This window comes from Manihot esculenta, chromosome 10 (genome assembly GCF_001659605.2).
Source record: "Manihot esculenta cultivar AM560-2 chromosome 10, M.esculenta_v8, whole genome shotgun sequence".
Classification (NCBI taxonomy): Eukaryota; Viridiplantae; Streptophyta; class Magnoliopsida; order Malpighiales; family Euphorbiaceae; genus Manihot; species Manihot esculenta.
Window position 1 is genome coordinate 23,694,760 of NC_035170.2, and position 72,089 is coordinate 23,766,848.

Here is a 72,089-nt window from a genome sequence, read left to right on the forward strand (position 1 = left end):
TTCTGCCTGTCACGCACACAAAACTACGCTACGCCGCGTGGCTCTGCACGGACCTGCCTTGTGCAGGTCCGTGAAGCATTTGAAATAAACACCCTTTTGTGCAGGTCCGTGAAGCATTTGAAATAAACACCCTTTGGCTCTTCCTCTCATTTTTCCGCATCACCTTCATCCTTCTTCTCATTTTCTCTTCTTCCTCTGCAGCAGTAAAAACTCTCCACCGTTTTCTTCTCTTTTCTTCTTCCTCTCTGTAAATTCTCTCCATCTTAAGATGCTCTGCACCCGTCTCCATTTTGCGACTGATATGCGAAGAATATCAGGTTTTTCGTTAACCTTTTCTTTAAATTTAAATGTATTTATATTTTTTAGATTAAATAAAATTGTTAATATAATTTTATATGTAATTTTTTTAATTTTAAAAATTTTATTAAAAAATTTGTATAATATTTAAAAATTAACTAATTAATATTATCTGTAAAATATTAATTAAAATTAAAATAAAGTAAAATAAAAATTAATAATACGATTTTATTTTTGTAAAGGAATGTGTGGAGAAACTTGTAAAATTTTATTTAAAAAATTTTTATTTTTAAAAAAATATAATAATTTAAATTTAAATATTATAATAATTTTTAAATTTATTATTAATAATTTTATTATTATATTTATTATGATAATATATAAATTGATTTGCGTTAATTATATATTTTGTTTAATTTTTTTGAAAAGATTTTTTTTATATTTAATCAAATTTAATATGTGTAAATGTAATTATAATTAAAATGATAATAAAATATAATAATTTTGTAAAAATAAAATAATTTAATTTTGTAAAATATTTAGTCCGTTGAAATTTTTATTAATTTTTTAAAATTTTATTTTGTATTATAATAATATATAAATTGTGTAGAATTAATTTTATTTTAAATTTAAGTATTTATAAATATTTTGTAATATTTAAAAAAATTTAATATATAAAATAAATAAAAATAAAAAGTGAATAAAATTTAATAATTTATAAAAAAATATAATAATTTAATTATCTTAAACATGTCATCCGATTTTTTTTTTTTAATTAGTTGAAAATTATAATTTTTTTTTGCATTATAATAATATGTAAATTTATTAGAATTAAATATATTATATATTCAATTATTTATAAATATTTTGAAATATCTAATTAAATTTAATGTATAAAATAATTATGAATAAAAAGTGAATAAAATTTAATAATTTTTAAAAATTATTTTTTTTAATTTTATCAAACATGTCATCCTCTTTTTTTTAATTAATTGAAAATTATAAGTTATTTTTTTATTATAATAATATATAAATTAATTAGAATTAATTTTATTTTAAATGTAAGTATTTATAAATATTTTGTAATATTTAAAAAAGTTAATATATAAAATGAATAAAAATAAAAATTGAATAAAATATAATAAATTATAAAAAATATAATAATAAAATTTTCTTGAACATGTCATCCGTTTTTTATTTTGTTTTTAATTAATTGAAGTATTTATAAATATTTTATAAATATGTAATAAAATTTAATATTTTTAAAATTAATATAAATAAAAAGTTAATATAATTTATTAATTTATAAAAAATATAATAATTAAACATTTCAAAACATGTCATCCGTATTTAAATTTTTTAAATTATTTAAAAATTATTTATTTATTTTTGAAATATTAATATTAAATTTTATTAATTTATTAAATTTAAATATTTAATAAAATTTCATTAAATTAATTAATAAAATTTAATTTTTTAGAAAATATTAAATTAAAATATTAAAAAAAATATTAAATAATTTCTTAAATAATAACTCCAATATATTATTAAATTTTTTTTTATGTAGTGTTAGATTTGTTGTTGTTTTTAGATAAAATATTTGTTGTGATTTTTAGATTGAATATTTATAGTGATTTGTGGATAGAATATGTGCTGTGATTTTGGATAGATTAGTCGTTGTGATTTTTAATATAATATTTGTTGTGATTATTGGATATAGTATTTGTTGCAATATTTGAATAGAATACCTTTGAATTATTAGTAATTATTTTTTGATTTTTTGATATAATATTTTTTAAATATGTATATAATTGTATTGTTAAATTAAGTAGTGTTATTTAGTGAATAATTGGTGTTTGAATATTGTATATAATTTTACATAATTAGGTATGGAGAAAAGACGCAATCGCCATGACCGCCGTAATTATATTTTATCGGGTCCCAACGATCCATCCTTGCTATATGCACAAGCCGATCATTAGTCTGAGGCTATATGGCAACAAAGTATGGAAGTTGGGGCAATTGCTTGCAGAAAGACGGGAACAATTTTATATCAGGACGACATTCCGGATCAAATAATACCTTACCTGCGACGAACTGGATTTTATGGGGTAATACGGTTTGGATTTTTTGCATTGGATTGGCATCTAATTAGTGCCCTGGTGGAGCGGTGGCGACTAGAGACCCATACGTTTATGTTTCCCGAAGGAGAAATGACCATTACCCTTCAGGATGTAGGGTTAATAACCGGGTTGCCGGTCGATGGTGCAGCTATTACAGGGCGTTCACGCCACCATTGGCCATCGGTGTGTGAGGCACTATCAGGTGTCGTTCCACCTAATAGTGCCATAAGAGGTTGTTACTTGAAGATGGTATGGCTAGCTAAGGAGTTTAGTCAGCTTCCAGATGACCCCGATGAGGAAGTTATGCAGAGGTTCGCACGCGCATACATCATGAGGGTTATTGGATCTATTTTTAGTGATACATCAGCTTCGCGTGTGAACCTTATGTTTTTACCTCTGCTAGCCGACTTGGAGGAAGCCAGCAATTATAGCTGGGGTGGTGCATGTCTGGCATGGCTGTACAGACAGTTATGTAAGGCGACAAATCCTGAAGTTATGCAAATGGCAGGTCCATTGTTCATTCTCCAGATATGGGCATGGGACCGTATCACAGCAGTTTCGCCTACACTGCCTGTACGAGTACCACATCATGATGCTCCATTAGGCAGCAGGTATGTATTATTACATTAATGTTTTTTTATTTCTTTTTTACTGTAATATGTAAAGAAATACTTGCTAATATAATATATTGTGCAGGTGGAGTAATGCCAGGCAGATAACGGAGGTCGTCACCCACATACGCGTTGAGCTGCGTTATCAGCTAGATCGTTTATTACCCGAGCAGGTAATACAGAAAAAGAAATTTTAAATAATTTAAAGCTACATTAATTTGTGTATAACAATTGAATGTTAATTTCAGGTAATTTGGGAGCCATACAATGATGCCCTTATTGAGTCGTTATCCGAATATTGTCGGCAAGGACGACAAATTTGGAGAGCTATAGTGCCATTAGTATGCTTTCATATTATAGAGTGGCATCAGCCTGATCGGGTCATGCGCCAGTTTGGTATGCAGCAGCATATTTTCGCTGAACCTCAACAATCTGCTGCACTCCATGATGTTGACCTGCGTAAGAGCGACACAAACTGGGCTGATGTGCACTCTCATTGGATCGTGCACTGGAACACCCGAGATAGACGAATAATTACTGTCTTGCCAGCAACAGGGCCACTCCATTTTCATTCAGAGTATATGGAGTGGTACCGTAGGGTGTCCAGATGCTGAATTTCAGTTAAAGGAGCGGCCTTGGGATCAAGGGTAAAAAATTAATGATGTTTGAAGTAATTTTCAATAATAACTGCATATTAGAAATAATATAATTGAATGCTTTTATTGCAAGAGGATGGTCTGGAGCATATGCACGCTATGGCGACAAATCCGACCACGGGGAGCATGACATCTATTTGCAACCTCCTACAGTCTGTTTCATTCTGTATGATGGAAGAGAGGCGGCAAACACAGTTCCCAGCTCCAAATCCAGCACCTGCTCCACCACACATCACTGCTGACCCAGATGACCCACCCATTCCAGATTCTGTTTCATGTGGACGTCGGGATAGAAACCGTGGTCATGGCAGGGGCCGTAGAAGGGATCATGCAGAAGCAGTAGAACGTGATAGCGATGTGCATCCAGTGCCTTCCCCCATACAGTATCACCAGTCTCAAGCTGAATACGAACATGCACCAAGTTCCTCTAATGTGCCACCCAGGTCTTCTCAGGTACCTTCAATGTATTATCCTTCCCAGAGTCAGTTCATGGGATGGACGCCTGGTTCGAATACGATGCCTTCATTCACGCCCGGTGCGTATGGTGTACCATTTACGCCAATTGGATCTATGTTCCCTGCATTTTCACCAGAGCCTGCGCATGATGCTTCTACCTCTAGGCCGTTTCACATGTCAGGCGGCACTACAGAGAATGTGTTTGCAGGATATAATCCTGGATTAGGATATGGCCAGGCTGGTGTTAGTCATTTTGGTCAGTCTGATCCTGCTGGTTCAGTGGTGCAACATCCAAATGTCAATGCGCCGACACAGGATGATCTGGAGCATCAGCAGTTCCTCGCACCGGGTCCATGGCAAGGTCGATTAAGGGCTCCACATGAGAGGAGACATCGAGGGTGTGGGACTGGTGATCATGACTGACTGCAAGTTGAACATGTATGTATGAAGTGTTTCAATTAAAATATTTTGATCATGTTTATGATTCACTTTCATTTTTGTCATTGCAGGTGTAAATTAAACATCACCTCTATGGCTGGCACTAGAGGATGCTGCTACTTAGTTTATTCCACATGTTAAGTGGGTGAGTTTAATTTCTTAGATTCACTATCATTATCTTGTTTGCAGTTGTTGTACAAATCCTTTATTTTTTTGGTTGGATAGTTAGTTGATTATATTCTATGATATTGATTGAGTATTATGATTCACTTTCATGTTGATCAGTGCATGTGTTAATTATACATGATAGATTCTTGTCGGAGAAAAGATAAAGCTGCTTCTGAGTTAATTACACATGTCAATTTGGTACGTTAAATTAATTATCTTGATTTAATTATGCTTTATCAAGATTTTGCTATGAGTTGAAATTGGGTAGATGTAAAAAGAAGTGTAGGGGTTAAGGTTGAAGTTTATAAAAGTGTGATGTTTCTATTAACAGGTGGCATTAAACCCATATTTCAGGGGAAACTCTGCCGGATTTTTGGTATAAGTGGCAATGATTTACATTTCAACAGGTAAGCATTATTGAGACACTTTTGATTTTAATATGCGTTGACTCGTTGATTTGTTTTAACATGGGCTGGCTACCTTCAAAAGGCTTTTCGTAACCCATTCTATCATCTGTAGTCATTTATAACTTCAAAAGGCTATTATCTGATGAGTCATCACCAAGAACCTATCGAGGAAAAACAAATCAATGAGTCAACGCATGTTAAAATCAAAAGTGCCTCAATAATGCTTACCTGTTGAAATGTAAATCATTGCCACTTATACCAAAAATCCGGCAGAGTTTCCCCTGAAATATGGGTTTAATGCCACCTGTTAATAGAAACATCACACTTCTATAAACTTCAACCTTAACCCCTACGCTTCTTTTTACATCTACCCAATTTCAACTCATAGCAAAATCTTGATAAAGCATAATTAAATCAAGATAATTAACTTAACGTACCAAATTGACATGTGTAATTAACTCAGAAGCAGCTTTATCTTTTCTCCGACAAGAATATATCATGTATAATTAACACATGCACTGATCAACATGAAAGTGAACCATAATACTCAATCAATATCATAGAATATAATCAACTAACTATCCAACCAAAAAAAATAAAGGAGTTGTACAACAACTGCAAACAAGGTAATGATAGTGAATCTAAGAAATTAAACTCACCCAATTAACATGTGGAATAAACTAAGTAGCAGCATCCTCCAGTGCCAGCCATAGAGATGATGTTTAACTTACACTTGCAATGAAAAAAATGAAAGTGAATCATAAACATGATCAAAATATTTTAATTGAAACACTTCATACATACATGTTCAACTCGCAATCAGTCATGATCACCAGTCCCACACCCTCGATGTCTCCTCTCATGTGGAGCCCGTAATCGACTTTGCCATGGACCCGGTGTGAAAAACTGCTGATGCTCCAGATCATCCTGTGTCGGCGCACTGACATCTGGATGTTGCACCACTGAACCAGCAGGATCAGACTGACCAAAATGACTAACACCAGCCTAGCCATATCCTAATCCAGGATTATATCCTGCAAACACATTCTCTATAGTGCCGCCTGACATGTGAAACGGCCTAGAGGTAGAAGCATCATACGCAGGCTCTGGTGGAAATGCAGGGAACATAGATCCTATTGGCGTAAATGGTACACCATACACACCGGGCGTAAATGAAGGCATCGTATTCGAACCAGGCGTCCATCCCATGAACTGACTCTGGGAAGGATAATACATTGAAGGTACCTGAGAAGACCTGGGTGGCACATTAGAGGAACTTGGTGCATGTTCGTATTCAACTTGAGACTGGTGATACTGTATGGGGGGAGCCACTGGATGCATATCGCTATCACATTCTACTGCTTCTGCATGATCCCTTCTACGGCCCCTGCCATGACCACGGTTTCTACCCTGACTTCCACGTGAAACAGAATCTGGAATGGGTGGGTCATCTGGGTCAGCAGTGATGTGTGGTGGAGCAGGTGCTGGATTTGGAGCTGGGAACTGTGTTTGCCGCCTCTCTTCCATCATACAGAATGAAACAGACTGTAGGAGGTCGCAAATAGATGTCATGCTCCCCGTGGTCGGATTTGTCGCCATAGCGTGCATATGCTCCAGACCATCCTCCTGCAATAAAAGCATTCAATTATATTATTTCTAATATGCAGTTATTATTGAAAATTACTTCAAACATCATTAATTTTTTACCCCTGATCCCAAGGCCGCTCCTTTAACTGAAATCCAGCATCTGGACACCCTACGGTACCACTCTATATACTCTGAATAAAAATGGAGTGGCCCTGTTGCTGGTGGGGCAGTAGTTATTCGTCTATCTCGGGTGTTCCAGCACGCGATCCAATGAGAGTGCATCTCAGCCCAGTTTGTGTCGCTCTTATGCAGGTCAACATCATGGAGTGCAGCAGATTGTTGAAGTTCAGCGGGAATATGCTGCTGCATACCAAACTGGCGCATGACCCGATCAGGCTGATGCCACTCTATAATATGAAAGCATACTAATGGCACTACAGCTCTCCAAATTTGTCGTCCTTGCCGACAATATTCGGGTAACGACTCAATAAGGGCATCATTGTATGGCTCCCAAATTACCTGAAATTAACATTCAATTGTTATACACAAATTAATGTAGCTTTAAATTATTTAAAATTTCTTTTTCCGTATTATCTGCTCGGGTAATAAACGATCTAGCTGATAATGCAGCTCAACGAGTACGTGGGTGACGACCTTCGTTATCTGCCTGGCATTACTCCACATGCACAATATATTATATTAGCAAGTATTTCTTTACATATTACAGTAAAAAAGAAATAAAAAAACATTAATGTAATAACACATACCTGTTGCCTAGTGGAGTATCATGATGTGGTACTCGTACAGACAGTGTAGGCGAAACTGCTGTGATATGGTCCCATGCCCATATCTGGAGAATGAACAATGGACCTGCCATTTGCATAACTTCAGGATTTGTTGCCTTACATAACTGTCTGTACAGCCATGCCAGACATGCATCACCCCAGCTATAATTGCCGGCTTCCTCCAAGTCGGCTAGCAGAGGTAAAAACATAAGGTTCACACGCGAAGCTGATGTATCACTAAAAATAGATCCAATAACCCTCATGATGTATGCGCGTGCGAACCTCTGCACAACTTCCTCATCGGGGTCATCTGGAAGCTGACTAAACTCCTCAGCTAGCCATACCATCTTCAAGTAACAACCTCTTATGGCACTATTAGGTGGAACGACACCTAATAGTGCCTCACACACCGATGGCCAATGGTGGCGTGAACGCCCTGTAACAGCTGCACCATCGACCGGCAACCCGGTTATTAACCCTACATCCTGAAGGGTAATGGTCATTTCTCCTTCGGAAAACATAAACGTATGGGTCTCTGGTCGCCACCGCTCCACCAGGGCACTAATTAGATGCCAATCCAATGCAAAAAATCATAACCGTATTACCCCATAAAATCCAGTTCGTCGCAGGTAAGATATTATTTGATCCGGAATGTCGTCCAGATATAAAATTGTTCCCGTCCTTCTGCAAGCAATTGCCCAAACTTCCATACTTTGTTGCCATATAGCCTCAGACCGATGATCGGCTTGTGCATATAGCAAGGATGGATCGTTGGGACCCAATAAAATATAATTACGGCGGTCACGACGATTGCGTCTTTCCTCCATACCTAATTATGTAAAATTATATACAATATTCAAACACCAATTATTCACTAAATAACACTACTTAATTTAACAATACAATTATATACATATTTAAAAAATATTATATCAAAAAATAATTACTACTAATTCAAAGGTATTCTATCCAAATATCACAACAAATACTATATCCAATAATCACAACAAATATTATATTAAAAATCACAACTAATCTATCCAAAATCACAGCACATATTCTATCCACAAATCACTATAAATATTCAATCTAAAAATTACAACAAATGTTTTATCTAAAAACAACAACAAATCTAACACCACATTAAAAAAAAAATTTAATAATATATTGGTGTTATTATTTAAGAAATTATTTAATATTTTTTTAAATATTTTAATTTAATATTTTCTAAAAAATTAAATTTTATTAATTAATTTAATGAAATTTTATTAAATATTTAAATTTAATAAATTAATAAAATTTAATATTAATATTTTAAAAATAAATAAATAAATAATTTTTAAATAATTTAAAAAATTTAAATACGGATGACATGTTTTGAAATGTTTAATTATTATATTTTTTATAAATTAATAAATTATATTAACTTTTATTTATATTAATTTTGAAAATATTAAATTTTATTACATATTTACAAAATATTTATAAATACTTCAATTAATTAAAAACAAAATAAAAAACGGATGACATGTTCAAGAAAATTTTATTATTATATTTTTTATAATTTATTATATTTTATTCAATTTTGATTTTTATTCATTTTATATATTAATTTTTTTTAAATATTACAAAATATTTATAAATACTTACATTTAAAATAAAATTAATTCTAATTAATTTATATATTATTATAATAAAAAAATAACTTATAATTTTCAATTAATTAAAAAAAAGCGGATGACATGTTTAATAAAATTAAAAAAAATATAATTTTTAAAAATTATTAAATTTTATTCACTTTTTATTCATAATTATTTTATACATTAAATTTAATTAGATATTTCAAAATATTTATAAATAATTGAATATATAATATATTTAATTCTAATAAATTTAGATATTATTATAATGCAAAAAAAAATTATAATTTTTAACTAATTAAAAAAAATAAAAATCGGATGACTTGTTTAAGATAATTAAATTATTATATTTTTTTATAAATTATTAAATTTTATTCACTTTTTATTTTTATTTATTTTATATATTAAATTTTTTTAAATATTACAAAATATTTATAAATACTTAAATTTAAAATAAAATTAATTCTACACAATTTATATATTATTGTAATACAAAATAAAATTTTAAAAAATTAATAAAAATTTCAACGGATTAAATATTTTACAAAATTAAATTATTTTATTTTTACAAAATTATTATATTTTATTATCATTTTAATTATAATTACATTTACACATATTAAATTTTATTAAATATTAAAAAATATTTTCAAAAAAATTAAACAAAATATATAATTAACACAAATAAATTTATATATTATCATAATAAATATAATAATAAAATTATTAATAATAAATTTAAAAATTATTATAATATTTAAATTTAAATTATTATACTTTTTTTAAAAAATAAAAATTTTTTAAATAAAGTTTTACAAGTTTCTCCACACATTCCTTTACAAAAATAAAATCCTATTACTAATTTTTATTTTACTTTATTTCAATTTTAATTAATATTTTACAGATAATATTAATTAATTAATTTTTAAATATTATATAAATTTTTTAATAAAATTTTTAAAATTAAAAAAATTACATACAAAATTATATTAATAATTTTAATCTAAAAAATATAAATACATTTAAATTTAAAAAAAAGTTTAACGAAAAATCTGATATTATTCGCAAAATGGAGACGGGTGCAGAGTAAAGATGGAGAGAATTTGCAGAGAGGTAGAAGAAAAGAGAAGAAAATGGTGGAGAGTTTTTACTACTGCAGAGGAAGAAGAGAAAATGAGAAGAAGGATGAAGGTGATGCGGAAAAAGGAGAGGAAGAGCCGAAGGGTGTTTATTTCAAATGCTTCACAGACCATCTTGGGTGGCGAACACGCCAGACAGGCAGAAATGTTCGCTACTTTAAGTGGCGAACATTTCTTTCCACCAAGCTAGCAGCCACAGGAGTAGATTACACTGCTCCCGTGGCACGAATCAGCTTCTTCGGCATTATGAGTGTCGAACAAGTTCGATAAGGCAGAGTTCGACACCCATGATATCGAAACTGCCGAACACGCTCCGTTAATATACAGAATCCGAAAATATTTTCAATATTTTTTCATTTTTGTATGATTTAAAAAATTACTCGCATAACTATGTTAAAAATGCATTACGAGAATTAAAAATGCATTACGAGAATTATCACATTGTTGTGCTTAGTAGTAGGGCAAGGTTCTTTAGGTCTCAAAAAGGAAACCGGAAAAAATCATCCAGCAAAATCAAATTTATTTGATTCTGTTTTTAATTTTTTATTAAAATTCGATTTATATATATATATATATATTTAAATAATTTATAGGGAGATCGAAAATTGAAAAAGTAAAATCTGAAATTTCTCAAATTTATTTAGATTTACTTTACTATCAGGCTTAGTCTACGAATGCAATTTATAATAATTTTATGATTTTAATATACAGTTTTAATAATATATTTTATATATTATATAATTTCAATAAATCTACACACATATAATTATATTATTATATTTTATTTAACTAATTTAATTAATAAATTTTATTTTATTTTATCTAAATAAATTATATATATATATATAGCATATATACTACTCCATACTAATAAGATTATACAATTAAAATATAACTTACTAAAATAATTTTATATATGTACATAATAAAATATAATTTAATAAAATTAAAAATAAAATAAATTAAAATAATAGTAACTATTTTCAAAAATATATTTTTTTCGTTAAATTGCACAGTCGTTTAAAACTACATAATTTTCTATGCACAGTTGTCTAAAACTACGTAATTATACTATAGAAAATAAAGAAACTTAATAAATTTACAAAATATTATATGAAAATGAAAATTCGTCTAGTTTGTTTCTCATGGAATAACTGCAATAAAACTTTTGAAATCTCTATTGAAAGTTATTTATTTATTTATTTATTTCTTTTTTAAGAATTTAAATATTATAATAATAAAAATTATATTTTATTTAATTATTTAGTGTCTCGATATATTTTTAATAAAATATTATATAATATTATGAATGTTTATTATTATTTTAAAATTAAAATACGATACTTTCTAATTTGATATAAGTAATATTAGTATTGTATTGAAAGTATTTAACTGTCAATTAAATTTAAATTTTATTATAAAAATTAAAAATTATATTAAAATTGAAATCAAAATAAAAATTAATATTAAAATAAGCGACGGATGCAGAAATTTAAATTAATAGATTTAATTTTATTTTTTCAGTCTGAACTCTAATTTCACTTAATTTATTGAACATATCTATATGCATAAATTTTCAAGTTAAAATTTAATTTCAAGTAGAGGAATAAAAAAAATTTTAAATACATAAAATTTTATAAATTAAATTAATATACTCACATTAAATATTGAATATGAGCTTTTTAAATTTTTTAATATAAATTGTCCAAACTATTATCAATTAAAAATACTATTTAATTTTAATGTTTTGATCTATATTTAATATTTTTTAAATTATAAATATAATAGTGAACTATTAAATTTATTTTTTATTTAAATTTTACTTTTTTAAAATATAATAGTTCATAAAACCCATTAAACAACTTAATTATTACTCTTAAAACTATTTTTCTATAAATTTAATATTTATTTTCTAAATTTAAATAGCTTAATATAATTCCAATTAGATAAATAAAAATAATTTCACTTTCTTAATAATAAAAAAAATGATATATATAAATAAATTAGGTTAAATATATATTTATATGATATTAATTGTATTTTAAATTTTAACGAAATAATAAAATATAAAAATATTTTAATCAAATAATTTTTAAATAGGATAAACTAATAAACGTTTTTAAAAATTTATGAACCGAATAATAATGTTTTTTCATTTACCTAGAATTAATGAAAATTACATAAATATTTCTATAAAATTTTTAAAAATTTAAGGGACACATAGATATATCCGTCAATTTCTATAAAATTTTTAAAAATTTAAGGGACCCATAATGTATCCATCAATCACTAAAACTTAACTGAAATAAAAAGATATAAAACCGTACTAAAAATTTAACTACATATTTAAAAGATTATAAAAAAAATATGTACAAAATCGATTTAACTCCAATACAGTATGAGTTTATAAGGCCTAGGCCTAGGCCTATTAATTTTAATAAAATAATAAAAAAATTTAAAAGCTTTGGTTTCGGGAAGGAGTTTGTCATTCCTTCCTCGTCATCCACTCAGAGTCTAAAGGAGGTCGGATTTATCATTGTCTTTTCTTTTTATAATTTTGATAAATCATGTATAGATTGTACAGTGCAGTTAAAAATATATTTTGCTTATTATAAATATATTATGGATTGAGTAGTCCAATTATCAATCTTCTCCTATATGTTTTATAATTTAAAATTACAACAGGTTAAATGTGTTTATATGTATAAATATTAAGGAAAATTCTGTCAGTTTTTTTTGTAATATCCGTCTCTACAGATTAAAGAATAGGTATGACAGAGTTGAATATAATTTCAAAATAATTTTAATTTAATTCTTAATCATAAAATAAATTTAATTTAAAATGATCTTTTATTCGATATGGGACCCTTAAAAATCGTTCAAAGCTCTAATACCAAGCGGCTCTGTATTCTTTTTCAATCTAAAAGGAAAAAATATGATTGCTGATAAAAGGAAAAAATATATCATAGAGACATGAACTTTAAGGAAATATTAATACAAATCATTGAGAAATTATTGTTAGCTACACTCACCAGATCATTCTAGCTCCGATCCACATGCGTGGAACTGAAGGAAATGGAATTATTAAGCGGCCGACGCCGTAGATAGCCACAGCAAAAAAATGGAGAATTAAATTCTATGGATGAGGATTTAGACAAGAGAGTAAAGCAATAGGTCCATTCGCAAATACACTTTCGAGACTCGAATAGTCAAAACATGCTTGACGCATTTCTTTCCTTGCAGATCAGTTGATGCACTAAATACATTGTACAAAGCTTTAGCCAATGTATTTATAGTAGATGTAATAAAAGAACTGGTTAGACTCCGTCAAGAGTTTTAACTAATATCGTTTGGTTAAGACGATAGAAAAGAAAAAATAGGCTGAAAGACGAATAATTTTATTGAAATTCTTCAAAATTGAAAAATAAGTTTGTAATAGTTAAGAGAGGCTATTTATAACAGAAACAAAAACTTAATATAGAAAATTATGAAAATATCCAAAAAAAAATAATTAAAATACAAAATTGATCTCCTAAACGATGGATTTGTCACACTTTTAAAATTCGTGCACTATTCAAAATGCTATCGTGGGTCTTTATCTGACATCGGCGATAAAATTAGGGACGGTTTAAGTCTGCCGTAAAGTATAAGGTTAATTACTCTATGGCAAGATGCCGTAGCCTAAACAGAGGTGGGCATATAGAGTTAGTTAAAAATATTATTTTATTGTAAAATCAGTGCTCATAGGCAATTAAGTTAAAGATAATTTTCTTGCCTTGCGAAGTGTGTAGAAAGATTCAAGATACTTGCAAAGCCAATTTGCATCGTTTAGGTCACACAAAGGCCTTAAAAGATTTCTTAGTACAACTATATCAGATAGTGCAACAGTCATTCCTCCTCCTGTTAAAGGATGTCTCATGTTAAATGCATCCCCTAACAGAAGAGCATCCGGAGTGGGATATGGATGAGCAGGCATGCTGTTAGGCATTGTTCTTATGTTTCCTTTGTTAATTGCAAAAATAAATGCATCACGTAGCTCTTGAGGAATCTGAAACATACATACAAGTTCTTGATTAGTCTAAAGATCAACATAGATGGATGATTTATGAAATATATTTGTAATTTCATGTTAAAAATCCAAAGCATCAATTTCCTCTACACAATCTGCAACCAAGCATGCATCTCATGAATTAGAGTAAAGGTTTAGTCACAAATAGACAAATAGAAAGATTGATTGCATTCATACTGGCTTCAGCAGTCTATAGAAGATTACAATAATTTCCTACCTTCAAGACCCAACTCAATTAATTTTAGATAACCCCCAGGTTGTAAAAGTTCTCCGACAATTCTGTCAGGGAGAGCCAGATCCCTTTCAATCACATGCACTCTCCTTCCATCCTGCAATTGAAGGAAAAGAGGTAAAGACCTGTGAAGTTTGTTTCAATGTTAATGACTGGCAGATGGGTAGTTAGTTTTGTGAACTTTTATCCTCTTATATGTTACCATTTAAAGTAAAGAGAGAAGAATAAATTCACCTTGCCAAGTGTGTAAGCAAGAGCAGACCCAGCAATACCTGCTCCAACAATAATAACATCAGTGCTAATGGAATTCTCTGACCGGCATACCACTTGTTCTGAGCTCTTTACAACTTCATCTCTCATATTTTCCCTTGATTCTTTAGTTTTCTTCATTCCTCTTGATCTGTACAGCAGTAAAAACCCCAAAACAGAAGCTATAATTCCTCCAACTACATATTGATATTCCATTGCCAAGGATTGAGCAACTCTGTTTTAGTGGGGATGAGTGCTTTAGGTTTGAATTTGCTGGCTATGGTGTGCATGAAGCTGATATTAGTGCCTTTTATAGGTTCAGCTGGTTAAAAGATTTTCTAACTCTCCAAAAGTATTGACTAATTAGATTGGTAAATTAGTTAAATATAGCTTGTAAAACTTGGGGAGTCTAACAGATGAATATGAATTTTCAAACAAGGTTAAAAGTGTTGTCTGTGTTGAATTAACTTCTATATTGGACTTTAGTAGAAGAAGTATATTACAATGTTATTTGTCTTTCCCAATCTATATATACAATATGTCCACATCTCCTTGGATTTAATAAACTATTGACTTGAGTTATTGGATAATGTTAATGGAAGGCTAGTCAATTTCACAAGTTTTTCTTTGTCAATATCTTCTTAGCTGACAATAGGTTGGTTGAATAATCCATGGATAAAAATGAAAATTGCAATTCTTAAAAAAGGATTTATTTTCTTGTTGGATTAACGAGGAATCTTAGTTTAATAATATTTTCTAGGTTGAATGCTTACAGAGGAAATAAGGTTTACAAGTGTGTAAGTTTAGTCCGAAAGGTCACATATTTTCCTTGTTTTTTTTTTTTCATTTGTGCTCTAGTGATGCATAACCGTTATCTTGCTACAATATCACCTGTTTCTATCACCTGTTTCTGTCACGTAGATATGTTCTTGTCACGCAGACCCATACGTATGAATGTACCTATTTGCCTTTTCTCGTCAGGCGGCCATTTAATTTCCCTTCAGCGTGTACGCAGACCCATATGTACAGACGTGCCTACTTGCCTCTTCTCGTCAGGCGGCCATTTAATTCTCCTTCGGCGCCCATGCTGGTAAAGTCGTGGCATAGTTGGACCTGCTCTCCTACTCTCCGTCATATCACAGATGCTAGGCTCTACTCTAATGGATCCAAGACTTGGATTAGTCTAACCTGCTTTAATTCCAGACTGGATGGTGCACTGATGGATCGATCTGCTTAGTAAGTTCTACTATATTTTGGACCTGTTTTCGAGTGTCAGAATTTTGGCGGTCATCAAATGCATAATTTGCTTGCTTACCTATTCACAAAAGTTGTTTTATTTTTTTTAACCTTATCTTCGTTCTATTTATCCTTCAACTATTAAATTATGAATGATATAATTCTTACAATTAAAAGTTAAAGAAATAAATATAATGAAGTAAAGTTGAAAGGGTTAAAGTTACTTTTAGTGAAAAGGTGAGGATGGTAATTTACGTATTTAACTTTTTTTTATTATAAAAAATAAAATTGAAAAAGACTTCCTCTGTTTTGCACTTATTTTCATTCTCAATATAAACAGAAGAGCAATTTTTTTTTTTCTTTCCTTTTTCATCTATGCATCCAATTCTTAGAATCATATAACTGTAATGTACAAGAATATGAAAAACTCAGCTGAATCCGTAATAAGAGGAATGCTAGAATCAAATCCACTATTGCCCCAAAAATAAACAAAAACTTCAGGAGAAACTTGTACAAGAAACCAAGAATTCCTTTCTTTCATTGCTAATCACATTCAGTACAAAAAAATATACAGTGTGGTTTCAAAATAATAGGAAACTTGTATGGAGCATTAGATTTCTGCTAAAACAACTAATCCAGCTAACCTTTCTCAATGTTTCATCCCTACTGTTTAATCCAAGCAACAAAATTGGTCGCTTTCTAAAACCTTAACTGAACTTCATTGAAGCTGCAGGAGCAAATATTCTTAGGAAGATGAATGCAGACTGAAGTTCCATACATTTCGTGGTTCCTCATGCAAGTGCTGATGGGTCCATCATATTTTCCTCATCTTCAGTATTAACCGTAATGCTATTTTCTGTGCCTAGTTCACAGTATAGAACCCCCCTGCCCTGTAGATCCTCTGATTGTTGCAGCTCCATATCATGCACTGAACCATTAGCTTTCCCCTGCGACTGCAAGACGCAAATTCCATCTGCCTGCTTGCTTTTTGGTAGTTCATCTTCAGGTGAGCTTGGTGGAGTGGATGCCTGGGCCCCAAGAGAATCAGCCACTCTTACCTTACATGAGAAAAATCAATACTTGATTAAGAAATAGTTCCCATTTATGAAGTACATTAAGGAAAGAGAATGAGAATGATATTTAATATAAATCTGTTACAGGCTAGAGAGAAGTTTTTAAACCCCATCAAGCTGATGATTTATTACCTGCAATGGTTTCATAACATCAAATTCTCGATCGTCAGTTTTGCCGAGTGCTTCTTGAGCTTGCAACTCCATGGAGTCTCGAACAAGCTGACTCAAAAAGTCTACATCATCAGACATGATACCGAGACTCTTCAAAAGCTTGGAACCGAGCTGTAAACTTGTCTGCATGAACGTACAGAGATTCAGGATAAGTAATCAAGAGTCAAGATAATGGAGATCCCTCTGGCAATAAAATGAAGTTGACTAAAGGAAACAATTTGTTGATACCTCAGCATTTTCTAGAATAGCATCAGTTGCCCCTGCTTTCTTCAGATCTAAAAGATGCATGAGATCTTCAGCTCTGGCATAAATTGGGATCTGCCAAGTGGAATATTTCTCATAAAAATAGCAACACAACTAGAAGCAAGACATTAGAAAAGGGAAGAAAAACAATAATTAACATGAAAAGCAACATCAAAGCCCCATCTAGATGACAATCAGAATGGCGAGACTTGAAATTTCAGGCAAGGGAAAGAAGTCCTTATTCCTAATCAAATAAAAAATATAAAGCTTCATACGTTTCTTCTGATAGATTTTACAACCTCTAACAATGGCAAAGAAAGGAAGGATACCTCCTACTAGCCCAAAAATTTGTTCTACTTCTTGCAGAGTTTTTATGATGATGTGATACCATATTGCACTTGTCACACAGAAGGGCAAATGCACAGACTAGAGAGAGAGAGAGAGAGAGAGAGAGAGAGAGAGAGAGAGAGAGAGAGAGAGAGAGAGAGAGAGAGAGAGAGAGAGAGAGACTTACCGCAGGGAAAGCAAGTCGGAGCCTTTGAACGGCATCAATCGTCCTCTTCCTTCCGGTATACATGATCATGAAAGCCTTTGGAGAAGATATACCAGCAGTTTGCAGTACAGCTGGACGTGATCCATCCCCATACAGGGTTGGAAAACCAAGTTTCCGAGAAGCCTGTGAATGCAACGTGAATTAATTTATTCATCATAACCTATTTTCAATGGGAAAATGATTCCATGTCTTACAAGAATTTGATGTCACAAGGTACTTCAGAATATCATGCACAAGCAAAATAAAAGTTGACAGTTGAAACATTCCCCTTTCTAGTGCCTAGCAGGCAACCTAAAACTCTGCCTTTAAACATATACAGAAGAAAATCTCTGATGCAAGGCACCAAAGAGTAATGTCAAAGATGTTTCCTTACCATTGAAAGTTGGAGCCTTAACCTTTCTATTTTTCCATGATACTTCACTCCCCATCAATAAGTCTCAACACATGCTCTTTCAATAACTGAAGGTTACGGGGCAATATTTTATATTTGAAACAATCAATTCAATCTTAAAAAATTGTCTACACGCTATACAAACACATACATATATCACTTATTGATAGTGTTGTACGGTTTATGGCACAAGAAAGTAATACAAATTTATTCATATTTAACATCAGTTGTGATGCGGAATGTGTTCGTATCAACTTGATATGTAAATAAATATAATGCCGAAGATATCCAAGTGGTTACTGAACTTGAATGATATCTAAATTTGTAATGATAAAAGTAATTTTGTAACAATTCTGAGGAACTTAATTTGGATTTTTGACATCAAATTAAGCTCTTGCTGACCTTCACTACAGAAGGGTTCAAATCAAAAGCCACATAAGGCCATACAACTTCTGCATCCACACCAGTAGCTAACTGAACAGACAAGAAGTTGGCCAAGACCTGCATTTAGAAAAATGAAAATATGAAGACAATTACGATATGAATATGAAGACAATTAAGCTATGGTGCAATCAAACTGAAAGTCCTAATCATGAAAATCATGTACCTGACCCATTTGTCCAAAACCAAGGATCACAACAGGTTCACTAGCATCAAAGTTCACCATCTCAGCAGTTTTCTGGAAAATCCAACGTTTAAGGTATAGGCAGTAGAAGTCTCAGTGTATGGACATAGTAAACCCAAAAGTGAAGATAGAAAAACAAGATATTGGCATAAGCAATTCTAATGATATGCAGTTATGCACTATATACAAATTTCTTCACACCATTGAATATGTTTTCCAAAATCTACAATGAAAGAGTTAAACATCTAAAGCATATAGTTTACGCTATCTGCATTGCACTCAAAAAAATCCTCATCTAAGTATGAAGCCAACCATATTAGCTGGCCACTATATTTAAATTCCAAACAAGAGAAATTTGAGCAGAAACATACATCTTCATCAAATTTTACATCAATAAAATCGGCAGCTCTTCTTCCAGCTTCATTGAGAAATGGAGTTAATGCCATTGACAAAACAACTACAATTATGAGCAGCTTGTTAAGCTCAAGTGGCAGCACACCAAGCCTGCTTCCAAGAAGGTAACGAAATCTTGTAAGCAAAAAATACTGTAAAATGCTAAATTAAAATATGGCTACAACTATCACAACATATTTCTGACCTGTTTGCTAGAGAAAAAACTACAAATGCAAACTCGCCACCTTGTGAGAGTAGAAATCCTATTCTTACACTTTCTCGCATAGTGAGTCCAACACGGGGACCTATTGTGCTTATTATCAGTGTCTTGATGATGATTAAACCAGCCAACAGTGAGAGTACATTTGGCCACTCTCGGAACAGAAGCTGCATAGGAAAAAGAGATTGTTGAAAGGAAAATATATCTAGAATTTTTAGCAGTCATTTAACACCATCAACGAAACATTTAGGTGTAATGCCATCATAACAAAAAAGGCAAAGTAGATATAGAAAAGTAAAACCCAATAAAATCCTCAAACATCAACCTTTCTCTTATCTGCATAGCAGGACTGTTTGGCAAAACGTTTATGAAACGTACCTGCATATCAATAGAAGTCCCTGTAGTCACAAAAAATAACCCAAGAAGTAACCCCCTAAATGGCCTTATATCAGCTTCAATCTGTGTCCGAAAATTTGTTTCTGCCAGCAATGCCCCAGCTAAAAATGCTCCAAGCTGCATAATGAAATCAAATTCAACAATATCAGAATTTAAAAAAAAAAAGAATTTCAACGTTTCTTTATCACTGTAAGAGAGGTTCATTCTAACCGTGTCACTAAAGCCCAACTTCTGTGTGATAAGTGAAGTCCCACTAACTGTTAGCAAACAAAGAGCAACAAAGGCTTCTGAGCTCCTTGCTTCTGCAACAACCTGAGTATCTTATTTTAGTGTCTGGAAACATTATGGGTATATATTAATGCTATGGATCTCTTGTAGAAAATGAATACCTCAAAAACTCGTCTAAGAATATATTTTCCCCCAAGAGAAAGCAATCCCAATCCACCTAAAGCCTTTAAACTTTCTTTAGCAAGCATTGGCCAGATACTTCCCTCAACCAGATTCTGGAAAAAAGAAATGGGAAAAAAAACGCATTACGGGGTATACAAGAACAAGAGATGACAGGATGTGTTTGAACATTTTATATGTCGATATTATAATAAAGAAAAAACAAATGTCAAAGATTAACAGTAAGAATAAACAAACAAGTCAACAAACTATTACTAACAAGTTGAGAAGAAAATCAATAGGCAAAAGAAGTTCCAAAATATTAATGGTTCGTTTAGTTTGAAAGGACAGATTCTACTATTTAACTCCATTAACCAATTAATCAATTAATTTAAAAAATGCATAAAATGTGCTTGCATGTTGAAATTGCAAACTATCTATTAATAATACACTTTTATTTTCTAACAAGTAAATGATTTTCCATTTGTTGTCCTTTTCTTTTTGTCAACAGAAAACTAGATAATCCTAAACACACCATACACTATTAGAAACAAAAGTGAGAGAACAGATTTCCTCCCACAAATGAAACATTTGAAGAAAAAAACACAACTAAGTTAATCCGCCACCTTAGCCAAGACAAACAAACCATTAATTGTAGTTCTGTGTAATATTGATTCCGTAGAAAAGTTATCCCTAATGGCATACCTGGCTCTCTAGCACAGGAAGTATGACTAAGAGAGGAACAACTGCTATGTCCTGCATATACCAAAAAGAGGAGTTCCAAATTGGTCATTGATATCCAAGTATCCAACTTTGATCTCTCTAGAAGAAAACCCAAGGGAAAGAGACAAAAATACAATAAAATAAATAAACCATACATTATTAGTTTAATATGGAAAGACAAGCCCCTAGTATGAGTAGGAAAATTACCTGCAGAAGAAGAATCCCTAGAGTTGCTGAGCCAAATCTTGTTGGGAGCTCACCTTTCTCTGCAAGAAGCTGTATACTATGCTTGATAAGACCTAGGATGTTGTATCCAATTCCAATGGGTGCCAAAATGGAAGTATATTTTATTCAAAAAAATAACCAAATTAAGCATATAAGATATAACTCTCTTTTTCCTGTGTGATCTCCTTAGAAAAGAATACAGGTGACAGGAACCCAGAAGGAGATAGCCAGCCAACTTAATTTAAGTCTTAATCCCAATATAAGTAGTGGTAAGCTATAAGGAGTGTTTTTGTCCATTTTGATTTGTCCTAGGGCTATATCTATTAAAAGTTCTAGCACTACTAACGCCCCTTCTATGACTACTTCATCTCACATCAATATAGCCCTACCCCTCATCTTCCACCCTTTCGTAGCATCAACATGTGATAATTGTACATTTGCTAATCCATAATAGACATGCCCAAACCAGATTAATTTACATCCTCACAACTTTTCTGTGAAGTGCCACTTCCACCATCCAACAAATGCAGTCATTCCTTATCCTGTTTGGTAGAAGGAGAGGATATATTACATTAAATAACAAATCAGATCAGTATATTGTTGTCCTTTTAATAGATATTTTTATTCCCTAGAACTGAGCTTAGATATAAGTCATTTCTCTCTGAATTTTCTACAAGTACTTGGAACAAAGAGAAAACAGATTTTAGCATTATGAGTTTCAATTCTCAGTCTAATGTAGGTAACAGTGTAGGAGATCCTGAGTTCAACAAACACAACCTTCTTCAGTTGTCCCAAAAAATTCAACCCACCCACCCACCTCCCCTTCCCTCCCCAAGTCCCACCAAAAAAAATTGATAAAAGAAAAGACTCTATGAATTCCTCATGAATTAGAAATCCAAAGAAATTGGACAACAGTAATGCTGAAATTTGATAATTTCTCAATAATTTAGATTTCTTTTAGTGGAAGATTTATGGACAAAAATATGCTAATTTTAAAATTCTTGGCAATCATGCATACAATGGCAAAGGTGTAGATGATAGCTTCTTTGTTTCATTAAGGGCAGTACACACCAACAGCCACATCATAGGTCATGCAACAGGCAAATTGATGATTATGATATGCTCTAGAGTCCCAAACTTAATTTCAGTTCTCAAATTTGTATGCCCAAATCCATTTTTGAATCCTCTGAACCTATAGATATCCATCCAATCAATCTTTATTGCAAGATAGTTGTGTCTTTTAGTCATCCAGATTCTAGATCGTCTTAAACAAAGGATCAAAGCATTTTCATTTCCTCTTATCATTTGTTCAAATTGATCTGAAGTGTTGTTAATGCTTTAATAAACACTAAACCATGTTCTTTTTAAGTTTGAAAAACAAAAATCATCCTTTCTGAACTCCAATGTCCTGGCACCTCCAAAAACGTCACACATGTGAAATACAACTAGACATTCAGTTTAGCCAGGATATTCACCCCTTTCTAAGCTTTATGAACACAATCAAACCCAAAGAGACAAAAGCAGAAACAGAAATACAGGAACATCTATAAATCATAGATATATAAATATATATAATTAGACTACCTGCAGGACAAATGCGGAAGAAGACAGAGAAAGAGCAGCACCAATCACAACGGCCTCATCAATGCTTCTGATGTTGACCTGGAACTCATTGAAAGATGATATCAACCTTTTTTTTTTAATTTTGCTTCATATGAACATAAGCATCACAACTTCAATCACAAGGGTTTTTCAATTGCAAACCACAGTAGAAACACACCAAAACCAAAGATGCAAATTTCGCTTTGACCTTGCATTTTGAGATCCCAGAAAGGATAAAGGAAGTCTCGAAAGCACAATGCTTACCAAATCAGACCTGGAGTGGAAAAGGAACTCCAAAATTCGAGTGCCAATTGCCCCATTAGGTGGAAGTTCGAATGCTGTGAAAGCAAGAGTGGATAATACAACCTTCAAAATGCAGGGAGGAAACAGTGAAAAAAAAAAGTGATAAATCAATGGATTCATCAAGCACTTGCAGATGAATCATTAGACTTTATCATTTCCCCAGATTGTAGATAGAATAAAAAAACGCAAACTAAATACATATGATACACCAGAAAAAGCATGATTTTGAAATTTCTAATTCAAAAAAGATCGCAGCATTTGAACATTTTACCTGAGTTAATCCCATGCCAAATGCAAATTTTGCAAGAGCTTTTAGACGTGCAAGTGAAAGCTCCAAGCCCATCTCAAACAGCTAAAAGGAAACAATTATTAGTCCAACTTGAATGCTTATATCATCTTAAGTTCATGTCTATGATGCAAAGGACCAAAAATCATATAATACTCCCCAGGAAAATAAGGGAAGGAGAGTGAAGGAGGTCTAAATATATTTCATGTCTAAAACTCTTTTTCTTATTTTGGTCTGGATAAGAACTCATTTGCCAAAAGTTATAGTTTGAGTAGATAAAAAGTAACTGCAAGGGATTTGCTTAAACTTCTTACAATCAGTTCTCATGTGAATAGTTTCAATGACCATTTGCAATGACACCCTATATATAGACATGCAATAAAATAATGACAATGATAAAAGTAAGAGGACCATTAATTTATATGAAAGTGCATCACTAGTGAAATTACAACAAAACATAGCTCTATTATTTAGAGATGGTAGATCCGATTTGCTATAGTTAATTGTTTCCAATTGTTACAAATATTTTAAAAACTATCAAGAGATACCATAATGTGATAATGAATCAATGATGATGGTATTGGAGATTAAAGCTCCAGTACTCCAGAATAAAGCAGCAGCAAAAGTCATTAACCTGTTAAGTGACCTTTCTTACCAAAAAGAGGATTCCCCATTCAGATAGAACTTTCACATCTGTCAGATTTCTAATGAAACCAAATTGATTGAGCACAATTCCAGCAAAGAAGAAACCAAGTATCTGAAAACAAGCAGCAAACTCAATGATCACCGAACATGTAACAAAGTAAAAAATTGAGACCAATATAATGCGAATATTTACATGCTGACTACTGGCAGACATCAGCACATGCATTTACAGATAGTATCATCTTTACAAAGCAACCTTGTTTAAAATTTTAAAATGATTGGATATGAGAAAGAAAATATTGTATCCTGTGTGATCTTTTGTATGACACTTTAAACAGTATAAAAGTGAAGATATCTTGCTGTTCAGTAGCACATTGTTATCATTCTCAAAAGAAAAAATCCAACTTATCAGAAAATTCTTATGCAGAAACTAGAAGTGTTCATGACTTCATGTAAGAATAAAATAGGATTTAAAGAAACAACTTTCAGCATATACGCTTTGTTATATGTTGCAGCAAAAGCAAAATACTGACATTATTGTCTCCATAAAGACATTCGCTAGATGAAAATCAAGGTCCATAGAAACAATTTTTTAAGCACAAGAAGAAGAGTTCATGGAAATTTTTAATCGGCACGACTTGTGCTTTATCATTAAGTTCTACACTCTACATTTGTGTCAATGCATGTATAACAGTATAAGGTGCATGCATCAGACATGGATTCTTTCTGCCATGCTTCTAGTGATATCACACCTTTCACAGCAATGATAAGGTAGGATAAACCCTACTGATGAATGTGCAATTTTTCATACTTGTAAATGCTTAATGATTCTGATGAGTTATTATCTTCTTGCATGGTAAATCAAAAAGGGAAAAAGTAACAATTGATATGACTATTGATTGAAAATGAACATCGTTCTTACAGGGCTGGCTCTAATAATCTTGAACACAGGAACAACCACAACAGTGACTGCTAAGAACGTCAAAGTATCCAATCCTAAATCATTGATGACGTCTAAAGCAGTAGCAACATCTACTGATGAATAAATTCGAGATCTTTCCAGACGGCCTATTTTGTGTTTGGGAAGATAGAATCCTCTCCAACCAGACGCTAAAGATGTCAACAAAATTCTGTCTTCAGAGACATTTCCTGAAACAAAGAAGCCACTTGTCCTATAACTTAAGCCACGTGAAGGTACATACATTTGCTGCTTTGAAGTATATGAAGCTCTACAACCATGTAAACAAAGATGTGAGATCTCATATGAGCATGCCCTAATGGGGCTTGTTTGTTTGGTGATATCATGTCCCTGTAGTGGAGTGAAGCAAATGAAATGTATCAGCAGCAGAATAAGTATGTTCTCTTCAAATAGTGAGAAACACCGTGTTTATATACAATTTAACAGTGAACAAACTAATAAACATAGATATACAAATATCTTTCAAATTACAATTGAATAACGCATAAAATTTACAAAATTGCCAAAAAATTTAATCACTCGTTATTTAAATACGAAATTACATTTTGGAGAGTTTGTAATTGATACTTACCAAAATTATATAACAATCAAGCTCAATACAAGGAGCTTGAATTCCAGACATAACTATAAAAGTTGGGAGGCAAAATTCACACAAAAATGAAATGAATTCGTGACAAAGCACAGATGTTTACTAAAAGAAATAGATTTTTGAAAACAAAAAAAAAATCAAGAAACGAACTTCAAATATTTGGGCAGTTTATTTATGCTAATATCTTTTCTTTCGGAGTTTTGAAATTAAGGTTTCAAGACAATTTGAAGGCCAAAATCCGAAATAAAATATGAATTTTGAATAAAATAATCACTAAAAATCTACAAATTCTACCAATGCATAATAGACCCATTCAAAATTAGCAGAAAGATGAAGAATTCACCAACATAAATCAGATAAAAAAAAGTCTGGAATAAAAAAGCCGCATAGTTCAGTTCAGTTCAGTTCATCTAAAATATAGAGAGATAGAGAGATATTGAATTAAATTGAACTCAAAGCAACGAAATGACCTTCGGAAAATGAGAAAATCTGATAGAGTCCAGCATAAGCATAGTAAAACGACTGAAGAAATCAAGAAGAAGAGAGGAGCTTCGTCAAGCTCAAATGCATTTGTTGCTTTCTCCGATAAACCCTCAAAAGCTTCCAAGGCTAGATTTTTGAGCTCCGAATTTTTTTCTTTTCAATGGCATATATATGTAAACTATGCTATTTGTGGGGTGCCATTAAGGAAAGAGACCCAAGCGACCACAAATTCATAAATTCATGTGATTTTGGAACTTTCACGGAGAGAGTGAAGGAGAAAGAAAAGGGTTTGTCTTACTTTTTATTGAATTTGAGTCTGATAATTGTTTTGTGGAACAGAAAATGGAAACGTTTACGCAGGAAAGCCTGGAGCTTTAGCATCTACTGGTTCCAGAATTTTTTTAATTAATAATTTTTTTAAAAAAATGCCTTATCAGAAAACTGACGCATTGTCCACGAGGAAGATTTGTTGCTGACTGTGATTATCCACAAGGAAAGTTTTCTTCTGCAAATAACCATTAGATCCCTACGGTTTGTTAAAATTAAGCGGGTACTCATTAAAAATAAAAATTACTTTTTCGGCCTAAAATATTATATATTTAATAAATTTATCTCTTTATTTTTAAAATTTAATATTTTAATCTCTAAAAAATTCATTATTTTTTCATTAAAAATATCGTTAATGATGAAATTAATGACCAAAATACTTTTTTAGAGTCTAATATTTTAATTTTTTAAATTTAATCTTAAAAATCAATTCATTTATAATTATATTGTATGAATTAATAAATAGAAGCAATTTAAATTTAAAAAAATTTATATTTAAACTCAATTTTTATAAAAAAATAAATTTAACATTTAAAATTAAGAGAAGGACATATATATTAAAAATTGATATTTCTTTTTGATGATGGTCGTGATTTTTTATTGAATTTTTTTATTCGATTTGAATTTTTCTTTTGTAATTTTTTATTTATGAAGAATAAGAATTGTAATTTTCTATTTACGAAGAATAAGAAAGAGAAGAAACGATAAGATTAGGTATTGCATATAGAAAGAGAAAATTGAATATGTGGAAGAAGAAGAAAAAGAAAAAGTATGTGGGAGTGTTGTATGTGAGAGATTATAAGGAGAGAAAATTGAAGAGAAAGAAGAAGAAAAAGGACGTGGGAAATTATAAAGAAAGAAAATTGACAAATATGGAAGAAGAAGAGGGGATAGAGGAAAAAGAGTTTGATTTTAGGGATTTGAGAGTATATTTGAAATTAAATTTTATTTTTTTTTCTTTTTATGAGTTTTTAATAGTTTAGTATCAGAATATTTTAATCGGAAGACCCCTAAATTAAACGAAATAAATATTTAAAAATTAAAATGTTTAATTTTAAAAATAAATAAATAAATTTATTAATTATGTTATATTTTAAAATTTAAAAAATAATTTTAAAAAAATAATAATAATTTATCGCCACAATTTGACGGACCCAATAGAATAATTTTTCATTTAAATTTTTGATAATAAATTAATTTTTAATTTATAAATCTGTAATTTCTATATTTACATAATATAGAAATTAATTTTTAAGAAAAATTAAAATTATTTAAATAATAACATATAAAAAATAATAGATAAAATTCACAAATTTACAAATCTTCAAGAATTAAAATTTTTAATTTTTTATTACTAAAATAATGATGAAAATAATTTATATAAAAACTATCTCGTGTTATTGATTTTCAGAATATTTTTTTGGCAGCATTTAAAAATTGACTATATTTATTAAAAGTATAATATGATAAGATACTATTTTTTCAGAAATTGAACTACACATTTAAAATAAAAAATTAATAAAATCATATCATATTTTTTTTATATTTAAAATCGTTTACTTCAAAAGTTTTGTTTTTCAACTTATTTAGCTAATTTTTATATTGTGTGCAATTTTAATTTAATTTTAAAAATTGACACTAAATTTAATTATTCATTGAAAGTATCTTAAATAATAATAAATTTAAAGCTGAAACATGTGGGGTAAAATGAAAAATGCAAATATTAGGTTTTTTTTTTAATTAATTGCACATTAATTATTTTAAAGTTGATTTGCAATAACTCAAAAATTAAAATGTAATGGTTCGAGTTGATTTTTTTTTAGCTAGAGTATTTAAATTTAAATATAGAGTATGATAACTATGAGAGAGAGTTTTTTATTATTTAAAGAATAAATTCGACACGAATTTAAATTAATTAAATTAATTTAAAAAAGAATTTAATTTACTATATATGTGGGTATATATGCTTCTTTTTGTTTCGTTTTAGCAATAATAACATTTTTTCTGAAAGTTAAAGATATTTTCATTAAGCAATAACTTTGTGCAAGATTTTAAACCATAATACAGCAGATCATAGGTCTCTAAACCTAGAAAAGGAAATACAATCCATTAAGACCCAAAACAGAATTCCTAGAGGCCTGACCAGTGAATAGCTTGACCCGAAACAAGAATTGTTGGATGAAAGAAGTGTTATTCACTCTTTAAAATGCTTTGGCTGCTAGAACTTCAAAAGCTTGAAAATGCCAAGTGTGACATCCACAACATTAGCCATTTTCTGGCCATAAGATATATACTAAAGCTTAGATGTCACATATGAGAATAAGAGAAAATTTCTAGAAGACTAGATATGAAAAAACACAATAAAAACACATGCATCAAAGGGACCGAGTTGATAAAGATGAAATAACAAATATGTAGGACTATAATCAGCCACCCATATCTTGATCAAGGGTAGCTTCTCAAATTGAAGTGATGTCAACTAAGGTGGAGAAGATGCATTCTTTGGCGATCCACTCTCACCTTTCGAACTATGCTCTACGAGTGTCCACTAGTCATCACTCATCGGACTTGTAAAACATATTCAGTGTAAGATTTAGGAAGTTTCCAAAACCTACATGCACGGACACAATCGAGAGAGAAACAATTAACATAAAATAAAAAATTGACAAAAAAATAAAAAGCTACTCTTTTTTTCCTTAGATTTGAAGAAAGAAACAAACTAAAAAAATGGAAAACTATAGACTATATATAAAAAAAAAAAAAAAAAAACTAAAACACTACTTGGAGGGGAAGGAATAATCTACTCTTTAGGTGGAAAGAAAGATAAGCTCCCCTATCTGGATAGGACAAACCGACAAGTGATAAGATAAAAAAGCATATATTCCCATATGAGAAAACTCTCCAGAGAAAAAACTCTCAATAGATAACAAGAGAGAGAAAAAAGAAATTCCTTTTATTTTTTGCTTTGAATCAATATGATGCGAAACAATTAGTCTTAGATTTTATGGCAGACTTGGAGCAGGTGTAAATTCTGTTGCTGACGTCCATTGGAGGCCCCTAACAGCTTTTTGGAAAGATAATTTCGAAACACACGACTTTCAAAAGTGTGATTAGGATCGTCACAAAGTTTGAGATAAAATTTTCATCGTTTAGGAAGTCAATTTTGTATGTTTATTATTTTTTTAGATTTTTTTTTATAATTTTTCATATTAAGGTTTTTGCTATTATAAATAGACTTTTTCTTTACTATTTGAGATACTTTTTAATTTTCAAGAATTCAATAAGAGATTTTGGTTTCTAGCCTTTTATTTCTAAATTTTGTCTTTTTAGCCAAATATTATTGGTTAAAACTCCTAACGGAATCTAATCAATTCTATTTCAGATTAGTATCAGAGTGAAGTTCATCCATGGCCGACAACCAAGAGACGTGACTCATTGCAATTTAGGCGTCCTTAGCAGAATTGAGGAAGATGATCGGACAACTAGCCCTACAACAAGCTAACAACCAACTTGCCGTAGCCAAATGCCCACAGCCAGTTCCAAATTCTATGGTCGCAAATCCTATGGTCATCAATCATGTAGCCGCAAATCCCTAACAGGATTATCACGAAGGTTACAAGATAACGATAGACTTTTAAAACTTTTTTTGATTCGTTAGATGTAGAATCTGTCTTTGATTGGTTGGCGGAGGTTGATTGGTTCTTTGAAGTTATGAACGTGGAAGAGGATCGAAAGGTTCCAATTGTGGCTTATAAATTAAAAGGTGGTGCAGCAGTATGGTAGAATTCTATTCAAAACGAATGACGTCGCAGGAGGCTAGAACCTATACGAAACTGGTTGTTGATAAAGTAGATGATTGAACAATGATTCTTTCCTAGTGATTACGCTCAAGTTTGGTATAACCAGTATCATAATTGTATTCAAGGAAGTCGAAGGGTAGATGACTATATAGAGGAGTTTTTGAGACTGCAGGCAAGATGTGAAAACTGTGAGAATGAAGTCTAATAAGTTGCTCATTATCAGAGGGGCCTGAATCACGAAATTCACTATGTGATGGGAGTGTTGCAATTGTCACTTTGGCATATGCTATTGAAATGGTAAAAAGAGTAGAAGAACGAGTTGATTGGCAACCTTGACATCAGTCTAATCAAAATTTTAACTATAAAAATTCTAGTTTAACAGGAACTCAACAATATAGAAATAATTATAGCGGTTAGCATTCTAGAGTTGTAAATTTTGGCAATCATCAAAATACTGTGGAAGAAATGAAAGACAGTAAGGGAAAAGCAGTCACCACTACAGTAGAAAAAGGAGGTAAAATCAATCGTTATTAGAAACCAATGGAAGACATATGTTATCGCTACAGGCAACCTAGTCATCGATCGAATAATTGTCCAGAACACAGAGGAGTTAATAATGATCGTCAACAGGTTAATATAGTTGAGCAGGTGGTTGAATCTAAGGAGGAAGTGGATGACGACCATTGATCTATTACTGGTTTTGAAGATGGAGAGATCACATATGTGGTGAAGAAAATTTTATGCTCGTCGAAACAGGAGGATGAGATGTAAAGGAGGAAGATTTTTCAAGCAAAGTGTATCAATAGTTACAGTTGTGAGAATATGATAAATAAGCAATTGGTGGAGAAGTTTCAGTTGCCTATACAGCCTTACCCTTAACCATACAAAATTGGATGGATTAAGGAAGGTCCAACAATTGAAGTCAACAGAATCTGCAGCGTGCCTATTTCGATCAATAAATCTTACACTGAATCTATTAATTGTGATGTTGTAGATATAGATTGCTACAAAATTTTGTTAGGTCGACCTTGGCAGTTTGATGTTAATGCATTGCATAAGGGAAAGGAGAATTTATACATATTTACATGGAATCGAAAGAAAATTACCATTTTGCCTTCTGGTTTTGCAAAACATTCTAAAGTGGAAGGAAAAATTGTTGTTGTTGTTGTTGTTTCTACGGGGGTACAAAGACTATCAGGCATAGTTGAGAAATCTGGAGGCACACTAGCTTTATTGGTGAGCGCAAAAGGTGCAGTGAAAGATGCATCATCTTTACCACCACCTGTCAAAGAGCTGTTGAAGGAGTTTTCTAAGGTAGTGGAGGAACCTTCAAAGCTTTCACCTTTGCAGGATATTCAACATCTGATTAATCTCATTCCTAGATCAAAATTATTGAATCTGCCTCATCACAAGATGAGTCCAAGGAGAGTGAAATCCTCCAAGAACAGGTTGAAGATTTATTGAAAAAGAAGTATATTCGGGAGGGCATTAGCCCTTGCGGAGTCACTGCCTTATTGATTTCAAAGAAAGATGGAACTAAGAGAATGTGCGTGGATAGTAGAGTCATCAATAAAATTACTCTTCATTATCGATTTTCTATTCCTCGGTTGGATGACATGTTGGATCAGTTATCAGGGTCTAAAGTCTTCTCTAAGATCAACCTTAAAAGTGGCTACCACCAAGTTCGGATTAAGGAGGGAGATGAATGGAAGACAGTCTTTAAAACTAAGGAAGGCTTGTACGAGTGATTGGTTATGCTGTTTGGTTTGACGAATGCATCTAGCATGTTCATGTGACTTATGAACCAGGTTTTGCGTCCTTTCTTATGCAAATTCGTGGTTGTTTATTTTGATGACATCTTAATTTTTAGTCACAGTGAAGAATAACATTTACTGCACCTCCGTCAAGTTATGGAAGCCCATTTACTGCACCTCCGTCAAGTTATGGAAGCCCTGCAAGAAAGTGAGATGGTTATTAATTTTAAAAAATACATCTATATGACGGAGCGCGTTCTATTTCTTGGATTTGTTGTTAATGCAGAAGGGATACATATTGATGAGAAGAAGGTAGAAACAATACAGAACTGGCCCATTCCTAAAACTATTTTAGAAGTTCGCAGTTTTTATGGACTTGCTACTTTCTATCGGCAATTTATCAGAAATTTCAGCAGTATCGTTGCCCCTATCACAAATTGTTTGAAGAAAGAGAGAGTGCAGAAATTTACTTAGACTGACATTGCCAACAAGAGCTTTGAAGAGATTAAAGATAAGCTTACTTCTGCCCCTATTCTTACTCTATCTGATTTTGATAAACTGTTTGAGGTTGAATATGATGCTTGTGGAGTTGGGATTAGCAGAGTATTATCATAGTCTAATAGGCCTACTGCCTTCTTTAGTGAGAAATTGAATGATGCTAGGAAGAAGTGGTCTATTTATGAACAAAAATTATATGTGGTATTCCTGGCTTTTAAAAATTGAAAACAATATATGATGGACGGGAGTTTATTATTCACACAGATGATCAATTTTTGATTCACTTTAAGACTCAAAACATGTGAATAAGATGTATGCTCGATGGACAACTTATTTTGGAGCTTTTATTATGTCATAAAATATAAGGCTAGCCATAATAATAAGGTAGCAGGCGTTTTGAGTAGGAGGGCTGCTTTGTTGATTACAGTTAGTCAAGAGGTTGTGGGTTTAAAATTCTTGAAGGATTTATATACTGCAGATGATGATGTTGCTGATATATGGGTAAAAGTCCAGGCTCGCCAGTCTGCGGATAGGTTTTTGATATATGATGGCTTTCTTTTTAAAGAGAATAGGTTATGCATTCCTCGCTCTTCTCTATGAGAAAAATTAATCCGAGAGGTCCATGGAGGAGGTTTGAGTGGGCATTTAGGGCGTGATAAGACTATTACTGGTTTAGAGGAGCATTTTTATTGGCTGCAATTAAAAAAGAATACAGGTCAGATGGTCTAAAAGTGCTCAGTTTGTCAAATTCTAAAAAGTCATTTATAGAATATGGGCTTATACACTCTATTGCCTACTCCAGAACATCTTTGGGAGGACTTGTTTATGAATTTTGTTCTTGGCCTTCCATGTACTCAACGTGAATCTGATTCCATTTTTGTTGTTGTTGACAGGTTCACCAAAATGGTGCATTTTATTCCTTGCAAAAAAACTAATGATGCTTCTCATATTGCAAAACTGTTTTTCTAAAAGGTTGTTCGTTTACATGGCATTCCTAAGACCATTACTTCGGATAGAGATGTGAATTTTTTAGCTCACTTTTGGGACTGAACTTCGATACAGCAATGTTGCCCATCCCCAAACTGATGGTCAAACTGAAGTGGTAAACCGCACTCTTGGTAGTCTTCTGCGTTACATTTGCAGTGATAAGAAAACTGCTTGGGATCTTGTTTTTGCCCAAACAGAATTTACTTACAACAGTTTTGTCCATAACTCTACAAAAATGTCACCCTTTGCAGTTGTGTATAGAAAAATTCATGTGTATAAAGTTGATTTTATTACCCTTCCTATAGGTTTTTTATAACAGTATTGCAACAAATAACTTGGTAAATTAGCATTTGAATGTTTTCAAATAGGTACAATAATACCTTACGAAAGCCAATGACAAGTATAAAGCTGCAGTTGATAAACATAAGCGTTTCAAGTCTTTCAACGTCGATGATCGAGTTATGGTGTATTTGCGCAAGGAATATGGTGGATGACAGAAAAAGCTTGACTAAAAAAAAAATTGGTCTATTCCAAATTATGCAAAAGATTAATGATAATATCTATATTCTTGACCTTCTAAATTATATAAAAATTTCCAAAATGTTTAACGCAAAGAATCTATTTTAGTATTATCCTCCTAGTGATAACTCAATGTCGAATTTTTTTACAAAGGGAAGAGAATAATACAGAACAATTAATTTTAGATTTTATTGCAGATTTATACTGAACTTAACTTCTAATGTTGACGTCTGTTCGAAACCACGATAACTTTTTGAAAAGAAAATTTTAAGACGCACAATTTTAAAAAATATAATGAAAGTCATCATAAAGTTTGAAATAAAAAAGGAGTGAATTTTGCATTTATATTATTTTTTAAATTTTTTCATAATTTTTATATTAAAATTTTTAATATTATAAATATTTTTTTAACTGTTTGACTTTTCAATTTTTAAAAATTTAATAAAAAATTTTAATTTTAATTTTTAATTTTAAATTTCATTTTAATCAAAATTAAAATTTATACGGAATATAATCGGTACTATTTCAAAACAAAAACTAATAACAAAAAGCGGCTGTTACTTTATGACTCCGTCTACATATACCACAAATCCTTTTTCACGAGGAAAGATGCGAGGGACCGTTATTTAGAGAAGTCAATTATGGGTGGCTGACTAATTGTGTATAATTTATTTAAACAAAAAATGTCAATGATAGACCAATCTTAATTAAATAGAGCTTAATTCATTTAAAATTTGAATATTTATTTTTGAAATAGAATTAGATAAAGAGGAAAAATTTGCCTTCAATATGAGCATTATGAGATATTTTTTATAAAAATAATTTAAGTATTAAATTAATGCGAGGAAAGCGCGAAATTTAAAAATTTAAAGTAGTAGTAATGAAGTTAATAAAATTTTAATTAAAATTAAATTAAAAAAAAAAGAGAGACCAAATCCTAGTTGACTATGGACGAGAATGAGCGCGTGGTGAAAACGTTCCCAAACCAAAAACACGCATTGTTTCCTTGCTCTTTGGTAGCTAACCAAGTATTTAAACCCACACGAACTTCATCTTTTCATCGACTGGTCAAAGTTTTCACACCAAATACAACCACAGCCTCTTCCGTCCTCCCAACAATTTAGGGATTTAGATTTCCGAACTTCTCATCTTCTCTCCGTTGTTCTCTCAATGGCGGTAGCATCTGCGAGCACTTTCGCTGCTGCCTCTGTTGCTTCTAGGCGTATGCAATCAAACTCATCTACTGTCTCTTCTTCTTATTCGTCTTCTTTTTGTCATGGATCGCAATTCTTCTACGAGCTATCGAAGAAGGGGAGTGATCGGAAGTCACTGGTTTTTCACCGAGGTCTTTCTTTGAGGTGTGAGGTTGTTTCTCGGAGTTTGGATCCTATTGATAAGGTTGATTCTAAGAAGTCCAATATTATCGCCCTTGAGCAACTCAAAGCATCTGGGATTGATAGTGAGTATTGTTATTCTTATTGTTATTGTTGTTATTTCGTTTACGTTTTTTTTTTTTTGTATTTAAATTTTCAGAATGATATAACTAGAATACTATAAAATTGAGAAAGAAAAAGTCAAATTTGACGGTGTCAAGATCGATTTTTTCTTTTTTCTATCATTGAGGCGTAATAGACTTGTTTTTTCCCGGTGTATAACGCAATGCTCATGTTGAATGACATAATGGTTCTTCTTTAGCCTTTTATTCTTTTACTGGAATTTGAAGAGAAGTAAAATACCTAGACTTTGGGGTGGAGTATGTTGTGGGGGAGGGGGTGGGGACAGAAGTCCTAATTCATATTTGAGTTCTAATTGGCGATACTACTCGTAATTTTATGGATAAAATTGATATTGTCTTAATTTTTTTTATCTTTTAGTTTTACGATGAAGCTCTCGTTTGAGATCTGTTAAAATACTCCAGTTAATTATAGCAGCCAGTACTATTCTAATACATTAGTTTTGTGATATGTGTTTAGCTTAATGTTTGCTTTTGGCTTTTAATTGTGTGCAAGTCCGATTATAGATCATGTGATTTACTTGATCCTGAAGGATTGTTGATGTGGGACTTCTTGCATTGTAATTCTCTACATGGATGTTACTGGTTGTATGGACTTTGAGATTATTTGCCATTGTGCAATTGTAGTCTTAAATGTCAATTTCTCTATATTATGGCTGTGGTTGCTTTTTCTCCCTTAAAATATTATTCTCTTTTTTGTGGAATTTGTTCTGTTGCTGATGAATTCTCCCCCCCCCCCCTCCCTCTTCGTATTTATGATTATATGACAAGCATTTACGAGGACTAACCACTGAAAAATTCATTCTTTTTGTCAGGATATACAAAGGAAAGGAGCAGCATTGCTGTCATAGGGCTTAATGTTCACACTGCACCAGTTGAAATACGGGAGAAACTCGCCCTTCCAGAAGCCCAGTGGCCTCAAGCAATTGATGAGCTTTGTGCTCTGAATCATATACAAGAAGCTGCCGTTCTTAGTACTTGCAACAGAATGGAAATATATGTTGTAGCTTTGTCTCAACATCGTGGGGTTAAAGAAGTGACTGAATGGATGTCTAAGGTACTTTATCACCACCACCACCCTCTTTTTCCCTTCTTTTTCCTCTGTTTGATTCCAAATAGAACAAGAAAAAAGAGACGAAACCAATTTGTCATTGTGATGTATTCTGAATTGTTTGGGGTCCCAGGATTCTGACCCTGCCTACTGTTCTGAATCCAACTATCTTAAGAATATTGGACAATAGCCTAGGCACATCCTGTCTGTGTCTGTCTTCTCAAAAATAATTAAAAATGAATCTTAAGATGTATATCGGCTGTGACTAACATCTTAGATTGCATTTGATTAAAACATTTTTAAGATTGGAAATGCACTTTTAGTATGTGTGGAAGTGTTTCTTTGTTGGTTTATAACAGTGATTAGAAGAGCAGAGGTACTGACAATAATATAAATTTCTTTTGCAGATTAGCGGGGTTCCTGTTTCTGAGCTTTGCCAACACCGGTTTATGTTGTATAACAAAGATGCCACAAGACACCTATTTGAAGTAGCTTCTGGACTTGACTCAGTTGTGCTAGGAGAGGGTCAAATCCTTGCCCAGGTGAAGCAAGTTAAAAAGCTTGGACAAGGAGTATCTGGCTTTGGCAGGAAAATCAGTGGGCTGTTTGAACGTGCAATCATTGCTGGGAAGCGGGTTAGAACTGAAACTAATATTGCCTCAGGGTCAGTTTCAGTCAGTTCAGCTGCTGTAGAACTTGGTCAAATGAAGCTTCCAGAGTCTTCATATGGTGCTGCTAGAGTTTTGGTAATTGGAGCTGGCAAGATGGGGAAACTAGTAATTAAACACTTGGCTGCAAAAGGGTGCACCAAAATTGTGATTGTGAATAGAACTGAGGACAGTGTTGATGCCATAAGGGAAGAGCTCAAGGATACTGAAATCGTGTATAAACCCCTTTCAGAAATGGTGGCATGTGCTTCTGAAGCCGATATTATTTTCACATGTACTGCATCAGAGTCTCCTTTGTTTTTGAAAGAAGATGTAGATAGACTTCCCCCTGTGGACCCAAAAGTTGAAAGGCGGTTTTTCATTGATATTTCTGTTCCAAGAAACGTAGAACCATCCATCTCAGATCTTGAGACGGCAGAAGTTTACAATGTAGATGATCTCAAGGAAGTTGTGGCTGCTAATAAGGAAGATCGACTCAGGAAAGCTATGGAAGCACAGGGAGTTATTTGTGAGGAATTGCAGAAGTTTGAAGCTTGGAAGGATTCTCTTGAGACTGTTCCTACCATCAAGAACTTGCGTGCTTATCTAGAAAGGATAAGAGCTTCTGAACTGGACAAGTGTATGTCAAAGATGGGCGACATTTCAGAGAAACAAAAGAAGGCCATCTCTGATCTTAGCATAGGTATGTTGAAGAAGTTCCTACAAGGTCCTATGCAGCACCTTAGACTTGATGCAAACGGCTGCCGTAAGCCAGAAGAGTTGCTTGAAATTATGCATGCCGTCAATACAATGTTTGACCTTGAGACGGAGATAATTCTGGATACAGTTCGAACGAAGGTACAACGAAACCAGAAGTAAAGGTATTCAGATTAGATCTAGTTCAATTTTGACACGCTCAAACCATTACATTCAATCCAGGGATACGATCCTCACCATTTTTTCTCTCCAATTCATTCATTTAAAATAGCGAATACGTTTGGAGACCATTATTTTGTAGTTCTTTTTTCCGAAAACAGAAGGAAATGATCGGTAGTCACTTGACATTTGTAATGTTATACAGCAAAAGAAATAAAAGAAAAAGGAGTTGAAAGGTTCATAAGAGAAATTTAATTTTTGTATCACCATATCCTACTAATTGATAGGAATCGATTCATGCAGTTGTTTTCTGTATTATTCTATTATTCTTAATTTGATGTGATTGTTACATGAACAGTGGTTGCCTATTGATATGATTCGAGTTTGATGGCAAATTTCAAAGTATGCACTATGCAGTGAAGGTACAAATCAAATTATCATTTTGGAAATGTATGAATTGTTTTGACATTTTGGCTTGAAGAAATGGAATATAAGATGAACTTGGCAGCTATGCAAATTGATTTTAACTTAAACATATTCCTAATGATTCTACAAATTGATGAGTTAGTTAACTATATCATGTAGTTGGAAAATAATTTTTTTTAAAAAATTATTTAATTATTTCTTTTGATAAAAAAAACTAATTTTTCTATTGCTCAAACATTGTGGTGTTGTTTTGAAAAATATTTTTTATAAAACAAAACATAGTCTTAATTAAATATCATTTTGGTAATTAAATTAGCAAAGATACTTGTTACAATAGTCTGTTTTGAGCACTCATCGCCTAATTCCTGTAAGAACGTGTATATTAACTTCCTCTACTCATATTGTTCTTGGAAATTCATCTATTATTGTCTTAATTTATTTTTTTAATTGAATTTTAAACTTAAACCTTTTAAATACAAATTCAATATCAATAAATTAAAATCCATAATTCATATTAACTCAAATAGAAATTTAAAACAGGCTTCGGCTGTGTAGTCCGAGATGCTAATGGTAGATTTATAGCGGCTAAAACAGGCTGTTTTTGCAGTCAGATGGAGGTTAAGTGTGCTGAGGCAATGGCTTTTCGAGAGGCGCTGAGCTGGATTAAAGAGTGCGGATGGGATCGAGTTCTTTTCGAATCGGATGCTCAGGTTCTTGTTGTGTCTATTAGCAATGCTTCGTTAGATAATTTATCACCTTTTGGTCTTTTGGTTTAAGATTGTAAATTGCTTCTATCCAGTTATGAAGATGCAAAATGTGGTTTTATTCACAGGTCTGCGAATGATATCGCTCATGTTCTAGCAATATCGGCTCATTCTGAGTTAGGTCAAGGAGTTTGGATTCATGTCCCTCCTTCTCATATAGTTTTTTTTTATCGCTAGTTAATGATATTTCTCTTCTTTTCAAAAAAAAAAAAATAGAAATTTAAAAGCGAAACCTTTCAGCTTTAAAAATAATCCAGCACCCATGTATTCTCATTTCTTTATAAATTGTCTAACTATTTTAATAATGAACTTCTTTTTATGCATAAACTTTCAGAAGAAGAAAAAAAAACAAATAATAGAAATCGAACAGATATTCTCCGTTTATATTTACAACAACTGAGCTAATTCTAATTTTCAACAATTAATTTTTTTTTTACCATAAAATAAATGTGATAGAATGGTAAATAGTTCTTTTATACAAAAAGTCGGATCATATATCTATATAGTTGGATACATATATTTTCAATAAATAAAATAATTTTAATATGTGTGATATAGATTAATGTTAAAATATATTAAATATGAATTTCAATAATTTAAATCTAAGTCAATTATTTAAATACTCTACAATTCTTAATAAAAATGGTAGACATTATCCATATCAGAATATTAATCTAATAGGATTCTGTATCCTATCTTATTTAAGATTATATGTCCTATTTTATTTAGAATTTCATATTATATTCAAATTTTATTTAATACACTATATAAAAAAGCTGATAACCTCTATAATCAAGTATATTATTATCTACATTAGTAAATTCTATCACATATATTATATTGACTTGAGTATAAAAAAAGTTGACAAACCAATTTCACTCGGTGTTTTATTTTATCTTGTAAGTCTATATCTAAAAAATTATGATGTGAACAATATCAACTGATATAAAAAAACTATGTATCTCTTTCACTTATTATTAGTATTATTATTTAAATGAGATTATGATCAAACAATTAGAAATTTGGACTTCTGCGATAAATAATTTTCGTCACTAAGGGGCTACGTTCTGTCCCAAAAAGTTTATATGACAGATTTGTAACAAAATTAATCATGTGTTTAATATTCTCGTCACGTACTTTTTGCGATCGAATTTGTGTCTGTCGCTACTATAGCGACAAACTTTATAATGGCATTGCTAAATAAGCAATGAAATTTCGTCGTTGTTAAATGATATGTATCGTTACTTTTAAGTATTTCTCAAACACTCACTGAACATGAAGTTTGCAAGATTTATTATCATGTTAATGGTTTAAAAGAGGCCTTTCATTTTTCTTTTTTAAATAAAGAGAAAAAAAAGTTATAAGTTATCTTATTGCAAGACAGTAATCTTATATATTTTGCTTAACAACCATCGGTAAGACAATAATTACTTTTCACTTTGATATTTTGACTCTACATTAACTTTAGGACCACAATTTTATATATTGTATAAGAATTATTTTGCAGATGAGTCTTAATAGGTTATGTCACTTATAAAAGAGATACAATTCTAAAGTGATAGTATACTCCACACATTGAAAGACTCTTTTTCAAATTCAAGCGATCTATTCCTCTCTTAGGCGGCGATGTAAGAGCGCCCCTAAGTAATATAAGAGCGTCATTTCAGGTAATCAATTGCCCACTTAGGTGATGTAAGAGCGCCATTTTAGACAACCAATTGACCACTTAGATAAAGTGCCCCTGGGCGACGTAAGAACGCATTTTCAAGCAATTAATTGCCCACTTAAGCGACATAAGAGTGTTCTTTCATGCAATCAATTGCCTACTTAGACAACATAAAAGCGCCCCTAGGCGGCTCAAGAGCGCTCTTTCAGACAACCAATTGTCCACTTAAGTAATGTAAAAGCGTCCTTTCAGACAATCAATTGCACACTTATGCAATATAAGAGTATTCTTAGGCAATGTAAGAGCGTCGTAGGCAACGTAAGAGCATCCCTAAGTGACATAAGAACACCATTTTAGGCAACCAATTACCCATGCCCTCATCAAATACTAATACCCATGCAACTTCTCACGATGGCAGTATAGCACTAGATCTCATCAATGCCAAATCATCAAAGCAAATGAGAATATAAGTCAGATAACATTTATTTAATCATATAAATTTATCTATTGAAACACTTATATTTTAGTTACATATTGGTAACTTTAATCCTCTCATCTAAATTAAAATGCACCTATAAAATATCATTATTACAAAATAAGTAGCAAAGAAACTAAGGCCTCTACAAGACGACAAGTTCGTCAAGGGAAAAGTCAATGCAATCACTCAAGTGACTTATCACCAAATTTCCATAAAACGACAAGTTAGTCAAAGGGAATAATTTAGTATCGAAACTAAAGATTCGACTATTGTAGGGGACTACTGATCTAAATCAATATTAAAATACATTAAATACGAATCTCGATAATCCAACTCACGTCAATTATTTAAATACCATATCACTCTTAATAAAGTGGTAAAATTCTAATACATTATCCATATCAGAATATTAATCTGATAGGATTCCATTTATTATTTTATTTAGAATTCTATATCTTATCTTATCTACAATTCCATATCATCTGAACTTTATCTAATACAGTATATAAAGAGCCCATAATATCCATAATCAGGCACAACAGTGTTCTCTCTTTGCATAAGTAAATTCTATAATTTGCTCATCACATATATTGACTTAAGTATTAGAGGTTGCCAAAACAATCCACTTGATGTTTTCTTTTATCTTGCAGATCCATACTCGAAGAATTATAATGTGAATAACATCAATTTATATTAATTTATATTTATATTTAAACCTTCAAATCTTAGAGAACAAGGTATAATTTTTTTAATTTATCACGATTATAATCAGAGTGCTAAATTGAATTTTAAAAAGTTAATACTAAATTATAATATAATCTCTAAAATTTTGTGTAACTAATAAAATAGGCCTTAAAATATATATTTTTATTTCAACAAAATCCTTTTTTCAATTTCATTATTTATCTCTTATTTTAAAAAATTACTACTTAGTTCTTATGGTATGAGAAAACTCACTAGTTAGTATTTTGAAAAATTTATTAAAACGCCTTTAAAGTTTTAAAAAGTCTATTATTTAATATCTCTGTTAATTTTGTCCTTAAATATTTTATTATTTAGTCCCTATAATTTTAAAAAACTTATTAATTGATCCCTTAAATTTTTAATAAGTTTACTAATTATTCCCTCTATCAGAGGCATTTTAGACTTTTTTTTATAATTTTTTATAGTTACAACTAACGGAGAAAATAACTAGAAGAGTTTTTAAAATGTTAAGATGTTTTAATATATTTTTTAAAAAATTATGAGACTAACTAATAAATTTTTTTATACTATAAAAATTAAATAATAATTTTTTTAATAAAAATTTAAAATATGAAAAAAAATCTTATAAATCAAAACATTTAATATTTTATTTTATTTAATATTAAAGATATAAAATAATTTTTTTTATATAAAAAATTATTATTAATGTGAAAAAATTTGTTAATTAATTTTTTAATTTTAAAAAATATATTTAACGTTATTAAAATTTTAAAATATTTATTAATTATTCTCCTATTAATTATAACAGTTAAATATAAAAATATATACAATATTTTCAATATAAAAAAAATTCATCAATATATTTTTTATAAAATTAAAAAATTAATTAAAATTTTTTTCAATTATAAAAATTAAATAATAAAATATTTAATAATAAAAATTAATAAAAAATTAATTACTAAATTTTTTAAAATATTAATAATATTTTAATATATTATCGATGGATCTGACTGTTAAATTTCACAAACTATCATGAATCTAAATGATAAATATAAATATTTAATAAAATAATTTAATATATAATATTTATATTTTATATTTTATATGAAGGATAATTCCATCCAATAAATAACTCACACGTGTGCTTGGGTCCAGCCAAGATTTCTCGCTTCGTACGCTTCTTGACACGGACGCACGCACGCACTCTCTCTCTCTCCCCACTGATCCTTCCTCTGTTTCTCAGGTATTTCGATCACTGTTCTTCTCCTCGAATTTTTTCCTTTTCTTCCTTTGCTTAATTTATTTTGTATCAAAATTCGATTCTGGATTTCAATTTTAGGTATCTTATTTTCTTAGTTTTTTTTTTCTTCTCAATTCTCACTCTTCTTTAATTTTTTTTTCTAATAAAGATCGAGCGAGCGAGAGCGAAAGAGAATTCAGATTATATGAATTCTGTGTTATGATTTTACTTTTTTACTTTACATCTATCAATTTCTCCAATATAAGATTTTAATTAAATTCGAATATGTTTGTATATCTGTTTAGTTTCTGCCATGACATCGTTGAGCATTCATGTTGATTTTCTTTTCTTTGCTTGGTCTGAGAAAGTGTAGGAAACAAATGGAATATAATTCTTGTATATATGTATATGTGCGTGTGTGTATGTGTTTTTTTTCTCTCTCATTTTGCTATTTAAATTAGCATAATATCTGGTCAGTATGGAGATAGTTGTAATTGAGCTTTAGTGTAGTTTATTCTCTATACCCATTTGTTTAAATCTTAAATTCTATAGAATGTCGGTTGGAGCTACCAGCTTTTTTTTTTTCCCCCTTTCTTTGTTTGGGTTTCTTGTGTTTGAATTTGATGAAAGTTTCAGTTCTCTTTAAAAATTGGTTATTTGTTGGGTGCATGGGTTTCTATACGCATTTGTTTTTGCTATGATTTCATTTATTTTTGTTTGGAAGTGTGTTATGGCTGATCACTTCTCTACAAGTGGTGGAATTTGGTTTGCAGTTTAACCAACTTTAGATTTGCTTGTACTGGTAGATGGCACTATTTAACTTTTCCCAATTTATTACTAGCAAAATAATAATAATACATTTATTACTAGTGACATTATAATTAATTTTCACTGCAGAAAGGATCTGGTAGCACGACTTGCATCGGTTAGGTCAAGAAAGGTGTTTGTTATTGTTTCATTAAATTTTAGTTATTGAGCTTAGTTTCTGAGACACATAATTCCCAAATTTATGAGCAGAAATATCCTTTCTGTATAACTTGAACTAAGTTATGAATCATTTTGAGCTTGTTGGAAAGCACAAATAAGTTGAATTTTCGTTATGTCTTTTCCCAAGTTCCTTATCATGTCTTTGCCTTTTTCGTTTTTATTCCGTTTGCATGTGTGTGAAAGATAGCAAGATAAACAGTCAGTTTCAGAAAAAAGCGCAAGGCTTTTGCTTGATAAGATGCAAAATTCTTGTTAATTCCTTGTTTTGACTATTCAAACATGACAGAGCAGAGTGCCACATACTACTCTGATATACCTTCACATATACTATCCTTTTAATTATTTCTTTGTGATGATCTTTTCTCTGATATAAGCAGGGAGTCATATCATAATGCCATATTGCACTCATTAAATAATTTTGTGAGATGTTCTTTTTTTTTTTCTTCATATTTGGATTTTTGAAATGGAGCTTGAAATTTTCATTAGAAGCATTTTTTTTTTTTTGGAAACCATTAGAAGGTTAAACTGAACTCAAGGTGACTTGGCAAAAGCTCTGCCTAGTTGTTTCACATGTATTTATGCAATCATTTTTTCTTTATCTTTTTAATATGTGAAAATTGCAAATTTTATGTCTTTAAGGTCTGTTGTTCATTAGCATGTCTGATATCTACATGGTTCTTAATAATCTATTGTTACTTTCATATATTGGTGTCCTGTTTTTCACTTGCAGCTTTTATTTTAACCATTGCTTATGCATTTTTTCTGCAGGAATGGAGCTGCGCACCGTAAAAGATGCGTTTGACCTACAGCTGAGTATTGTAAGAGATACATTCGAGCGTGTTGCTAAAAAGCAAAAACTGTCATCATCCAAGTCGCAAGAAGTAATTGATCAGGTCAGTCATGAAATTGAACAAGCATTGGCAAACATCAAGTCAGTTCAAGGCCCCATGTCCCCTGTTGATCAGAAATCCATCCTTACAGAGCTTAAGCATAGGCTAAATGCAATTAGTGCGCTAAACCAATTAGAAGGATCACAGAAGGAACTAAACATTGATCTTAGCAAGTACCCAAAATTACTTGAAAAATCTTTCAGTTCTGACATGTCCAAGACTTACAGAAATGTTGACTTTGACTTCCATATAGTGAATCAGATAATAGCAACCCATTTTTACCGGCAAGGCCTCTTTGATCTTGGAGATTGCCTAATAAATGAAGCTGGAGAACCAGAAGCAACAGCTTTAAGATCTCAATTCTTGGAATTGCATCAAATACTTGATGCTATTAAGGTTAAAAACCTGGAGCCTGCTCTTAAATGGGCTTCTACCAACCGTGAAAAGCTCAAGCTGAATGGTTCAAATCTGGAGCTTAAAATTCACCGCCTACAGTTTGTGGAGATTTTGAAGGGGGGAAATCGTGCTGCTGCCCTTAATTATGCTAAAACATTCCTTTCTCCTTTTGCTGCACTTCATATGAGAGAAATTCAGAAGCTTATAGTTTGCATCTGTTGGATGGGAAAGCTTGAAAGCAGTCCTCATTCTGAGTTGTTGGCTCCTACCCATTGGGAAAAGTTTCCTGACGAGCTAACTCGGGATTTCTGCAATCTGTTAGGACAGTCCTGTAGGAGTGCATTGAGCTTGGCAATAGCAGCTGGGATCGAAGGGTTGCCAACTCTCTTGAAGCTGGCAAATGTAATGGCTGCAAAGAAGCAAGAGTGGCTGGCAATGAAACAGCTTCCGGTGCCAGTGGAATTGGGAAGAGAATATCAGTTCCATTCCATTTTTGTTTGTCCTGTGAGTAGAGAGCAAGGCACTGAAGATAATCCGCCAATGTTGATGCCATGTCTTCATGTTCTTTGCAAGCAATCAATCACCAAAATGTCAAAAGGTAGCTCAAGGACGTTCAAGTGTCCTTACTGCCCAGTTGAGGCTTCGGTTGCGCAATGCAGGCAGCTATATTTCTAATGCTTCGTAGGAATTCTTCCGTGATTGGTGGGTGGTTGGTTGGTGATAATATCCATTTTGTTTCTTTTGTGGATTACTGTATATAGACATTCTTTTGGAATGTCTCATGATTTTGGTCATTCAGTCTCATCAATACTAAATATAGCCATGTTTATATATATAATAGAGATGACTGTAATGAACAAGGTAAGCCATTTACAACCTAAAAGGTTAAATCATCCATGTACTTCATATCATCCTGACCTCATAAAATAAGATAAAGGCCAAAAACAACAGTGAAAACTACAGAATGCATCTAATAACAGACTGATGATTTCATTCTACTTTTCTGACATGATAGTTATCTGTTGGCATAATATTTTAGGTTTCTTCAAGTTCAATTTGTTACCACTTCAATGAAGAAAGAAGAAATTACACAGAAAGAGAGGGTGCAGAACAGAAGGGGAAATTTGGGTGGGTTGAAACTGAAACTCAGTATTCAATCACCATCAAAGAGCAAACAAATAAAGTAAGGAATTAGCATTCCAATGTTAGATTCATTATGATTACATGAGAGACCCACATCATCTTTAACCAAGTTCACTCATTTTCAGAGAATCCCATCATCCTTTTCAAACCAGGAAAAAGAGAAGAATTTGATGATGGCTTCTCTTCAATCAAATACTCTTCGATCATTTGTTTAACAGACCTAGCAGACAAAGGGTGAAAATTGACACCCCACTCATTAACAAACCCCTTAACCAAAACCCACTTCTCCTCTTGATCCAGTTTCCTCCATTTCCTATTCACTTCCTCTTTTTCCATAGCCAAATAGCGGCACAGCTCAGTGAATAATAATTCTTTGCTCTTCTTCATGGCCTCTTCTCTTTGCGCTAATTGGGTGTTTATCTTTGTGACTTCTGTAGCCAAATCTGATGCAAGATCAGCATCACTGATTATGTCGTTGTTGGTGCATGGGATTTGCGTTCTGATTCTGCAGGTGAAATGTGATGCAGTTGGAAAGGGATGAGATTGGGATTTTCTGAGTTGAGAGAAGGTATTTGGGCATAAGAGTTGGATTCGGAAAGCCATTTGAGAGTTTCAGCTTATGGTTTGGGATTTTTGGAGAGATTGAGGTTTTAGGCTTGGTAAATTGGTGGGAATTGGCTGAGAACCAGACGATAAAAAGGAAGATTTTTCCAGGAGAAAGCCAGACGGTGGGGATAGAGAGAAGTTTTGAATAAACATGTTACCCTAACCATTAAAGTTATTTTAAAAAATAGGGTAAATCCCTATATTTTAATATAATTAATAGATTACTTTTTTTATTTTTAAAATTATATATTTTAATTCTTAAACTTTGAGTCTGTTCAGGTTGTTATATCTATAAAATTTATTAAATTAATAAAAAAAATTTAAATTTTAAAAATACTCTAATCATTCTTTACCCTCAAATTTCTTCTCCTTTCTCACTATTAGACCACTGAAAATTTTAATAACTCTTAACTCTCTCACTATCTATCTAATTTAGGGAAGATGATACCGTTGTAGCTCTAAACTCTACTATTCCGAATCTACAAGCATCATCAATGAGTGTCCATTCTTTCTCCTCACTCAATAATGACGGTCATAACTCTCCTCATCCAAATCCTAACCCAACAAGCCACTTTTGTTCATCTTCTTCCTCTTCCATCGAAATATTAGTAGCGGTCATATCATATCTACACTTGCACCTTAAAAACTTTAATGAAGCTATATCATTAAACCTATCGACATAGGTTATATAACCTTTACGGATAATAACTCATAACCGTACAAAATTCTATTTATAATAAATTAACTATATTTAAAATATAATATTTATTTTATTATTTTCTCTTAAATTGAACTATTTATAAAAAAAAATAGTTAATTTGTCTCTCAAATCTTGAAACTGTATCGGTGTTAATGATTTAGTAAAAATACTTGCAATTTGATCTTTCATTAATACATAGTGAACTTGAATTTTATTTATAACTCTCTCACGAACGAAATGAAAATCAATATGTATATATTTTATACGGCTATGATAGATTAGATTGACAATAAGAGACATAGCTTCCAAATTAATACACCATAAAATCGAAATTATTAGTTTCGCACGTAACTCACACAACAAATTATGAAGCCAAAGTAGCTTAGACATTGTATTTGCTACAACACGATATTCTGCCTCTATGGAGAATCGAGAAATTATGTTTTTTTTTTGAACTCCAAGAAACAAGATTACAACCAAGATAAATTGCAAAACCAGTTGTGGATTTTCAATTCTCCATACTTCCAGCCAATCTGCATCACTATAAGCTGAGATTGTAACGACCCGGAAACCGGACCGCTACCGACGCTAGGATTCAGATCGGCTTAAGGCTGCCGGGACCCGTAACAAGTCAAACATTCATCCTGAATACCTGTTTAATCCCATACATGATCAACAATTACATAAAAATTTAAAATTTTCTCATTTGATCAATCACTCATTCACACTCATCTCATCCGTCTGCCTCAGCTGCTCGAACTCAATCATCTTCAATTCTCTTGAACTGTCAGGGAAAGCCCATCCTGCAAACTCATTTGCAAACTCCTCCCATGATAGGCTGTCCAACCTCGGGTTCACATAGTTTTTAAACCACTCTCGGGCCTTCTTGCATTTTAGTGTGAACCCAGCCATCTGAATGGCTCTACTGTCATCAGCTCCTATCTCATCTGTAATCATTTTGACCCTCTCAAGATACACAAACGGGTCTTCACCGGTTTCATACTGGAGAGCACCCAACTTCATGTAATCGGTCATCTTGACCTTGCTCCCCCCAGTAATACCCGGCTAGACTCCGGTGCCGGAATTCCTACCGTCCGGTGGAATCTCGGATGTCGGAGACCTCTAGAAGGGTAGAATCATGTTTTATAAAAATGTTTTAATGTGTTTTATGTTTTAAGTATGAAATTAAATGAGTTTTTGCATGAAAAGTCTTAGGAGGAAAACCCAGGTTCGGCCGTCGAAAGCCAAGTTCGGCCGCCGAACATGCATGTGTTTTGGAGGCACGTTAGGCCCCCGAAAGCATGAGTTAGGGAAGTCCAGGTTCGGCCGCCGAAAGTCAAGTTCGGCCGCCGAACATTGCATGGATGCGGAGGCACATTCGGCCCCCGAACGTGGCCTGGCCAGCCACCTATAAAAGGGGCACTTAGCCGAAATGGGTGAGCTTTCTCCCATTTTCGGCCACAGTGAGCTTCCGACCTTCCCTTTGCAAATCTTGTATCCTTCCTCCAAATCTCTTCCATTTTTCTTGAGTTTTAAACTCACATTGCAAGTTTTGAGCTTTTGAAACAAGTTTTGGAGTTTTGGGAACTCAGGAGCTCATTTTCGTGGATCTCCAAGTTTAGGTCGTCTTCCTCTCGATCTTCAAGAGGTAAGAGCCGATCTTAAGCTCCTTATGTGTTTTAAATAAGTTTTATGCAAGATCTATGAGTAGAAATGCATGTTAGGGCATATGTTGAGTTTATGGGTTTATATTGATGTTTTAAACAATGTAGCTTGTTTATGTGTTGTTGGAAGTGTTGTAGATGGGGTATATGATAGTTTGAGACCCCTAGGTGTAATGTATGATATGTATGCATGTTTTAGAACTAGTTTTTGCATGATTTGAGCTTGGGAGGCGAAATGTGCATAGAGGAGCTGAGTTTCTGCCCTTCGGGAGAAGCTCAGGTTCGGCCGCCGAAGTGACTTTCGGCCGCCGAACCCCCTTTTGTGAAGGCAGCATTCGGCTGCCGAAGTTGCCCCCGAAAAGAGACTTTCGTCTCTGTCTGGGACTTTCGGCCGCCGAAGGTGCCGCCGAAAGTGCCCGACTTTCGGATCTGTCCAGGACTTTCGGCCGCCGAAGGTGCCGCCGAAAGTGCCCTGTCCAGCCATTTCATGCATATTTCTATGTGATGTTTTCATGATGTTCTAGGGGGTTTTTGGGGAGTTTATTAGAGTTATGTTTATGTATGATTGGTCCCTCATTGGAGTCCACCTGTGTAGGTTCGGACCCAAGGAACCGAGGACCCCAGCAGTGAGATAGCTGCTTCAGAGTCTGTAGAGCTTCAGCCAGAGGTGAGTGGAATAAACCTTAAGTTTTTAAATAAATGAAATATAACTTTTTGAGCATGTTCATGCATCATATATGCCATGTGATATTATAGGGTGTTTGCATTAGAAATCACGAATATGTTGCATTGCATAATATGATGTGGATGCGGATTGGCTATTGGATGATCCTCTAGTCCTCCTATGGTATGATATGATGATGATACGGTATGGATTGCCAGTGAGGCCCATTCTACGCCCCTGGACTATGTTAAGAGAAAGACCAGTGAGGCCCATTCTACGCCCCTGGCATATTGGAATGTTATGTTATGTTATGTATGTAAGAGAAAGACCAGTGAGGCCCATTCTACGCCCCTGGCACGATTGGACTATGTTGAGGACTATGGGTGACGATACCATCCTTATGTGATATGTTTGTGATGTGTTGCATTTCATGGAAGCATGAAATATTTTAATATATGTTTTCTCTATTCTGCTCACTGGGCTTTATAGCTCACCCCTCTCCCCTAACCCCAGCTGTGCAGGTACAGGGTAGATCAGGAGGTTAGCCAGAGTATGGAAGCTATGTTTATGTAATAGTTAGACTGTGGACATGACAATGGTATCATGATGTAATGTAAAGTGTTTTAAAGTTATGTTATGTAATTTGAATATTGAGGATAGAGTTGTGCTTGACCAATACAGATTGTTAATCCCACTTGTATGTACATGATCTTTATGATATGAGATATGAGGTTATGTTTCAACCAAGCTTATATATGATGAGATACCCCATTGGAGCATTTGATGAGGGCTCCAGTGGAGGTTTATGTTATGTTTATGTTTATTTACAGGTTGAGCTTGGTTGATATATGAGAATGGTTACAGGTTTATGAGTATTGTTGATCATGTATGGGATTAAACAGGATTACAGGTTATGTTAGGCTTGCTACGGGTACCGGCGGCCTTACGCCGATCTGGATCCTAGCGCCGGTAGCGGTCCGGATTTTTGGGCTGTTACAGAGTGGTATCAGAGCCCTAGGTTCATATGGTCGGACCTAGAGTGTCGGGCTCATAGAGGTTATAGCAGGTCAAGCACAGTAGGAAAAGTCATGTCCACTAGGATAGGATATGGAGTCCTGTCTTGCATAATGATGTGAAATGCCATGACTTTATGCATGTGCATTAATGATATGCTATGCTATGTGACGTTTGTGATGAGGGTTCATGTGTGCCCACATGAACCATATGATGCTGATGTTTGTGCTATGTGTGGTTTTTCAGAAAACAGGATGAGAGGAACTCGTCGATCTGCAAGATTGACTGGAGTACCACCTGAGGATGAGGGCATGAGCGCCCGTCCTCCAGCATTGCCTAGGGCAATGTCTAGCAGGTCCAACAGGGACAGAGTAGCAAGAGACCCTAGAAGGTCTTTAGATCTGGGAAGAAGCAGATCGGTACGAGGAACAGTTCAAGGTGGTATGTCAGAAGATGTGGGAGATGACATGGATGTGGACCAGAGGAGGGATGGCAGTTTGGGGATGAGTATGTCAGAGGAAGGCATGGGAGAGTCCCAAGGAGGCACTCAGGCCTCGGGTTTTGTTCAGCCACCTCATTACCCACCTTTCTCACAGAATCCCGGGTATTCGATAGGAGGTACATCGGATTACCCTAGTTTTAGCCCTTACCCCACACAGATGCCATACCCACCATATTACCCACCATACCCACAGTATCCTATGTATCCACCACCACCCTACCATCCAAATCCAGTAAACCCTACTACAGAAAATGTTGCACCTCCTCCACCACCAGCAGCACCTACTGTCCCAGAAGCCCAAATACCTCAACCTAGCTCATCAGGAGGGAGCAACGTCAGAATGACTGATTATATGAAGTTGGGTGCTCCCCAGTTTGAAACCGGTGATGACCCATTTGTGTACCTTGAGAGGGTCAAGGCGATAACAGATGAGATAGGGGCGGATGACAGTAGAGCCATTCAGATGGCTGGGTTCACACTAAAATGCAAGAAGGCCCGTGAGTGGTTCAAGGGCTATGTGAAACCGAGGGTGGATAGTCTATCATGGGAGGAGTTTGCTAATGAATTTGCACGGTGGGCTTTTCCTGATAGTTCAAGGGAATTGAAGATGATAGAATTCGAGCAGTTGAGACAAACTGATGATATGAGTGTAGATGAATATACTGACAGGTTTATGGAGTTGCTGCCATTTGCTGGGCAGAACCTTGATACAGACCAGAAGAAGTCAAGGAGGTATATCATGAAGCTCCATTCCAGGTATTCCTCCTTGATACAGTCAGCAGATAGAGAGAGTTTTCACGCCATAGTAGACATGGCTAGGAGGATGGAGGCTAGTGCTATCATCGAGGGAAAAGTCAAACAGTCAGCAGCACAGCCTTCTGGTTCCAGAACTCCAGGTAAGGGAAAAGTGGATCCTTCTTCCTTAAGCTCAGGTAGTAAGAGGTGGGGCAGTACCACCAAGAAGTTTAAGAAGAACAAGTTCTGGAACAAGATCAAGTCAGGTCTGGGATTAGGAAGTGGCTCGAGCTCAGGTGCAGAGAATGCAGTATGTAAGAAATGTGGGAGACCGCACAGAGGAGTATGTCTAGTTGGGACATCAGCCTGCTTCAGATGTGGGCAGGAGGGACACATGGCACGAGAGTGTCCTAGAGCAGCTTTTGTGACACAGTCTCAGCAGACAGCTTCTGGTAGTGTGGCACAGCCAGTAGCTCCAGCCATGACACAGGCCAGTGGTAGAGGCAGAGGGAGAGGGTCAGCCTCTTCTTCAGCAGGGTTCAGAGGTGAGGGTCCGTCAGCTCCAGCAAGGATCTTCACAATGACACAGCAGGAGGCAGATGCATCTAACACCGTGGTGGCAGGTAATTTAGTCATTGGGTGTTCTGATGTGTATGCATTAATGGACCCTGGTGCATCTCATTCTTTTATTGCTCCGAGGGCCGTAGAGAGGTTGGGATTAATGGTCTCTGGGTTAGAGTGTCCTCTCTGGGTCAGTGGACCCAAGTGTGATCCATCAGTGGCAGAGTCAGTCTGTCAGTGTAGTCCAGTTTTTGTTGAGGGGAGATGCATGTCCGCCGACCTTGTGGTTCTAGAGTTGACAGATTTTGACGTCATTCTAGGGATGGACTGGTTATCTACCCATGGCGCTACCTTGGACTGCAGGGACAAGGTAGTCAGGTTCAGAGGTCAGGATGGATCAGAGGTCGTCTTCAGAGGAGACAGGAGGGGTACACCTAGAGGTTTGATCTCATCTTTTCAGGCTCGTAGGTTGCTTAGGAGGGGATGTCAGGGGTATTTGGCTCATGTGAGAGAGCTAGATAGTCAGATTAGAGAGCCCGCCGCAGTGCCAGTGGTCAATGAGTTTTTAGATGTGTTCCCAGACGAGTTGCCAGGTTTACCACCTGTTAGGGAGATAGAGTTCGAGATTGAATTGATGCCTGGAACTAGACCGATCTCTATTCCTCCCTACAGGATGGCACCAGCTGAGTTGAAAGAATTGAAAGAACAGTTGCAAGAGTTGGTAGACAAGGGCTTCATCCGACCGAGTACCTCACCCTGGGGTGCTCCAGTCTTGTTTGTCAGAAAGAAGGATGGATCCCTTAGACTTTGTATCGACTACAGGCAGTTGAACAAAGTTACTACCAAGAACAAGTACCCATTGCCAAAGATCGACGATCTATTCGACCAGCTAGCAGGAGCGGGTTGTTTCTCCAAAATAGATCTGAGATCCGGTTACCATCAGCTGAGGATAAGAGAAGAAGACGTGCCAAAGACAGCTTTCAGGACCAGATATGGGCACTATGAGTTCCTTGTGATGCCGTTCGGGTTAACCAACGCCCCTGCAGCATTCATGGACCTCATGAACAGAGTGTTTAGACAGTACCTGGATCACTTTGTTATTGTCTTCATAGATGATATCTTAGTGTATTCCAGGAATGCAGAGGAGCATGCCCATCATCTGAGGATAGTTTTGCAGACCCTGAGAGAGCATGGCTTGTATGCCAAGTTCTCCAAGTGTGAGTTCTGGTTGAGGAGCATTTCGTTCTTGGGGCATGTAGTGTCAGAGAACGGAATTGAAGTAGACCCCAAGAAGATAGAGGCTGTGACTAACTGGCCTAGACCCACCTCAGTGACAGAGATCAGAAGTTTCTTGGGTTTGGCTGGTTATTACCGGAGGTTCGTTCAGGACTTCTCAAAGATTGCAGCTCCTCTGACCAGACTAACCAGGAAGAATCAGAAATTTCTGTGGACCGACCAGTGCGAAGAGAGTTTTGAAGAGCTTAAGAAGAGGTTGACTTCAGCACCAGTTTTAGCTCTGCCATCTAGTGGAGAGGACTTTACAGTCTTTTGTGATGCGTCCCGTGTGGGACTGGGTTGTGTGCTTATGCAGAATGAGAGGGTGATTGCCTATGCTTCTAGGCAGCTAAAGAAGCATGAGTTGAATTACCCCACACATGACCTTGAGATGGCAGCAGTAATCTTTGCACTCAAGATGTGGAGGCACTACCTCTATGGGGTAAAATATGAGATCTTTACAGATCATAAGAGCCTGCAGTACATCCTGAGTCAAAGAGATTTGAACTTGAGACAGAGGAGATGGGTAGAGCTGCTGAGTGACTATGATTGCAAGATCCAGTATCATCCGGGTAAGGCGAATGTCGTGGCAGACGCCCTAAGCCGGAAGTCATTAGGCAGTCTATCCCACATCACGGCAGAGAGGAGACCAGTGGTGAAGGAGTTTTACAAGCTCATTGAGGAAGGTCTACAGTTGGAGTTGTCTGGTACAGGTGCCATGGTTGCTCAGATGAAAGTGACGCCCGTATTTCTGGAGCAGGTGGCTCAGAAACAGCATGAGGACCCAGAGTTAGTGAAGATTGCCAGGACTGTTCAGTCAGGCAAAGATAGTGAGTTCAGATTTGACAGTAAGGGGATCCTCCGCTATGGGAACAGATTATGTGTACCAGATGACATAGGGCTTAAGGGAGACATTATGAGAGAGGCTCATAATGCAAGATACAGCGTTCACCCTGGAGCCACCAAAATGTATCAGGATCTGAAAAGAGTATATTGGTGGCCAGCTATGAAGAGGGAAGTGGCACAGTTTGTGTCAGCCTGCGAGGTATGTCAGAGGGTGAAGCTGGAACATCAGAAGCCGGCTGGAATGCTTAACCCGCTACCTATTCCAGAATGGAAATGGGAAAATATAGCTATGGATTTCGTAGTGGGGCTACCGGCGGCATCCAACAGATTAGACTCTATATGGGTGATTGTGGACAGACTTACTAAATCTGCTCACTTCATTCCAGTTAGGAGCAACTACTCTGTGGATAAGTTAGTGCAGGTGTATGTTGATGAGATTGTCAGACTGCATGGGGTCCCGGTATCTATAGTGTTAGATAGAGGGCCCCAGTTCACCTCCAGGTTTTGGCGGAGTCTGCAGAGTGCTATGGGTACCAGGTTGGATTTCAGTACTACCTTCCATCCCCAGACCGATGGACAGTCAGAAAGGACCATCCAGACAATAGAAGATATGCTCAGAATGTGTGTGCTGGATTTTGGCGGTTCTTGGAGGCAGCATCTACCTTTGGTGGAGTTTGCCTACAATAACAGCCATCATGCTAGCATCGGGATGGCTCCATATGAAGCTTTGTATGTGAGGAAGTGCAGATCACCCGTCTGTTGGGAGGAAGTAGGAGAGAAGGCCTTGGCAGGGCCTGAGTTAGTAGAGATCACCAGCAGGGTGGTACCCATCATCAGAGAGAGAATCAAAACTGCTACGAGCAGGCAGAAGAGTTATGCAGACCTCCACAGGAAACAGGTAGATTTTCAGGAGGGGGATCTAGTGTTGCTCAAGGTGTCTCCAATGAAAGGGGTGGTTCGGTTTGGTAAAAAGGGTAAGCTAGCTCCACGGTACATCGGACCCTTTGAAGTCTTGCAAAAGATTGGGAGTGTATCGTACAAGCTGGACTTGCCTGCGTCTATGGAAAGAATCCATCCGGTTTTCCATGTTTCCATGCTAAGGAAGTACGTGTCAGATCCGAGCAAGGTTCTTAGTGAGCCTGATGTGGAGATCCAAGAGGATCTCACCTATGTAGAGCAGCCAGTGCGGATTCTTGACACTCAGATCAGAAAGTTGAGGAACAAGGAAATCCCAATGGTGAAAGTCCTTTGGAACCACCACAATATAGAAGAATGTACCTGGGAGACACGGGAGTCCATGCTCCAGCAATATCCCCACCTCTTTTAAGGTTAGTCCCTATGTGTTTTATATGTTTGTTATGTTACTTTACTATGCATGTACTAGTTGAGGAACATTCGGGGACGAATGTTCTTAAGGGGGGGAGAATGTAATACCCGGCTAGACTCCGGTGCCGGAATTCCTACCGTCCGGTGGAATCTCGGATGTCGGAGACCTCTAAAAGGGTAGAATCATGTTTTATAAAAATGTTTTAATGTGTTTTATGTTTTAAGTATGAAATTAAATGAGTTTTTGCATGAAAAGTCTTAGGAGGAAAACCCAGGTTCGGCCGCCGAAAGCCAAGTTCGGCCGCCGAACATGCATGTGTTTTGGAGGCACGTTAGGCCCCCGAAAGCATGAGTTAGGGAAGTCCAGGTTCGGCCTCCGAAAGTCAAGTTCGGCCGCCGAACATTGCATGGATGCGGAGGCACATTCGGCCCCCGAACGTGGCCTGGCCAGCCACCTATAAAAGGGGCACTTAGCCGAAATGGGTGAGCTTTCTCCCATTTTCGGCCACAGTGAGCTTCCGACCTTCCCTTTGCAAATCTTGTGTCCTTCCTCCAAATCTCTTCCATTTTTCTTGAGTTTTAAACTCACATTGCAAGTTTTGAGCTTTTGAAACAAGTTTTGGAGCTTTGGGAACTCAGGAGCTCATTTTCGTGGATCTCCAAGTTTAGGTCGTCTTCCTCTCGATCTTCAAGAGGTAAGAGCCGATCTTAAGCTCCTTATGTGTTTTAAATAAGTTTTATGCAAGATCTATGAGTAGAAATGCATGTTAGGGCATATGTTGAGTTTATGGGTTTATATTGATGTTTTAAACAATGTAGCTTGTTTATGTGTTGTTGCAAGTGTTGTAGATGGGGTATATGATAGTTTGAGACCCCTAGGTGTAATGTATGATATGTATGCATGTTTTAGAACTAGTTTTTGCATGATTTGAGCTTGGGAGGCGAAATGTGCATAGAGGAGCTGAGTTTCTGCCCTTCGGGAGAAGCTCAGGTTCGGCCGCCGAACCCCCTTTTGTGAAGGCACATTCGGCTGCCGAAGTTGCCCCCGAAAAGAGACTTTCGTCTCTGTCTGGGACTTTCGGCCGCCGAAGGTGCCGCCGAAAGTGCCCGACTTTCGGATCTGTCCAGGACTTTCGGCCGCCGAAGGTGCCGCCGAAAGTGCCCTGTCCAGCCATTTCATGCATATTTCTATGTGATGTTTTCATGATGTTCTAGGGGGTTTTTGGGGAGTTTATTAGAGTTATGTTTATGTATGATTGGTCCCTCATTGGAGTCCACCTGTGTAGGTTCGGACCCGAGGAACTGAGGACCCCAGCAGTGAGATAGCTGCTTCAGAGTCTGTAGAGCTTCAGCCAGAGGTGAGTGGAATAAACCTTAAGTTTTTAAATAAATGAAATATAACTTTTTGAGTATGTTCATGCATCATATATGCTATGTGATATTATAGGGTGTTTGCATTAGAAATCACGAATATGTTGCATTGCATAATATGATGTGGATGCGGATTGGCTATTGGATGATCCTCTAGTCCTCCTATGGTATGATATGATGATGATACGGTATGGATTGCCAGTGAGGCCCATTCTACGCCCCTGGACTATGTTAAGAGAAAGACCAGTGAGGCCCATTCTACGCCCCTGGCATATTGGAATGTTATGTTATGTTATGTATGTAAGAGAAAGGCCAGTGAGGCCCATTCTACGCCCCTGGCACGATTGGACTATGTTGAGGACTATGGGTGACGATACCATCCTTATGTGATATGTTTGTGATGTGTTGCATTTCATGGAAGCATGAAATATTTTAATATATGTTTTCTCTATTCTGCTCACTGGGCTTTATAGCTCACCCCTCTCCCCTAACCCCAGCTGTGCAGGTACAGGGTAGATCAGGAGGTTAGCCAGAGTATGGAAGCTATGTTTATGTAATAGTTAGACTGTGGACATGACAATGGTATCATGATGTAATGTAAAGTGTTTTAAAGTTATGTTATGTAATTTGAATATTGAGGATAGAGTTGTGCTTGACCAATACAGATTGTTAATCCCACTTGTATGTACATGATCTTTATGATATGAGATATGAGGTTATGTTTCAACCAAGCTTATATATGATGAGATACCCCATTGGAGCATTTGATGAGGGCTCCAGTGGAGGTTTATGTTATGTTTATGTTTATGTACAGGTTGAGCTTGGTTGATATATGAGAATGGTTACAGGTTTATGAGTATTGTTGATCATGTATGGGATTAAACAGGATTACAGGTTATGTTAGGCTTGCTACGGGTCCCGGCAGCCTTACGCCGATCTGGATCCTAGCGTCGGTAGCGGTCCGGATTTTCGGGCTGTTACAAGCTAGGTTTAGGCATTTGGGTTTCTGGGACAGTAGGTGTTGTTGGTGGTGGAGGAGGTGCAGCATCCCCTGGGGTAGGGTTTGCTGTACCTGGATAGAAAGATGGGGGTGGGTACATAGGGTACTGTGGGTACGATGGGTAGAAAGGTGGGTACGGCATCTGAGAGTGATAAGGGGTAAAACTGGGGTAATCCGATGTACCTCCCATCGAATACCCGAAATTATGAGAAAAGGGTGGGTAGTAAGGTGGCTGAACAAATCCCGAGGCCTGAGTGCCTCCTTGGGACTCTCCCATCCCCTCCTCCGACATACTTACTCCGAGACTGCCATCCCTCCTCTGATCCACATCCATCTGATCCCCCACATCCTCTGACATATCCCCTTGCACTGTTCCCCTTACTAATCTGCTTCTGTTCATATCCAAAGACCTTCTAGGGTCCCTCACTGCTCTTTCCCTTCGATTATAGCACTAGCCTCCATCCTCCGAGCCATATCCACTATGGCATGGAAACTCTCCCTCTCTGCTGACTGAATCAAGGAGGAATACCTGGAATGGAGCTTCATGATATACCTCCTTGAATTTTTCTAATTTGTATCCAGATTTTGCCCGGCAAACGGCAACAGCTCCAAAAACCTGTCTGTATACTCATCCTCAGACTGAAGCTCTAACAGACTCAGAAGCAGCTGAACTCACTGCTGGGGTCCTCGGTTCCTCGGGTCCGAACCTACACAGGTGGACTCAAATGAGGGACCTAACATCCAAGAGCATGACTCTAAAATACTCCCCAAAAACCCCCTAAAACACCTTAAAACAATCATAGAAATCATGCAAAGGAGGGCTGAACAAGACACTTTCGGCGGCAGGTTCGGCGGCCGAAAGGCCCTCCAAAGCCGAAAGTCATGCAGGTTCGGCGGCACCTTCGGCGGCCGAAAGTGCCCTCCAGAGACGAAAGTCCATTTTCGGAGACAGGGTTCGGCAGCCGATACATGCTACCACAGGCAGGTTCGGCGGCCGAAAGAACCTTCGGCTGCCGAACCTGAGTTCTTCCCAAAGGGCAGAAACTCAGCCTCTCCATGCATAAAAGCCTCCTAACACATTCAATCAAGCATCCAACTCTCTCAAATCATGCATAGACACTTGCATCAACACAGGATGAATGTTTGGCTTGCTACGGGTCCCGGCGGCCTTAAGCCGATCTGGATCCTAGCGCCGGTAGCGGTCCGATTTTCGGGTAGTTACAGATTGGTATCAGAGCCCTAGGTTCATATGGTCAGACCTAGAGTGTCGGGCTTATAGATGTTCTAGAAGGTCAAGCACAATAGGAAAATCATGTCCACTAGGATAGGATGTAGAGTCCTGTCTTGAATGATGATGTGAAATGCCATGATTATATGCATGTGCATTAATGATATGCTATGTATGTGATGTATGTGATGCGGGTTCATGTGTTTGCACATGAACCATTTGATGCTAATGTTTATGTTATGTGTGCTGTTTTTCAGAAAACAGGATGAGAGGAACTCATCGATCTGCACGATTGATTGGAGTACCACCCCAGGACGAGGGCACTGATGCCCGTCCTCCTGCATTGCCTAGGGCAATGTCAAGTAGGTCCAGCAGAGAAAGAGCGGATTTCTCCCCATCTCCGAGTTGGATCGCCTCTCCTCTCGTTCTTCAAGAGGTAAGAGTAGATCCATAGTTCATTTCATGTTTTAAGTAAATTTTATGAATATTTACGGGGTAGAAATACATGTGTAGGTTTATGTTGAGTTTATGGTTAAATGTGTGTTTATGAGCAATGTATGTTGGTTATGCATGTTTGATGTGTTGTAGTTGGGGTTTAGGATAGTTTGAAACCCCTAGGAGCTTGTATGTTTGAGTATGCATGTTGTAGAATAGGAAAATGCTTGATTGAATGTTTAATTATTCTGCTCACTGGGCTTTATAGCTCACCCCTCTCCCTTAACCCCCAGGTTTGCAGGTACAGGGTAGACCAGGAGGTCAGCAGGAGTAGAGTCATGTGTTATGTAATAGCTAGATGTGGACATGAATATGTTGTAATGTAAAAGTATAGTATTGAATGTTTATTTATTCTGCTCACTGGGCTTTATAGCTCACCCCTCTCCCTTAACCCCCAGACTTGCAGGTTCACAGGATGAATGTTTGGCTTGCTACGGGTCCTGGCGGCCTTAAGCCGATCTGGATCCTAGCGCCGGTAGCGGTCCGATTTTCGGGTTGTTACAGAGATATTAGATGGGTTGGTCGATTTGAGTATCAGTCCATAAGTAGAAGTCCCTTGCAAGTAACGAAGAACTCGCTTCACCTCTAACTAGTGGTCTTCAATTGGTTCTTTCATATATTGTGCTAACTTGTTGATTGAATAAGAAATTTCAGGTCTTATAAGGAGAGGTACTGAAGACTACCGATAGTGCTACGATATAATGTAACATCAGTAAATTTACTGAATTTACTGATACTAGATTTCTATAAAGCAACTGGAGTTGAAATCGGCTTGGACGCATGCATGTTGACACGTTTCAGCAAGTCTAAAATATACTTGGTTTGTGTGAGCAGTAAAGTACCTTTCCACTAGTATCCTTGAATTCTAAGGAAGTACTGAAACTTTTCCAAGTTTTTTAGCAAAAATGATTTCTTCAAATGTCGTTCCACCTGCTGAATTAATTTAAAACTCTTGCCTGTCAAGATAAGATCATCTACATAGGTTAAACAATACATAGTATGTCCATTTGATCAAAAAATGAACAGTGAGTGATCTAACTTGGATTGAGCGAAACCAAACGAAAGGAGCAAATCTTTCAAACAATTATGCCATTCTCTTGGCGCTTATTTTAGCCCATAAAGAGAGTGATGCAACTTACATACATAATACAGTTTAGAATCATCAAGAAAATGATTGAGTGGAAGTGGATGTTGGAGACGTAGAAGGAGCTAAATTAGTAGTTGAAAAAGGTTCAACAGTAGTTTATAGCCGCGTCATATAAACTGTCTCGTTTAGCTTACCATGCATAAATGCATTCGCAGCATCATACTTCTGAACATCCCAATTATGAGAAACTGCAATGCTTAAGATTATGCAGATCGTCGTCGGTTTCACAACAGGAGAAAGCATTTCTCCAAAATCTACTCCATGCCTTTGGTGGAACCCTTTTATGACAAGTGGATCTTAACCATCTGAATTTTCTTTAACTCGAAATACCTATTTACTTTCAACCACATTCGCCCCTTACAGAGGTAGACCAAGTTCCCAAATCCCCAGTTTCGGTAGTGAATGGAGTTCACTTATTTATGCTTCACGCCACTCATGATACTTCTTAGCGTCGGTTACTGAAACAAGTTGCAAAGGAGGAGCAATTGCAGCAAGAACCTTCAGTTGGAGTGTCCAGTTTGTGACCTAGTCAACATGGGATGGGTATGGGTGGAGTTCGGAATAGGGGGTGTAGGTAAAGTAAGGAGAGGAATAACGGGTTTAGATAAAGCAGGCTGAATGGGAGCTACATCTATTAGTGATGGAGATACAGCAGGCTCGGTGGAAGTGGATGCTGGAGATATAGAAGGAGCTAAATTAGTAGTTGAAAAAGGTTCAATAGTAGTTCTGATAACTGGAGGCGGTTTTGAGATTAAGTGAAGAGGTGGAGGTCCCAAAATACCTTGGCTTGTATTGAAAGGATAGTGAACAATCGGCAGTGGCACCTGAGAAGATTTAAATGGAAAGTGAGTCTCATCAAATATCATATAGCGAGAAATAAATAGCTTTCTAGTATTAACATTATAACACTTATAGCCCTTGTGTATGGAGTTATATCAAAAAAAAAAGCAAGGTGCAGAACGATTTACAAGTTTATGATTAGTATATAGACGTAGGAAAGGATAACACGGGCAACCTAAAACTCGAAGCTCATGTAAGTCAGGCTTTCGAAAGAACAATTTTTCAAAGGGAGATAGATTAGCCAGCAATGGTGTAAAAAAATGATTCATCAAATAGACAATAAACTCAAAAGTAAAATTCCAATATGACAAGGAACCAATGCACTACTTATCATAGCAAGTCCAGTTTCAACAACATGACAATATTTTCTCTCCGCACAATCATTTTGTTATGGAGTATACGAACAGGAGACTCGTAAAGAAATTCTATTGTCAGACAAATAGTTCGACAGAGACCGAAATTCTCTCTCCCCCCCCCCCAATCACACTAAAATATTTTAATTTTAATGGAAAACATATTCTCAACAAGAGCACGAAATCAAACAAAGGTAGAATAAACATTAGACTTATGTTTTAGACAATATAACTATGTATATTTGCTATAATTTTCATAAAATAAAACATAATAATGGTTGTCATTAAGAGAAGATACTGGAGAAGGTCCGCAAACATCGAAACAAATAAGTTCTAAAGAAAGCAGTGGCTCGAAATAAAGACAAAGCAAAAGAAAGTCTATGCGACTTGCTCACAGCACAATATGAATATAATGATTTCTTATTGAAATAAAAAACAATATTATTGTGACGCAAGGTAGACAACACAGTACGATCATGAGCATGCCTAAGCTGCAAATGCTATGAGTAAAAAGAAATATGATGCACGGAAGCAGAAAATGCAGCACCACCAGACAGTTCATAGAGACCGCGATTGTAATACCCGGCTAGACTCCGGTATCGGAAATTCCTACCGTCCGGTGAAATCTCGGATGTCGGAAGCCTCTAGAAGGGGAAAACCATGTTTTATGAAATGTTTTTAAGGTATTTTATGTTTTAAGTAAAAAGGAAAATGAGTTTTGAATGAAAAAGGCCTAAGGAGGCTTTACCAGGTTCGGCCGCCGAAAGTTAAGTTCGGCCGCCGAACATGGATAGGTTTTGGGAGCGCCTTTGGCCCCCAAAAGCCTTGTTTGAAAGACTTAAGGTTCGGCAGCCGAACCTCATGTTCGGCCGCCGAACATGCATGAGATGTGGGGGCACGTTAGGCCGCCGAAAGGTGGCAGAACCAGCCCTATAAAAGGCCCCGTGACCGAAACAGGCGAGGTTTCCTCTCCCATTTCGGCCGACGGTGAGCTCTAGCCCTCCTTTGGTCATTTTAAGTGTTTTCCCTCAAATCTTTCAGATTTTAACGAGTTACATCTTGTTTTTGAAGAGTTTTGAAGTTAGAGTAAGATTGGAAGCTTGGAGACCAAAGAGCGGATTTCTCCCTACCTCCAAGCTAGGATCGCTTTTCCTCTCGATCTTCAAGAGGTAAGCTTAGATCCAACCTCTCTTGCATGTTTTAAGAAAGTTTTAAGTAGATTTATGGGTAGAAATGCATGAGTAGGCTTGTTGAAGTTTTTGTTATGTTTATGGGTTCAATGTGCATGTTCTTGAGCAATGTGCCTTGTTTGTGTGTTGTAGTTGGGGTTTAAGTTAGTTTGAGACCCTTAGGAGCTTGTATGCTTGAGTATGCATGTTGTAGAATAGGTCTTTGCATGATTGGTTGTGTAGGGGGTTGGAATGGGCAAGAAGAACCAAGTTTCTGCCCTTTGGCCGAAACCAGGTTCGGCAGCCGAAGGGACTTTCGGCCGCCGAACCAGCTTGGGAGGCAGCTTTAGGCTGCCGAAGCCTGCCCCCGAAAGTTGGAGTTTCGGCTCTGTCCGAGACTTTCGGCCGCCGAAGGTGCCGCCGAACATGCATGAGTTTCGTCTCTGTCTGGGAGTTTCGGCCGCCGAAGGTGCCGCCGAACCTGCCTGACTTTCGGATCTGTCTGGACTTTCGGCCGCCGAAGGTGCCGCCGAAAGTGCCCTGTCCAGACTTTTCTTGCATGTTTTACGTGATGTTTTCAGGATGTTTTAGGGGGTTTTTGGGAAGTATAGTAGAGTTATGTTTATGTACGTTTGGTCCCTCACTGGAGTCCACCTGTGTAGGATCGGACCCGAGGAACCAAGGTGTTTAGCAGTGTCAACCATTTCAGAATCGGTGCAGAGCTAGTCTCAGGTGAGTGGAACTAAACCTAATGTTTTAAGCTAAGAAATTAAATGTTTTTAGAGCATGATCCATGCATCATAAATGCCATGATATATGTATTAGGTTGCTTTGCATTAGAACTCACGAATATGATGCATTGCATAATATGTTGTTGATGTGGATGGATGTTGGATGATCCTTAGCCCTCAGTATGAGATGAGATAATATGATATGATATGCCATGGTATGATATGAGACAGAAAGACCAAGTCGCTCTTGGTACTATGTTATGTAAGCGGACACTAGGTGAGGCCTAATCGCCCCTGGTGTAGTTGGACTTGTTATGAGATATGTAAGCGAATACTAGGTGTGGCCTCATCGCCCCTGGTATAGTTGGACGTACTACAGTATGTAGAGGGCTATAGGTGACAAATTCATCCTTGATGTGATATGTTTGTGATGTGTTGCATTTCATGAAAACATGAATAAGAAGAAGTTACCTAATAATATACCTAAAAATGGAGGAACTATAATAATAATAAAATGAATAATAAGATACCTAAAAATGGAGGAATTAAAGCAAATATTTTTAGTTTCTGCTCACTGGGCTTTCTAGCTCACCCCTCTCCCCTAACCCCAGTCTTGCAGGTGCAGAGTAGATAGAGATAGTCAGGAGATCAGCAGGTTACGTCCATGGTCATGATTATGTAATAGAATAGTTGTGGACATGATGTAATGTAAGGTTATGTATTGATGTAACTAGAGTTGTATTGTATAATGATATTATGTTATATGATCAGAGTTATAGTATTGTGCTTGGCCCGAGTTGGTTAATCCCTTTGTACATGAGTTTTATTTTATGTGTTTCATGTGATGGACCGAGTTTGACAAAGGGGTATGCTGACCCTAGGGGTTCTATGAGTTCAGTCATAGTGCATACACAGGTCAAACGGGTTAAAGAAGAAGTTTACAGTTTTATGCTTTAAAGTTTATGCTTATGTTTGATCATGTATGGGATTATACCAGCTATACAGGATGTATGTTAGGCTTGCTACGGGTCCCGGCGGCCTTAAGCCGATCTGGATCCTAGCGCCGGTAGCGGTCCGGATTTCCGGGTCGTTACAGCGATCAACTGGACCTCTATGATAAGAACTTTCCTCGTGTGGATATCTTTAACAAGAAAATAGTCAAGGAAAAATTCAAGTGAAACCTGATTATCACAAGAAAAATTTCGAACGGACAATAAATTATAAGGAGAATGCTTAGAAAACATAATATTATTTGATCGAAATTTTGAACCAAATAGAAGAATAGAGCTACAAGTATGAGAGATGGAAATTGTTTTACTATTGCTAACCATGACTTCATCCGGACCATGATACTTAGACTCAAGAGAGAGATTATTGAGAGATCCAGTAAGATGGTGCGTAGCGCCTGTGTCCACTATCCAAGGTTGGAAAGAATTATCATAGCGAGAGTTTATATGGTGAGCTTATGAATTGGTTGGATTTCGTCGTTGACTAGGGCACTGTCTGGAGATATGTTCAGTTCTATTGCAATTATAACAGGTCACATAGCTAACAAATTGTCCAGTATTATAATTATTTACAGCTTGAGACTGATACGATCTCCCTCCACGCAAATACCTTCCTCCTTGATGACCTCCTCTATGATTGTGAAAGGAGGGAGAGTTGCACGATTGATCACGAGAGATCATCAAAACAGTAGATGACAGAGAGACTTTGCTTGTTTGAAGTTTCGTCAGTTGCTTCTCCTCTAATAGAAGTAGTCCGAGCAGATCATAAAACGATACATGTTGTAATCTTGCCTCAATTGACTTCACAAACGGCTGATAATCTAAACTTAAACCATCAAGTATCGCCCCAACCAAGTCATCTTCAGAAATAGGGCTTTGAAGAGATTGTAATTAATTTGAAAGAATCTTTGCTCGTGCCCTATACACCTCAACAGTCTCATCATTCTATTCAAGGTGATGCACAACACTCTTAAGATGTCGAATTTGGGTGGCTGAACCAGCAGCATAAGTCGATTCAAGCTTGATGCAAACACCCAACGGTGTCAAACTCTAACTACATTATTCATGACACATTTGGAAAGAGAGGAAACTAACCAACTGAGAACAATTTGATCCTCACGGAACCAAATTATATGATCTGCATTCGGTTCATACGAGTTCGACAACAAGACAGGAGGTGAAGTATAGGTTTTGTTGATGTGTCTCTAAAGATTATACCCACACAGAAGCCACAATATTTGTATTTTTCAAACAATATAATTCACAGAGTTGAGCTTGACAGTAATTTGATTGAAAACGTTTAGAATAGAAGAAGCGGATGAGGTAATTATGAAAGATTGAACCACAGGAGAAGAAACGGATGGAGTAATTGTGCTGGTGTTCATGGTTAACACAGAGAAAAGCACAAAATGATTTAGATAGAAGTAGAAACGAAGAAAGCAGAAAAACGACTATCAAGTCAAGAGGACTCTTATAACATAAAAGCTCTAATGAAGCTATATCATTAAACATATTAACATAGGTTTATTTAGGGTAAATTAACTATATTTAAAATACAATATTTATCCTATCACTCTTAACTCTAAACTCTAAGACCAAAATTTATCAAGAATTACAAATCTCAGTCTGCTTGCATCCATCACTTCTCCTTTAAATCTTGCTCTCCCCTTGTACCAAAATCAAAACATTTATCGACAGAAAAACTAGTTAAATAAACAACGGTCTTGGAAACGGAAATCACTGAAAAGTCACATGAGCAAGTTACAGTTTTGGAAAACAACGAAGCTAGCGCTGAAGAAGAAAAAGAGGAGGAGAAAAAAAAGCACAAAAAGGAAGAAGGGGATTCGAGGCTATGGAAATTGAGGCCAAGAAAAGGGATTTTAGCTAAAAAGAAAATTCCAATGAACCTCCAGTAATTCTCCTTATGCTTAGAAAATTCATAGATATATTGAAATACATTGCTGCTTGTTAAAATGACATTCTCTTATATTGAAGTTGAGATTTATTCATTTGTTGAAATATTATTTTATTTCAATTTTGAATGGGATTGAGATAATTTATAATAATGGGTTTATGGGATTGAAATTGTATGATAAGCATGTTATTTGCATAATTTGAAAAATTGTTTCTATTGCTTATTTTGTTTGTAAGGTAAAAAAAGGCTTATGGATATGTGCTGTTTGATAAAATGTTTGAGAGATATAGATTGGGAGATGAGGAGGTAGGCTATTGTTGATGCAGCTATAACTGTCTCTTGGTGCAGAATTTGAAGAAGTTTGAGGGAGGTTATTGCAGAATTAACTATGCATACTGCTGTCTTGTTGCAAAAGGATAGGGACTGTGGAATGAAAGTTTTATTGTGGATGAATTGGTACTGCTGATGTGGTGCCCTTTTTTATCAAATTTTTTGAAATAAGTTGGACTGTTGAGTGGTAATATTGCTGCTACATGGGTATCTAATTCCTGTGGAAGAATGCAGGAAATGGCTTTTGCCTTGCTGGGTGGGTGCACTGATGGTTGAGTAGCTGTGGATATTGTAGACATGTATATGGGTTAAAAGGGGTCTATAGTGAAGGGTGTTAGGTTGGCTTGTGATATGTGCTGTTGGTATACTGTTTTATCTTGATGTAAAGTGATTTCTAGTTTTTTGGCAATAAAAATTCTTTATTGATAAAAAAAATATTTGAGAGATATTGAATAACCTATGAGAGAGTGTAAGGTGTTATGTTTCTTTAGTGATTTTTCAATTTAATTGGAGATATTATGGTCATTTTATATTTTATTAATAATTTTAATAAAATTACTTTTGGACAGGATTTAAAATTCAGAAATATAAATGTTTAATTTAAAAAATTTAACTCTTTAATTATGCTATGATTTAGGAAATAAATAATAAACTACAATATATATAGTCTTTAAAATTTAGAAATCTACAACTTAATATTTATTTTTTTTAATAGTAAATAATTTAATTGTTAAATTTTTATTTTATTAATAAAATAATTATTAAATTGATTTTTAATCAACTGTTAATTAAAAAAATTAATTTAAATTTAAGAGATTAAATTATTGTAAATATTAAACTATAAAAATTAAATTATTATAAAAAATAAAATTTAAATAATTAAATTATTATAGTATGGTAATGAATTATATTAGAAAGTCTATTTTGTTAACAGAATAAAATATTATAAATTAAATAATTTTTTATTAAAATAATAATTTTTTTTTTCTGAAATGGAAAATTAATAAAATTTAAACTGTAAATTTTATTAAATCACAATAATTATATTATAAATTATCCATACAAAAAGAGCATCTTGGCGCTTGCAATTGAGACCAGCTGGAAGACATAAATCCAGGCAAATTAAGGAATAATGATAGTAATTTAATGCTGGTTCTAGTCTTCCAAAGTTCCAGGACTTGAGTTTGAATCTGGTCCATAACACATGGAAGAACAAGAGTGATATACATTGTCATTCTACGTTTTTGGCTACTCTCTCAAAGTAGTTCCATTTCCATAGATTGAGGAATTACCCCAGTTCATTTATATTCTTCAACTGTGGTAATGGTAGAATTCACTTACTATATTGCTTTCAGGTCTCTCAAACTAACTTATTTCTAAATTAAAAATACATTTTACGAGTGAAATACAAATTGAAATAAATAATTTGTGTACAGAAAAGATATATCTCAAACGTACAGGACCAATATCAAGTGGAAGAAAAATGTAGTCATTCAGTTAACCTTCCAATCACCAATTTCACCACCTGAAAGAATTTCCTATTCCCCTATTTTTGCCTGCTTCAAAATCTCACTCATCTGTGAACAAATTTATTTCCCTTCAAAACGTTAATGTAAAGAGGATGTTAAGGAAGAATATTCAATCTGAATCTACTGGAAGTTATATCTCCAGAGAGTCTGTCCAAAAACACCAGCTTCAGATTCCATAAAATTGGTCCATGAACTCCATTGCATTTTACCGTGTAGTGTACAGAAATCCGCAAAACAGCTTTTTAACATGGCCTTCTCTCTTTATCAGTTCCTCATAACACCTTGGCGGATGAGCTCGGACAAGATATCAACCCATGTGTCAGGAACACCAGGCAGGCACCAATGCATGCAATCCTGTCCCCAGATTGCTACAGCATCCTTCTTCCCTAACCAAATTGCAGGGTGTGCATCAGCTCTATACTCGCTCAAATGAGTTAGATCCAGCAAGTGAATATCTGTGCCTTGCAATATCTGTTCAATTGCATGATTAATTTTTCTTGCTTCTTTGTTCACACCATTTTTGCTGGGATCAAACCATAAATCAAGCTGTCCAGGTATATAAGTATGAAATATCAATAAGAAGTTATAAATAAAGGCAAGAATAAAAATACTGATACACTATAATGCGTAATGGTTTTGAAGGTCAAATTTTGCTTCACAAAGATTTTTCTTCAAAATTTGAAACTCTAGTATAACATTTCAGTACAAGTCAATATTTTGAAAGAACTGAAATCTAAGGCTTAACTCTCACATGGAATAGAATGCAAAATTGATTGTCAACTTGTCATTAGTCATTATAATTGGTAATGCATAAAGGGTGAACTGCCATCATCAACTTGTTCATACCTCATATTCCTTGAGGGGCTCATTGAACAAACAACTTCCATTTTGGTTCCACTCACCACCATAAAAATGCCGTGGTGATTGCAGCCGCCAAAACTTGAGTGTCTTGCCAGGAATTTCACTCTGTATATATGAGACCATATTCTCAAGAACAACTTTAAGTCCATCAAACAACCCAAGTGGAGGAAGTATCGGTTGGCCAGCAAGATAAAAAACCACAGGTGTCTCTTTTGGGAATTTGTCATAGCCCCACCTGTTCCAGATGAAATAAGATGATATAAGGATGCATTTAGAAACTTCAAATGCATAACAGGCAAGAAAAAGTAGAATAGCAGATCTCCAAATACAAGCATCAAGCAAAGTGAAAATAATTAATCTTCATCTAATTCTTAGCTCATAAATGGTAGATCATTTCAGATTTTCAGACAAATGTCCCCCTTTTATCGGTATTCATTTCCTCAACTACCAGTTATGATGCTTCTGGCCTTATACTAGTCCAATAGACCATAGTGTGTGTGTGTCAACATTCAATAGACCTCTGCATCTCCGCATTGTAACTAGATCATTCTGCATGCATATGATCTAATGTTTCACTTACCAGTCATACTAGAATATTAACAAAATACATCTTCTGATATTTTCCTACTTCATGCTGAGCTCATAATTTGAAAAATACACTACCAGCTGACAAATACTCGGAGCTAAGACCATGACTATATGAGCATTTTGTTAATGCAACAGTAGGTAAATGCATATGTGAAAGTGTTACATATAGGAGAAAGACATAGGGAATGTAAGGGGAAGAGTCTAGAAGAGTCCTCAAGGTTGTACTGGTAGTTAGCCGCTTTCAGAGGGAAAAGTTGTTAATTGGTTAAGCAAGTGGTAGGCAATTACGGGATTAGAGGGAAATTGAGCATATAAGGGCTGTAGAGCTTCTGTAGAGACTATCCAAGAATATTATCAATGAAATCTTCCATCTTCTCTCTTCATATCTCTTTCTGACTCCTCTCAATTCTAAAACTTCTTTCTCTAATTCTTCTTCTTCTCAAAATAACTTCCTATTAGGGTTTCTTCCTTAACATTTGGTATCAAAGCAGTGTACCAGGGAAGCTTTGCTCCCAAATCTATTTGATGCGGTTTCTGAGAGGGGCCTTGCTGCATTAGAGCTTGTTTCCAAATTCCAAGTTCACA

General features: G+C 34.9%; 5 protein-coding genes and 1 pseudogene across 8 annotated transcripts in view; 2 read left to right on the forward strand and 4 right to left on the reverse strand.

Moving 5' to 3' along the window:
* Positions 1-13,335: 13,335 nt before the first annotated feature.
* LOC110624252 lies at positions 13,336-16,057 on the reverse strand (annotated as a pseudogene).
* Positions 16,058-16,601: 544 nt separating this feature from the next.
* Positions 16,602-26,761, reverse strand: LOC110625008 (K(+) efflux antiporter 3, chloroplastic). The gene is made up of 19 exons (XM_021770488.2): positions 26,368-26,761; positions 25,252-25,638; positions 24,340-24,441; positions 23,670-23,750; positions 23,360-23,461; positions 23,078-23,155; positions 21,476-21,544; positions 21,251-21,301; positions 20,548-20,661; positions 20,369-20,470; positions 20,141-20,275; positions 19,748-19,929; positions 19,521-19,653; positions 19,132-19,203; positions 18,927-19,025; positions 18,095-18,256; positions 17,566-17,655; positions 17,299-17,460; positions 16,602-17,151 (listed from the first exon to the last, which is right to left on the reverse strand). The coding sequence occupies exons 1-19, from the start codon at positions 26,407-26,409 to the stop codon at positions 16,885-16,887; spliced, it is 2,430 nt and encodes an 809-aa protein (XP_021626180.1). The 5' UTR covers positions 26,410-26,761; the 3' UTR covers positions 16,602-16,884.
* A 5,743-nt stretch (positions 26,762-32,504) lies between these two features.
* LOC110624253 (glutamyl-tRNA reductase 2, chloroplastic) lies at positions 32,505-38,599 on the forward strand. Its single transcript, XM_021769361.2, has 7 exons — positions 32,505-32,653; positions 33,653-33,718; positions 33,822-34,001; positions 34,115-34,232; positions 35,286-35,724; positions 36,594-36,835; positions 37,237-38,599. The coding sequence occupies exons 1-7, from the start codon at positions 32,505-32,507 to the stop codon at positions 38,353-38,355; spliced, it is 2,313 nt and encodes a 770-aa protein (XP_021625053.1). The 3' UTR covers positions 38,356-38,599.
* A 4,933-nt stretch (positions 38,600-43,532) lies between these two features.
* On the forward strand, positions 43,533-46,739 carry LOC110625215 (protein RMD5 homolog). Of its 3 annotated transcripts, XM_021770803.2 has the most exons (3): positions 43,583-43,634; positions 44,529-44,571; positions 45,387-46,739. In XM_021770803.2, the coding sequence occupies exon 3, from the start codon at positions 45,389-45,391 to the stop codon at positions 46,577-46,579; it is 1,191 nt and encodes a 396-aa protein (XP_021626495.1). In that variant the 5' UTR covers positions 43,583-43,634; positions 44,529-44,571; positions 45,387-45,388; the 3' UTR covers positions 46,580-46,739. The 3 variants fall into 3 exon arrangements, with proteins under 3 accessions (XP_021626494.1, XP_021626495.1, XP_021626498.1); XM_021770802.2 differs by lacking the exon at positions 44,529-44,571 and having other exon boundaries at positions 43,533-43,634; XM_021770806.2 differs by lacking the exon at positions 44,529-44,571 and having other exon boundaries at positions 43,620-43,730.
* A 344-nt stretch (positions 46,740-47,083) lies between these two features.
* LOC110625216 lies at positions 47,084-47,813 on the reverse strand. The gene has a single exon (XM_021770807.2). It carries the CDS (start codon positions 47,648-47,650, stop codon positions 47,159-47,161), a length of 492 nt encoding a protein of 163 aa, XP_021626499.1. The 5' UTR covers positions 47,651-47,813; the 3' UTR covers positions 47,084-47,158.
* A 22,083-nt stretch (positions 47,814-69,896) lies between these two features.
* LOC110624084 (protein trichome birefringence-like 12) overlaps positions 69,897-72,089 on the reverse strand; it is a 5,644-nt gene continuing 3,451 nt past the window's right edge. Inside the window, exons 3-4 of one of the 2 annotated variants that reach the window (XM_021769160.2) lie at positions 70,902-71,151; positions 69,897-70,601 (exon numbers count right to left, since the gene is read on the reverse strand). In XM_021769160.2, the coding sequence (XP_021624852.2) occupies positions 70,320-70,601; positions 70,902-71,151 (532 nt within the window). In that variant the 3' untranslated portion in view covers positions 69,897-70,319. Of the gene's footprint in view, positions 70,602-70,806; positions 71,152-72,089 lie in introns of both variants that reach the window. The other variant, XR_006352400.1, reaches the window with a different exon arrangement.

Excerpts from the sequence above, each read along its gene's own strand:
- LOC110625008 (XM_021770488.2), bottom strand. The coding sequence starts at position 26,409 with ATGCTTATGCTGGACTCTATCAGATTTTCTCATTTTCCGAAG. Across the intron at positions 21,545-23,077 it reads CTTCCGCATTTGTCCTGCAG|CTTCTTGCAGAGAAAGGTGA; the intron begins GTAGTCTAATTA and ends CATAGTATACAG. Across the intron at positions 19,026-19,131 it reads GTTTTGGACAAATGGGTCAG|GTCTTGGCCAACTTCTTGTC; the intron begins GTACATGATTTT and ends TTCTAAATGCAG.
- LOC110624253 (XM_021769361.2), top strand. The coding sequence starts at position 32,505 with ATGACGGAGCGCGTTCTATTTCTTGGATTTGTTGTTAATGCAGAAGGG. Across the intron at positions 32,654-33,652 it reads GGACTTGCTACTTTCTATCG|GTTCACCAAAATGGTGCATT; the intron begins GCAATTTATCAG and ends TGTTGTTGACAG. Across the intron at positions 34,233-35,285 it reads GTATTTGCGCAAGGAATATG|CTAACCAAGTATTTAAACCC; the intron begins GTGGATGACAGA and ends GCTCTTTGGTAG.
- LOC110625215 (XM_021770802.2), top strand. The coding sequence starts at position 45,389 with ATGGAGCTGCGCACCGTAAAAGATGCGTTTGACCTACAGCTGAGTATT.
- LOC110625216 (XM_021770807.2), bottom strand. The coding sequence starts at position 47,650 with ATGGCTTTCCGAATCCAACTCTTATGCCCAAATACCTTCTCTCAACTC.